The sequence below is a fragment of the Prunus mume genome, linkage group LG6 (genome assembly GCF_029339155.1).
Source record: "Prunus mume cultivar Tortuosa linkage group LG6, ASM2933915v1, whole genome shotgun sequence".
In the NCBI taxonomy this organism is placed as follows: Eukaryota; Viridiplantae; Streptophyta; class Magnoliopsida; order Rosales; family Rosaceae; genus Prunus; species Prunus mume.
Genome location: NC_142703.1, coordinates 208971 through 279931, shown reverse-complemented (window position 1 = coordinate 279931; position 70961 = coordinate 208971). Strand labels below are relative to the sequence as shown.

General features: G+C 36.4%; 5 protein-coding genes, 1 long non-coding RNA gene and 1 pseudogene across 13 annotated transcripts; 3 read left to right on the top strand and 4 right to left on the bottom strand.

Moving 5' to 3' along the window:
* Nucleotides 1-2151: 2151 nt before the first annotated feature.
* On the bottom strand, nucleotides 2152-14106 carry LOC103336150 (putative aarF domain-containing protein kinase At1g71810, chloroplastic). 4 transcript variants are annotated; one of them, XM_008239180.3, is made up of 21 exons: nucleotides 13575-14105; nucleotides 13451-13495; nucleotides 13274-13312; nucleotides 12041-12211; nucleotides 11790-11942; nucleotides 11533-11568; nucleotides 10617-10660; nucleotides 9418-9508; nucleotides 8992-9033; nucleotides 8754-8862; nucleotides 8137-8251; nucleotides 7993-8042; nucleotides 7783-7861; nucleotides 7001-7051; nucleotides 6431-6572; nucleotides 6259-6303; nucleotides 5984-6079; nucleotides 5841-5882; nucleotides 4667-4849; nucleotides 3300-3419; nucleotides 2152-2425 (listed from the first exon to the last, which is right to left on the bottom strand). In XM_008239180.3, exons 1-21 carry the CDS (start codon nucleotides 14040-14042, stop codon nucleotides 2324-2326), a joined length of 2223 nt encoding a protein of 740 aa, XP_008237402.2. In that variant the 5' UTR covers nucleotides 14043-14105; the 3' UTR covers nucleotides 2152-2323. The 4 variants fall into 4 exon arrangements, with proteins under 4 accessions (XP_008237402.2, XP_016650967.2, XP_088910589.1 ...); XM_016795481.2 differs by lacking the exon at nucleotides 13274-13312 and having other exon boundaries at nucleotides 13575-14106; XM_089054463.1 differs by lacking the exon at nucleotides 11790-11942 and having other exon boundaries at nucleotides 13575-14104.
* A 5045-nt stretch (nucleotides 14107-19151) lies between these two features.
* Nucleotides 19152-20249, bottom strand: LOC148915731 (16.9 kDa class I heat shock protein 1-like). The gene is made up of 2 exons (XM_089054170.1): nucleotides 20036-20249; nucleotides 19152-19426 (listed from the first exon to the last, which is right to left on the bottom strand). Exons 1-2 carry the CDS (start codon nucleotides 20247-20249, stop codon nucleotides 19152-19154), a joined length of 489 nt encoding a protein of 162 aa, XP_088910296.1.
* A 6831-nt stretch (nucleotides 20250-27080) lies between these two features.
* Nucleotides 27081-32131, top strand: LOC148915730 (putative oxidoreductase At4g09670). The gene is made up of 2 exons (XM_089055349.1): nucleotides 27081-27680; nucleotides 31297-32131. The coding sequence occupies exons 1-2, from the start codon at nucleotides 27216-27218 to the stop codon at nucleotides 31912-31914; spliced, it is 1083 nt and encodes a 360-aa protein (XP_088911475.1). The 5' UTR covers nucleotides 27081-27215; the 3' UTR covers nucleotides 31915-32131.
* Nucleotides 32132-39069: 6938 nt separating this feature from the next.
* On the top strand, nucleotides 39070-41260 carry LOC103336161 (cytochrome P450 78A7). Its single transcript, XM_008239189.2, has 2 exons — nucleotides 39070-40068; nucleotides 40510-41260. The coding sequence occupies exons 1-2, from the start codon at nucleotides 39070-39072 to the stop codon at nucleotides 41140-41142; spliced, it is 1632 nt and encodes a 543-aa protein (XP_008237411.2). The 3' UTR covers nucleotides 41143-41260.
* A 3993-nt stretch (nucleotides 41261-45253) lies between these two features.
* LOC148915728 (uncharacterized) lies at nucleotides 45254-53092 on the bottom strand. The gene is made up of 2 exons (XR_016128321.1): nucleotides 52942-53092; nucleotides 45254-45666 (listed from the first exon to the last, which is right to left on the bottom strand). It is a non-coding gene; the product is annotated as an uncharacterized LOC148915728 (long non-coding RNA).
* Nucleotides 47894-49414, top strand: LOC148915729 (cytochrome P450 78A7 pseudogene; annotated as a pseudogene).
* Nucleotides 53093-56905: 3813 nt separating the features above from the next.
* LOC148915727 (TMV resistance protein N-like) lies at nucleotides 56906-64449 on the bottom strand. 5 transcript variants are annotated; one of them, XR_016128140.1, is made up of 7 exons: nucleotides 64338-64449; nucleotides 63410-63965; nucleotides 62173-63229; nucleotides 60863-61951; nucleotides 60154-60769; nucleotides 58043-59010; nucleotides 56906-57949 (listed from the first exon to the last, which is right to left on the bottom strand). XR_016128140.1 is itself a non-coding variant. In XM_089055168.1 (6 exons), exons 2-5 carry the CDS (start codon nucleotides 63910-63912, stop codon nucleotides 60158-60160), a joined length of 3261 nt encoding a protein of 1086 aa, XP_088911294.1. In that variant the 5' UTR covers nucleotides 63913-63965; nucleotides 64338-64449; the 3' UTR covers nucleotides 59017-59946; nucleotides 60154-60157. The 5 variants fall into 5 exon arrangements, 2 of the variants coding, with proteins under 2 accessions (XP_088911294.1, XP_088911293.1); XR_016128141.1 differs by having other exon boundaries at nucleotides 63410-63968; nucleotides 64338-64410; XR_016128142.1 differs by having other exon boundaries at nucleotides 57811-57949; nucleotides 58874-59010.
* Between the last annotated feature and the right edge of the window lie 6512 nt (nucleotides 64450-70961).

Below are 70961 nucleotides of genomic sequence, written 5' to 3'. Positions count from 1 at the left end.
ATTGAACGCAAATCCAGCAGTGTTTGGAGTCTTCGGACATGATTTACACAAACACTCATAATTAAACACACCAATCTGGCTAACCACAGTGGTTCTAACTCTGATTCTCTCTCTCCCTCGCTCAGAGATCGAAGTGTATCGATCCGTCAATGTGGTCCACGCTTCTGTAGCAGATTGACAATTGATTGTAGGTTTTACTTGGACAATTCTGTATATTTCTGATTTGTAATTTTTTTTTGTCATAACAACTACATGTGGCTAGATCCCTCGCCAAGGGGTACGTAGGTAGCCTGGGGTTTCACCGAGGTGCAGCCGCAAATTTAATTATTTTTTTGAATTGATTTCTATTTTGGTCCAAGTCTTTAAGAACTGCTTGCGTTTGTGCTTGGTTGGTAGTCTTTATATGCTGAAAGTTGAGAAGTTATTTTATTGTTTTTCTATAGGTTAAAAGTGTTGGAATCGTTCCAATTACAGCCGAATTTTTGGCAAGAGTCAAACGGTTTATCCTTTTAAATTGGGGTTACGTGTAGTAAAGTAAGTCCGACGTCGGATAGATGTCATACGGTAAGCAGGGTTTGTCACGAATTCCGAGAGGGAATCCAGGGCGGGTCCTATAAAATATATTAGTGGAAAGTTATACATATCATGTTGGCTTTTGCTTTTCCATCTCAACCACAAACACACGGCACATGCTCTAATCACACCTGCACTGCTTTGGCTGGTCATAATTGTTAGATATTAGATTAATATTAAATAATCAAGATAGAGAAAACAGAGTGCTTATTTCCTGGGTGGTTATCAAGGCATATCCCACATAGAGAGCTTCATGTGCTGATAACGTGTTGTAAAATAAATGGTATATGTGGAAATATTGAGTTGCACGTAAAGTAAATAAGACATAATATTTAACGAGATTCGGCCATGCCTACGTCCTCGGAGATTAGCAGTAGTAACTTTTCACTATGTAAAATAATAGGGCATAGTCTTTAGTGTTTACAATCTCACTGGCTCATTTATTTCTCTCTTTGCTCTCTCTTCTCACTCTTCCTCTTTCTTCCTTCTCTACTGGGGCTTTCTTTCTTTCTCACTTGGTGTGCTCTCATTCTTTTTCTGGAGAGATACATTCTCTATTGATGGTGGTGTCTGTTTATAGGCCAAAATATTGGCTGTTCACTCACAAGCCTTTGACTTCTCTCGAAAGTTTGGCAGACAAACATTATCATTTTTCTTCAATCAATTAGGTAGTGGTCTCTACCATTTTGGGCTCCATTCTTGACTTTACAACAATATATGCCTTTTGGCTCATTTTTTAAACCTTAGTTACATAATTAAGCAAGAACAATATAGGTCCTACCATGACCAGCACAAGCTCTGTCCTTTTCCAAAAAGCTTAAGGGGGTCTTAAGCTAGCTAGCCAGCTAGGTGCTTACCTTTCAAGTGTATAATGTTTTCGGATCCTAATCATACTGTGCATGGTAATTTGTACTTGGAAAATGACATGTAGGGTTGATTGTTGAATGCCCAAATAGTTTCAGGGTTGTTGTCCATTTAGATTTATGCATTTGTAAAGGCTTTTTATAAGTGATAACTTTTACAGGATAGACTGATTTTATGGATTTCAAATAATTAAATGACACCTTGCAGATATGTTTTAACCAAAACAAAGTTTAATGTCCTCTATACTCCAGAGAGATTATTGTGTATATGATTAATATCATTTGTCCCTTTGGTAGATATTTAGTTATATACTCATTCTTAACACTAATGATATAAATAAACTCAACACTATTTAATTTCTAAAAACAAACTTTAAATAAATAAATAAATAACCCCAAAAAATAACAGCTGACCCTATTGAATTTAATTTTAATTATTAAATTACTTTGATACCCTATTGAGTATTTTGAGTTTTTATTTTTTTATTTTTTGAGGTTTTGGAGTTGAGCTTGTTTTAAGAAATCGATAACAGTTTTATAATTTATAGAAAGTTCAAAGATTCTTTGTTATGTTGTCAATGGGTTTTGGATATGTTTCTAAAGTCCATTTCATGTGGGGTTTTTTTTTTTTTTTAATAATAATTTGGGCCCCTGTATTTGGTATAATAGTGAATCACCCAAACTATTTCCATACCTTTATAATTTCCTATATATATTTTTCTTTGAAAAATAATTTAGAATTAGTTTTAGCTAGACAAGAAAAGAAGGGAACCAATTGTAAGGCATGATCAATACAGCCAAGGAAACCAGAAAGAAGATTGCACAAAATCTTGCTTCTTGTATAAGCTAGCAACTTTGATTGCTGTCGGAATTATATTTAGGTATCATTAAATGATCCTCCGGATTGTCCTTGCAGCAGCACGAGAAATTAATCTTCCTGTGAGATCGGCTGGCAGACTAAGTAACTGCTGCTGTGATTCTGGTGGGAGCTGCCAAAGTATGAACATATAAAGTTGTAATCAGCACAAATGCAGAATGCAGTCCAAACATTAACAAAGTACAAAGAACTTGTAATCAGAAAAGAAAGATAATTTGCACATTATAAAAAGTACCAAGTGTATAAGGTTTAATCCGAGGTTTGATTCCCCACAAAAAAAAAAATTATATACTGATTGTGACAGAGAAAAGCTACAACCGGTAGAAAAGAATAAATAACAATTGCATATGGACAATAGGCACAGAAGATGCTTGCCATATATTACAGAAAAAAGATGGTTATTTCCCGATAGTGCATGCACCAAAACATCATCTAAGCAAACTTTCTAGCTCACAGGTCCCGACCCCATCTCAAGCACACCTCCTAGGCCCCTGCCCCCGCCCATTAAACCCCAAGTTTCAATCCTGGCTTCGCCACTGGTGATCAAAAGGTATAATCTGTTTCCCACACTGGTAGGAAACTTCTACAAGGACCACAAATTCCCACAAAATTCCCCAGTTCGTCTATGCAGAAGTGTCAACTTCTGACCAAAAGGTATAATCATCATTAAATTAATAAAAACATACATTGCTGGAAAATTTAAACAACTCTTCAACAACTGGACGACTAGTCAATTGCATAAATTAGGGCCAAATTCCTAGTCAAACCTATTCTGTGAAGACTACTCAGTTAATGCCACGAAATAACAACCATAGTTTCTAGGAATGCTGTCATAACCTTTTAAATCTGAAATCTTGAAGAGAAGTGAATGGCCATATGGATCCAAACACTACAGTTTTGGAAATCCCAAGCTACCAAGTACTCATTCCAGACTAGCATGCCAAAATATGTAATTGATAATGTTCAAACATAAATGTGCTCCTTACCTCAGGAATAACAGAAAGGATAGGTAGAATGTCTTGAATGGATGCAAGCTGATTGAATACTAATGATGCTTCCTCCGAGTTCTTTTGTTGATACTTGTATGGGATATCCTCTTTAATTACCTTCAAGGCCAAAGTTGAGAATTATCAGTAAATAGAAACATTAAGATTACACACAATCTGAAAAAGTTATATCCTTCACTACAATTGTACGTGACAATTAATAACAAAGCATAATACTTACACTATAAAATGAAATTATTGCAACAAACTCGCCTATACCGTAGAACATTTCAAGTCTCAAATGCAAGATAACTTTCTGATCATAGAAAACTAGGCGTCATCTTAAAATGTGATCTTCCATTTAATGAGGGTCCAATTCACAAATGGGTGGTTCTAGTAATCTTCCCCTTATTTATAAAATTTTTAATGCAAATTTACCCTTGACAAAACAAAATGAAGAGCAAACAATTTATATAGAAAAATATAAAAGACTTTCCATCTGCCATTCCTCTATACACTCCTGGCACCTCTATCAATGGTGCTGGAGGCAACAACCCCTCTGCATCCTCTAGCTTTCTGTGGCCAGGCCCTTTTTTTTAATGCCAAAAAATTAGGGGTAAAACAGTAACTTCATTACATGTTTCCATTTAAACGGAACTAACTGAGAAAATATGGGTGGTCCAAACTCTAAATAGAACCATCACCTTATTTATAACTGTCCACATCAAAAAAATTAAGAGGAAGAATGACTTCTTCAAAATGCAAAATTAAGCTTTCAAAGTGTTTAGTGTTCATGAACATGCAACTTGTCTTGCAAATACTTTCTCCATCTTTTCCAATCCAAAAAACTACTCTTCTTTGTCACAGGGATATCATCTCAGAGAATATTATTATTATAATTATTGAAATCATTTGAATGGCCACAACATTCACATTTGCGCAAAGCATATAAAGCCAAAGACTTTAAAGAAAAATAAAAACAAAACTTAAGAACCAATCAATGCACTTCCAATACTCAAAATTATACCTGTCAATATATATATTTTTGCAGTTTGTCACAAAAGAAAACTGTTTTGAAAACAAAAGAAACCATCGGTCCAAAAAAAGGAAAAAAGTGTCGCTAAATTCATTCAGATGAAAACAGAGATATACCAACCCAGACTCAACATACTTGCCAGTCATAGTTCTAAACTACTATGGGAAGGTTCACAGGAAAAGCCTAAGCCATACCACAACCAGGAAATCAAGCCCTTTATTTAGCCCTTTCAAAGAAATATTATGTGCATTTAGCCCTTTTGTCTTTCCCTCCCTTTATTCTTTACCACTGATATTATTCATCACAACGCCAAACAAGCTTAAACTCTTACTGCTTTGGAGTTTTCAATTCCTTGAAGCCCTGACAGCAACAGCAGAAGGCGATGTAGTGTTCTTAAGTTGATTTTGTCTTCATTGGTCATTGTTGAGAATGAAAAAGTAGAAGTGAATGGTACGCTTGCAGTTGCCAGAGTAGTAATAGAATCCAAGGTTGCCAGCCCAAGTGCATCCAATCCCTGAGTTCAATTGAGGAATCAAATAGAAAAGAAATACCAAAAACAATAATAAGAAGAGCAAGAATAATAACTACAATAATAACTACAACAACCGCATGCCCAAGACATTTTGACAAATTCAACCATATCTCTGATGCCATATGCAAAACTCAGGGATTACAATGACGAAATAGTTTACCTCTTTCATCAAGGCCAATCATTTAATCGTTTCAGGGGAATTAAACATGTGTCATAGGCTGGGCAACAGAAACGTTTTAGTTTGTGTAAACTGCAATCATTCAGCCATTTTCAAATTTTGAAATCCAGTGGACCTTGACAGGGAACATGTGATACACGTTTTTAATTCACAATCCAGATGTTGGGTTATAACTGTGTAACAATAGAGATCTATTCTATGAAGTTCATGCGTAAATATATCATTGAAGACTCATAGAGATCTGTTCTATGAAGTCCATGCGTAAATATATCAATGAAGACTCATTGTACCCCTAACATTCTAAGTGGTTTTGTGCCACACTGTAAAGGCATATTAAATTGAACACTGTATTAATTTATAAGTTGAAATTTGATAGTCCCCGATAAACAATAATCTTCTGTAGAACAAACTTCGTTCAATGTAAATAATTAACAATTCCATCTCTTATAGTCTTAAGATTTTTTTTTCTCATCAGCAAAATATATTTACGGGGAAACTAGTAATTCTATTATTTAATACATTTTATCCATCAAGGTTCAATTCTGTTTTTTTTTTTTTAATGAACTAGTGGAGGGGAAACCCCAACACAAAGAAACTACTCAAGGTTCAATTATTAACGGCTCTAATGTAAAGGTAAAACCTTCCAAACAAGACAAAATATGTTTCAGATATTAAAAAATACAGACTGCAGTTACATTTCTATTATGTTGGTTAATTAAAATTGTACTTTTCTACTATCACCATTCCTAATATGGGTTATAACTAAAATAACAAGCATAAGCACAATGATTCTACCTTTGCAAATTCTTGAAGAAGTATATCCCTCACAAATGCACCCTGAAATGACATTACAAATAAAGTAAGATTTGACTTTGATTTTATGATCTGGCTGCCCAGATTGAAGATGAAAAGGAAATAAGACACATGCAAATTCTTACCTTCTCTGCCAACATAAAAGAAAGGATTTGCTTGATAACTACCCTCTCATCTTCTTGTTTTCTTAATAAAGCCTTCTCTGTTCTGGCACGGAGGGCCTGCCACAAAAGAGTAATTAAAATTAATTCAATGACAACAACTGTACCGAAATTCGAGATAACTAAGATGTTAGTGTGAACTAAAAATGCATCACGTATCTAACTCACATTCCATTATCAATACATATTTCACAAGAAAAAGACCAGAGGGCATGCATCAAGAAAGAAATAGTTATTACCTCTGAAAGTAGAGACTCTAGACGATCAATTTTGAAAATGCCTTCCTGATAAGACAACATCTAGGAATCAAGATTGTGGTATGATGAAGAATATACAATGAGCGAAAAAATAGAAAGAAACAGTACTACTCCTCATATAGAAAAAAATTAAAAAATTGTATTGGAGCTTTACCTCATAAAGAAGGGCACGCAGGGAAGACTTGAGCTCTGGTGAGCTATCAGTTAGTACTTTTCTAGCAATCCATGGATACGTACTACCTAAAACTTTGTAATCTGGGTTGGCGCCGATGGCAACGCCTTCCAATACAGCAAGGCTTAGAGCCATAAACAAACGTATTAGAAGACAATAGATAGCACAAGTATTTAACATTTGGCAGAAACTAAATTGATGGAAAGTTCTAAGAATTTTCAGATTTAACATTAGATGATGCTAGACTAATTGTCTTCTTAGTAAATTGTCTCGTGGAAAGCCTAGAGATGTGCAGTTTTGGTTTCTATATAATTGTTTGGTTGGAAAGACATAACAAGTTCTTTGATGATAAGGTTAAGTAAGCGGAAGTAAGTGGATTTCATGTGTGACGGAATTAGTTTTTTACATTCTCTTTGGGTGTCATTTTCAAAGGACTAACCAGGTAATAAATATTATTTAACAAATTGAGGAGCCATATACGAATAAACAAAATATCAAATATAATTAACAGTACATGAGGTTCATTTTATATTTTTGGAAACACAAAACTACCTTCGAATGACAAGAGAAAAATAAGAAGGTATACGGAATTTGAACTTGTACCTGCAACAAACAAAGAAAATATCAGACAATTCATTGATGAACAATTATATATAAAGCTCAAGAGAGTGAACATGTCAACTTCAATATAGCAGTACATACTTCCAATCTTCAGGAAATGTGAACGAGAAGTGAAAATATATGCACACTTTCCATGTGGAAAAAGTTAAAATGCAAACGATCATCAAGTGGTTTGATATAAGACAGATTTCTTGGGTATCAAAAGAAGAGAAATAGACGACATAATGTTTAACGTGACCTGGCACAACAGTGACTGCACCAATAATATGAGAGAAATTCCACGAAGACAATTATTACAAAAATTGCTTTATAAGTTTAATTTAAACTTACATTTTTCATACATTGAAAACCCCTAATAGAGCTGTGTCTTCATCCTAGTGTGGGTGAAAAGCAACAGTCTTATGGACTTGGGAGGACTTTGTTTCCCAAGAAGCGAAGGAAAAATATGAGGAAGATGATAATGATGATTACGATGAGCTTGAAGATGTGGATGCCACTGAAATTGATTTTTCATTTAATGTTGTGGATGAGGGAATATAAGCCATGAAATTGTGAAATCAATGGCCTAAAAATATATGATGAATCCACACAAGATCTAGCATTGGCAGCCTTAAAACGTTAACTGAGAAACAAAGGATGGCGGCACATTAAGGTTTGCAAATTTATAAATCTTATCTTCCAAGTGGATCAAAATGAAACAGGAAACAACTTACATGGTGGTTCCTAAGTCTCCTAAGAGGTCTCCAAAGCTAATATTTCGCACTCCTTTGGCAACAGCATTCTGAAAGACACCTACAGACACAAACAATGCTGGTGGCGTCAGACCAGTTAATGGAGCCCTTCCACAGAAAGAATTCCCGACTTTTAATTACAAGACATCAGACAAACTAAGTCCTTAGGTTCATCTAAACACAAAGAGGAACCTGTTAAAGCCTTTGTAACAGCTTCCTTGTCTGCAGTTGGTGGAATAAGCCTGCAGAGTTTGTAAAAGAATTAACAAAATAACTTCCAGCAATGTCAATTAACATAACTTGTGCATCAACTGAAAGAAATGGAAAACATGATACCCAAGAGTAACAAAGTCCTTAGCCAAAGCACCAAAATCACGGTTTACAAGATGGAGGCAAGCTTCAATGAATCCATTGCGGAGTTCTTGTTTAAATTCACCCATCATACCAAAATCTGGTTGTGGAACCATGTAAGTTAATAGAGGTTAATAAAATAAATCAACACATTAATTGGAATTCAACCCATTAAGCAGCAAAGAGTAAATTTATCTCCATCGTGTCTTTGTGGCGTCTTTTCTTTCTTATATTGAACTATATAAATCTTTGTTCACGATCAAATTTGAACAGTCCACCAGTTCCAATTTGGATATAAATATCTATACAAATCTTTGTTCAACGCCGCTTCTATTTAATATCTAGATGGGCCTATTTTTAATAAACCTCATTACTTGAAACTTTATATTTTGGCAATCTTGCTCTAATTCCCTTATTTTGTTGTATTTTTTTGGTGGCTTTCTTTTGTTTTGCAGACACGTTCCTTTCGTCCACTGTCCTTCATAAGTTATTCTCTCCAATCACCAGAGCAACTAGCATTTATTATCCCTCAACCACACATTCACATATGTTATGTACAAACAAAATGTCAAGTTAACCTCACACGTGAGCAAGGCTAGTACCTAAATAGGCAAGTTTCCCATCATATGTACGAAGAAGGTTTCCAGGGTGTGGATCTGCATGATAGAATCCATATTCCAGAAGTTGATTGAATGAGCAGTAAGTCCCAACCTATTCAGCACCAAGAAGCAGGCATTTTATTAAGCTTTTCGGCAAGGTAAAAATTAAACATAAAAAGTAAAGAGTTCAACAGGTCAATTTTTGAGGATGTATGAAACTGAAATTAGTTTAGCGCATGACCTCAACCATGTAAAGATCATTTACTTCTGACAGCTTCTGCCCCTAGAATACAAGTAAACAGAGAAAATATAAGCAGAAACATACAGACATACTAAACGGCACATAAAAATACATCTTCAAGAACAGTAATTTCTATTTCCTAGTACTTAAGTCATATATATCCACCTATATCCACCACTTTCAATTCTTATGATTTAAGTGCGCAACAAATTACAAACAATTTTTAATCTTGTTTAGTTGCAATATCTCATACACCTTTCAGTTCTATCTTGGGTCTAATTGGAATTCTGATTATCACATTTGTGCACTCCAATTAAATGTGATAATTAAAGGAGAATGGTCAGAAAGCCACTGGAAGTTGTTCTTTATAGAGCTGGTCCCATAGCATGTTATAAACAAAACCAAGACAAATGCAATAGCAAATACCTCCACCCATTCCATCACAAGCACCCTACGAGTTGTGTAATCCAGATACATTTCTGGAACCAAAACATCAGGTATACCACCATATAGCTGTCTGATGAAGTGCAGAGGACCACAGTTAGAACATTAATTTTGTAATCAAGTTCAATGTGAAACATGAACCTCATAACAATTGGAAAAGGATATAAAGTTATCAATGACGTGAAAGAAAACGGGAGGTGATACATTGAAATTTAATGATAATACAGTGCCCTATAGGCAGAAAGCATGTCAAACTATGGTAAGGTCAAAGTCAAAGAATGTTACTGCAAATGAAACAAGTTGTTATCTTTAAACTTCAAAGGATATGCCAGAGACTGAAAAGAGGTACCTTCCATTAGGTAACTAATAAACTTAGGCCTTCAATGAAATAAAATAGAAAGCATCATTTATGTAAGGAAAAGCAAGAGAATCTTATTGGGGAGAGAGAGAGAGAGATAGGACAAATAGGCTATAATTTGACATGTGAGGTAGTATAAATTTAAGATTGATCTCCGAGTCCCATCTACCCAAGTACCAAGTATTTAGGATCGCCCACCATGTAAGAATATAGCAGAAGAACCAACTCTGATACCAAAACTGATGTAGTAGAAGAATGAGTTAAAGGAATATAAGAGAGATCCAGACTCACTCCAGCCTATGGAATCCCACCAAATGTTTACTGGAATCACTACAATAGAAATTAGAAAAATTACGGAACCGCACCAGCCTTGGAGTCACTCCGAGTCAACCCATACTTTTCAAACGAACAGGAAATCACAAGAACTTTCTCTAACTTTTACTAAAGCTTGCTAAGTGCCCCTTTTATAGGCTCATTGGTACATAAATCTGAAAAAAGCCACATTAATACACTTTGAAATTCGAAAAACATAATCTATCGCACTTAATACACTAATCATGTGACGTCAATGAACCTCAAATGTATGTATAAATTGCATTTATTACACAAAAATTCTAAAAACATAATCTATCCCACCTACTACACTAATCATGTGAATTCAATGAACCCCAAATGTATGTGTAAATTGCACTTATTACACAAAAGAGTACACTCATAATTATGTGCTTGTTCTTGGATGGGCTTTATTTACTATCCTTTGAACTTAGTTCCTACAACACTATCAATCATTAAGATTACGTAAGTTTTGAATCCCTCCACTTACCTGAATTTGAGACCATTATTCGCTTCTGTCCTGTAGTCCATCTCCTGCATTCAATGTGATTTACCTGTATTCAATTTGAAGTTCTAAGAATAAACCTTATACAACCAAAAAGGATATCTTAGATAACAGAAAGATGTTCAGGGAATTAAAAAAAGGAAAGGAAATGTAAGCAAGTAGGCATAATAACACATGACAAACAAGGTATCACATTCAAGGGATGCTGCCGAAAATTTCAGTGCAGTCCAGACAAATTTTTCACATGATGCAAATTTGTCCATTCATGCTAATAATGTCACTGCAGCATGTTTCTGGCAAGAGTATATTTGTAGTTGAATCATGAGTTTTGAAGATGTTAAGAGCATAAAAATAATGCCTATCTTCTTTTCAGAATGATAATAATAATAATAATGCTTAACCCACATTCCAACAGCTTAAGCTTTTGAAAAAATGGTAAACTCAAATATCATGTCCGAGTGCAAGATCCTGAGTTCACATCGATAAAACTGCAATCTCACAATTTACACTGAGTTCCACATTTTGGGCCCTCTAGAGGTGAGAGAGACCCACACATGATAGGGGCGTTAGAATATAAAAATAACACGTGGTCCACGTTCTAATTGTCATAGTTTGAAAATATTAATTTGCCACATTCTAACAGTTAATCTTTAGGAAATAGTGGTAAACCAAGAAAAGTTATCCAAAGACATCCATTAATTGTGTATGCTAAAGTCACTTCAATGAGAAAGCATATAAACAAAAACAAAGAGGAAAAAAGAAAATAAAAATCCTTGTTCAGTATCTGGTTGCTAGTATACTTTATTTTTCTTTTTCATGTCTTTTGATCAGATGTCAACAGTGATAACATATACTTTGAAACATCAAAGTCCATAAGGTGCATAAAGGGATAAATACATACCCGAAAGAGACTTGATGCCCATTCATCAACAACTGCCTGCATGTGAAGGTCATGTATATGTTATAAAAATCAAAAAGGCATAAAAGAAAAATATAAAGAAAAGATATGCACATACACAGAGCGACCATACATTGATATGTACTAATGTTTCTCATAGACAGAGCTCATAGAATAACTCTGGGATGAGTGCATAAATTTTCTTCTCATTCACACTAACTAGAGGTGGTGCAATACTAGGTTACATGCTGCAACATTACCTGAAGATCAGTGTTTAATTTTCTTATTCTCCTAAGTAGACCTGCTAGGAAACGCAAGATCAATATGTCTAAGGAAATAGCAGCTTGTACACCCGGCCTTTGCACTTTGACTGCAACAACCTGTCCTGTACGACGAAGCCTAGCTTGATAAACCTAACATCAGAGAGAGAGATGAATTTGGACTGTCAAGATAAAAAAGGATGCCGAAAGTTAAGTTACATGGTCAGGAACAAAGCATAAACAAATAAGACCTGTCCAAGGGAAGCCGCAGCTACAGGTTCGAGTGAGATCTCTGAAAAAACCTCTTCTATTGGTAAACCTAGTTCTTGTTCTATTGTATTTATAGCAACTTCTGTAGAAAATGGAGATATTCGATCTTGCAACAGTGAGAGCTCATCCAAATATGATGGTGGTATCAAGTCCTTAAAAAGAAAAAAGAAAAAATTAATAGGATAACCAAAGCAACGGCTGAGGTAGACACAGAAATCTTACATTTTGGAAAAGAACAAACTAAATTTTATGACTATCTTTTACTCTGTTATTTTTCCAGTAAAATATTTGAAGTACTTCACTGTAAGTTGGGTGGTGCCAGTCAACTTGTTAGCAAGGAAACAATGAGATTTAAACATCCACTGATAAGACACAAAATGGCAATTGTTTCTTCAACGATTTTCAATTACCAATCCGGTGCTAAGAGATGACACTCTTTCCTGGATAAGTGGCACTATTGAATTCCAGAACTTCATTTGAAAACAATGCAAATATTTCGACAACTAATAATACTACAGCATCCAATGTATAAGGATTCATAAATTTCTCAGAGATTTCAGAGTATTAATCAAGAATATCTATAAGAATTAACAATTAGTTTGGCAACCAGTTTAACATGTCTGAAGAGAACACCAAGGCATTCCAAAATATCCAAAAATACACTTGAAGCCTTGAAGACATTAATTTTGGGAAAGTGCACTATATAAATTAAAAAGTGAGGGCAGAACATCCCAATGCATATATGTAACTCTGCACAGCTGCATGCCATGAATACGTAGAGTTATTGAACCAAGGTAAGAAGACAACTTTCAAAAAAAAAAAAAAAAAACCACTTCATCTTTCACTACTACATTAATGCAGACGAAGTGAAAACAAGAACAAAAACTCCAGAATTCACTAAAAACTGACAAAAAGGTAGAAGGCCCCTCCTAATTGAATAAAGATTCCACCAGGAATGACTAATGACTAATGAGCACTAGTCAGACTCTTACACAAGCAATAGCCAAAAGTGTGGACAGACATTATAGTACATGCACGGAATGCTTTCAGCATAAAAATAGGAATGTAGTTTGGGACTATCAATACCCAACTAGAGAAATATGCACAAACCATCATATTTTGATGACTGAAATGTCCTGACGTCAGAAAACCTTTAATTTCTTTTTTTTCTTTTTTAAGGAAGAGCACGCTTTAATCAGAAAGATTCAACTTACAGGTCGAGATGAGATGGCCTGAGCAATTTTGACATATGCCTATAAGATTGAAAAAAATAATAATAATAATAATTAATTAACAACTAGCTTAACCACAAAACAAAAATACAAATAATCAACAATTGTAAGCAATTCAATAATGAAATACATAAAAAGAGAGAAGCAAGCATAACGCACCGGTCCAAGTTGCAGCAGTACTTGCCGAAGCTCTGCAGCTCTGACCTGCAAGCAAACGTATTTTTAATAAATCCCCAAAAGTTTCGCAATTTCATTTCAGAACAGAGCAGAAGTAAAGATTGACCTCGAACATTTGGTCAGAGCGCTCCATTAGGTTATCAATGTAGCGAAACGCGAACCACTTTCCGAAGGTGAGACCAGTCTGGAAGAGCCGGCGAAGAAGAATCAGCGGCCTCCGCCTGTAAATGGCGCGGATTTTGGAGATGTCATAGTTTTCTATGGAGTTGGCATCGGAGTCACTGAGCTCGAAGAGGTAGCCCGACTTATTTGTGAAGGCGTCAACTTCGACGACGTCGTTTCCGGCGGCGCATCGGACAAGAGAGCGGCGACGACGAGGACGGGGGCGAGGGGAGGAGGAGGAAGAGAATAATCGGAGGTGTTTGGGTGTGGCAGTGGAAAGGAAGGAGGAGGAGAGAGGAGGTGAGGGAAGGCGAAGAAGCATTGTGTTTTGGAGGGGAAGTGAAGAAGTGAAGGAGAAATGTGAATATGGGAATTGGAATTTGAAAGGAGGTGTTTGTTGAATTTCAACCATTCATGTCATGCAAGTAATGCTCATGCTTTGTGTATGAACGAATGTTTAGTGTTGTTGTCTCGTCTCCAAGTGAACGTTGCTTTTGCGTGGCCGTTTTGGTTTTTTAGATGAGGGTCTTTTTGTGGTCCATAACCCATAATCTCAAAACTCTGTAAGAGAAAAACAAAATAAGGGGGTGTAGTCAATTAAGAGTTTAAAAGAGTCCAAAAGTCTAGGTATATTTAATTAAGATTTTAATCCTTCGTTTGGATGAGGGAAAATAACTTAAAATTTAGCTAAAAGTCAGGAATTGAACAGGAGAAACTGATATTCCCTTGTTTGGCAACTTAAGCATAGAATTTATTAAATGATAAAGGGGGAGAAAATTGTGGAAATTGGGGCATCAAATTTTCGAGTTTAATTTCCACCAATATAGGCTCATTTCAAAATTTTCATGGTGCCATCTACAAAATTGACATACATAAATCCAAACACTGAAATCTTTAATTGCTATAAATTGAAATGATGGAAATCTAAATTTTGTCATTTTAGAATTCCACGTAATTTTCAATAACTTCATCCAAGCAGAGGAGTTTGTAAAATTTGGTTGTATTCAATTTAGATTTTTATTAATTTTTAAAAAATACATCGAAATCTAGGTGTATTCAAAAAGTTATTTATTTTGAAGAAATTAATTATTTGCCCAATTTCGTTAGAATTTAAAGTAGTAAGTATAAATAGAAAAGGCCCTAACAACCCTAGAAACTTTGAACATGCTTTCCAGAACATGTGTTTTTGTCAAGTAGAGGAAAAAAATTTCTTCTTTTTCTACGCTTTCATATATGTATGATCTTTGATACCCTGTCGTATGGTTGATAGTCTTTGAATAGTTGTTGTCGCTGTACATATATCCATGTACAGAAGCATCCCAATTATTTTTTCTACTTTTCCTTCTTCTGTTTTTATTTTTTTATTTTGGTTGTGGATAACCATGGCGTCGTTTTCTGTATAGTATATATACGATGGCAAACCATGGCTAGATATATAGGTTACGAATTACGAACTAGGTATATATATATTGTACATAAAAACAAATACCGAATAACAACAACTAATAAATAATATAAAGATGGAAAGGGCATAACCAAAAAAAAAGGGAATGCTTACTGTATGAAATAATGTACAGAAAACGACGCCATGGTTTGCTCACTCTCTCTCTCTCTCTCTCTCTCTCTCTCTATATATATATATATAGCAACAAATATATATAATATTGCCCTTCTTTATCAATCTACAATGTGTGTATATATAGTCCACGCCAAAAGCTAAAAATAATCTTCTTCTTTTTTTTTTCTTATTAACTAATTAAAGATTGCATGTATTATTTAGTAACATTATAAATGAGAGATTCACAACAAGGAAAAGGAAAAAAACACCTCATAATCCATGAACCTCAAAAGAGAGCATTATATTGTTAGAACTAATGGATGATGCTGCCAACCGTGGATGACGCAATTCTAATGGTTTGCTAAGCAAGCAAATAGTAGAAAGCAAGATACTTCATGTTCCTAATGAAAAATGCGTTCCTGAAAATGTTACCTGAAGAGCGCTCAGAATGGATACTATACAAAACATATGTTCTTTTTTAATTTTCTTTTGATGTATAATGTTTGAACATTGTGCATTTGTAAAGGTACTTTTCTATTTTGAAAATCTGGAAAAACAATAAACATCCCAAAAAAAAAAAAACCCTTTAGAAATCTACTCAACTCTTTTAAAATCTATTATAAAACTCTAACAAACACCATTCAAATCAATTCAGGAATTCAGTCAAACTCTATGTGGAGTTTATACAAATCAATTGAAATATATTGAACTCTATAAACTTAATAACTCCATTGAACTCTTTTAAAATCTTAACTGAATACACCCTCCTAAAAAAGAAAATATTCATAGTTGGCATCACACCCGGTCAGATCGCACAAATCAACCGATTTTAACTATACAAATTTATAAATAAACCAAATCCTAGACATGTATTTATAAAAAAACCCAAGCACTATTTAAACATAGAAACACACCCAAAATCAACCCCAAAGTCAACTTTTTGGGTGTGTTTATAAATGGATTTTGAGTGTGTGTAATGATGGGTTTTGGGTGTGTTTATATGTTTAAATAGTGCTTGGGTTTTTTTATAATTTCAACCCCCATTTTGGGTGTTTTAGTGAAACTCCCTTTTAACTATAAGTGACGGTTTGATTTGGTTGATTTTGTATTTGGTTTGAGAATGACATGTTCTCTATAAACAAGGCCAGTCCATTGATTTTGGATAAATAAAAAAATGAGACCTTTTATGTTCAATATTTACCTTATTTTGAACAAAAATTGAAATTAAAAATTTCAAGCTTAGGTGTTAAGTTTGTTTGTTGTTGGGGTCTTTTTCAGTCAGAAGGCTTATCCGGGTTTGTTGATTCTTTAACTGCCTTAGAGTGGTGAATCAAGCCTTCGTTGCCCCTTTTTCTCAGTTAGCGAGAACTAGGCCCAAAGTATCCCGAGTGAGAAACAAGTCCCAGGGAGTACTTTGTTCTTTTTCCAACAACTACGTGTTTTGTGCGGATGTTTCTGGCAACTTGACGAAGAGTTGAAGATGGTGCATTGATGTTACACAGACTTGGCATGAGAGTTTGCTTTGTGAATTAAGGTACTACTAGACTTGGCATGAGAGGTTAGGTGTTCAGGTATGGGATGGAGATTTTTTTAGAGAGAGAGAGAGAGAGAGATGGGTGGCGTGAGTAGATTTCCAGCAACTTGACGAAAGCTTTGTCAACTCTTGGGTGGCTTGCCAGAAGAGAAAAAGGGGAAGAAATGGGATAACATAGCTTGAAATCGAAGGGTTCTAGAGGTGAGTGGTGATGCTTGCTCTCTCTGGATGTGTTTATGGGAGGGAGAGGAAGAATATGGAAGAATACGAATTAAGATTGAAGCTTCCAGCAATGAGTAAGGATGTTGCTTGCTCTAGCTGAGTTGAAGATGACTTGCTGATGTTGATTTGAGATTATATGAGCTTGGCATGAGAGCTTGGAGTATGGGACCTAAAGACCCACAAGTTTAGCAAATGAGAATGCTTGTGCTTGGGTTGGTGTTTGATATACTTGAGTTTGGGTATTGAGAATTTATTGTTTGAAGCTATGGCAAATGTGGTTTGATTGTTTGGTTGTGATGGTTGTTGGGATGCTTATAGCAGTCAAATGAATGGGGTTTCAAAGAGCATGGTTGAGGAAAGAAAAGCTTAAGACTTTGAAGGGTATGGTGTGTGTGACAATGATTCTAGAGAAATTTATGAGTTCTAGAGGTGGGAGGATAAAAGGGAAAGCTTGAGGCTTGAAAGCTATGGTGTTTATAGCTTGGAAGGAAGGAAAAGCTTGGAGTTATGCTTAGTGAGGCTTTATGGAGAAGATGATGGATTTCAAGGGTGAGAAAGTAGAAGACATGGTTGTGATGGCTGTTGGAATGCTTGCAACGACTGAATTGAGAAAGGAAAGTGGTCTGTGGTTCTGAAGGGGTTGATGGCTGCTTTGGGATGCTTGTAGCCGCAGAGTCAGGGAATGTTGGCTGAAGAAAAATTGGTGCCCTTTGCTTGAGCCATGAATGCCAATTTATAGAGGGTGAGGGTTTTCCTTTATTTCCAATAGGTAAAGGGAGATGCTGGAACCATCCTATTTCCAGTGGTTAAAAGGAAGCACTGAGGCATGCTATTTTCCAACAGGTGAAGCTAGGTACTATAAACTGATTATTTCCTATGAGTAAAAGGAAGTGCTGGAGACTGCTTGTTTCTAGTGGATGAAGCCAGACATTTGAAAAATGACTATTTCCTATGGGTAAAAGGAAGTGCTTGATATCTCATTTGCTCACCCACATTGGAGAACTCTAAGTAATGGGCTTGGACTTTGGTGCTCCTAAGTAATTAGCCCAAAGTCTCCATTATCCAAGAGCTTCCGTAGGCCTTGTGGACCTTCGTAACCTTCCACACCACAATCTCTTATGCAAGCCCCGTAAACCTCATGACTTGGGTTTATGTGAACTTGATAAGTGATTGGCATGGAAAAATGTATTATTAGTGGCATGTGCACTATTTCTATATTTATTTAATGAATTAAATCTCAAAATACAGCTTGGATTAATGCATGACCGACATTATATGTTAGTATTGGGCTTTAAATGTCTTTGGGCTTCCAGTGATTTTTTGGGCCTCAACATTTGTTTATGTAAAATAGGTCCATTATATAAAAAGTAAAGAAAAAAATCCAAAATTTTTTAGAATCAAGCCCAAAAAGCATCACTTACAAACATAAAAGACATATTTTGCTAGTGTATCTCTTGAGCTAAAAAGTGTTACAGAAGGCTCCATTTTTTTTTGGGGGCCTTGCATTGTTGTCCGGCCGTCTGATTAAAAATGGACAAAACTATTGTAACTGATTAAGAATGAGTTAGATCGGTTAATTTTGGACGGATTAAATTGGATCATGAACTTGAACACCGTACATGAGTTTTAGCTTTTAGAATGTTAGTGATTTCGAAATTAGAAAATGGTGCATCTTCGTGCCGAATGATAACAGACTCTAGAATCGGACAAGTAACTACTAGCTAAATTATTAACCAAATCGCCAACAATTGGCTGGATTTGTCTTTCCTTTTTTACTTGTCACCGGATTTCTCTGAGATAAGTTTCATGCTTTCATGTAGTTGATTTGGTGTTTATTTATTGTTGTTGGAGAAGGGTTTTAAGTTTGAGGTGGTATATGCTATTCCGAAGCCTTCAACATAGGCTGAGTTTCAGGTGCCAAGAATTTATTGTATTTTACTTTATGATGGATTCTTTGCAATTCAGTAAGCGTGACACAAAAAAACAAAGTTCGTAGTAGATGGAAAATAGCCTCAATTCACCGATACTTCGTGCAGAAGCTCGAGGATCTCGAGTGCAGAGTAACTACAAACCCTTGTACAAACTTATACTTACGTTTCTAGGATACACATGATACACCAGCATAAAATACAACACGCTCGAAAAAAAAAAAAAAAAACCTTGATCCTTTTCGACTATAAAGAAAGCCCTTAATTCTACAAGAGAGCTCACTGGGCCACATCGATGGTTCTAACATCTTTTGGGTTCTGCTCTGCGTCCTTCTTCGGAACTGTCACCTTCAGCACCCCGTTTTCGAGTCCGCATTTGATCTTATCCGAGTCAGCATTCTTGGGCAGCCACAACCGCCTCACGAAACTGCCAAGCCGCCTCTCCACGCGGTGCCACTTGTCGTCAGTCTTCTCCTGCTCCTGAACCCTCTGCCCGCTTATTTGCAACATGTTGCCGTCCTCCACGTGGACCTTCACGTCCTCTTTTTTCACTCCTGAAATTGGAGCACAATCGTAACAGGTCTAGTATAGTATTTGCGAACTCACACCACGGCGACACTAATGCACACAACCCTACTGCACAACCCACTGTAGCAGTTTCTTTTTCTTTCATATTTTTCTAGCATACATATGCACCAATTTTCTACTCTTTCAACATTTACAAACCGAAAAAAAAAAAAAAAAACAAGATAGATATAGAGAGAGAAATACTTTAACTTGAGATTAGGGAAACAGATTTATATCACAAGCAAAATATTTATTGTGAAAAAAAATAGAGCATTTACCAAAAAATTAAAAAAAGAGAGAAGAATTTACATAGGAAAGTACTAATACAGCTAAAATTGGATAAATTTTTGTGAAAAGCAAACGACTTTATAATCAAAAGTTGCTTTTGTAGCTTCTGATGGTGTTTGGCAAATCGCAAATAAACCCTAAAAGTTAGGTTTTTTTTTTTTTATAACAGAAGCACTCCCCTAATAATACGGATGATAATGGATAATCTAGAAAACCTAATTACATGAGAGAGAGAGAGAGAGAGAGAGAGAGAGAGAGAGAGAGAGAGAGGAATGTCATATATATGTTGATTTATAGAAACTACAAACCAGGAAGATCAGCAACAAAGATGTGAGCGTTGTCGGTCTCACGCCAATCAACATGAGCATTAGCGACAGCAGAGGTTTCATCACCGCCGCCTTGTAGTTCCCAGTCAGATATTCCTAATCCTACGCCGAAAGGGTCCCACACTTCAGACCCAAACCACGGCTCAATCCACCCTCCTCCTCCTCCTCTAGGCCTTCCTCGCCACGGCCCCAACATATATGCTTCAGAACGACGACGTTCTTAACCCTCCCTTCACCAAATTTGAATATTGACTGGATTTCTTACACTCTTTGCTGAAGAAGCTCAAATAATTAGGATATTATTTTTAGTAATTTATCTGAAGGAGCTCAACATGTGGAGATTATGGGCATGCATAGGTGTCACAATGTCCTTCCTAGCGGTGTGATGTTGGTGCCACTTGTTTTTTAACATTGCCACGTGCTTCTTCTTCTCTTGCCACGTGTGAGAAAAAAATTGTTAACAAAATAATTAAACTATTTCTTTTTCTCGCAGGAAAAAAAATAAAAAAGAAAACACCTTTTCCATACCAACTTGCATGATGGGCCAAGCCGAATGAAGAAACCTCGATTTGGTGCCAATAGCAATTGTTTAGCAGAAACCCAACTTAAAATCTTTCCTGACTTGGCGTGCAATTATGGCAACCTATTAATTAAACCGTCAATATAATCTATATATAAAAGCAGGATGCCTTAAAAGTGAAATATTTAAAGTTCTAACAATTGTCATTGGTTAATAAAATACTAAAACATAATACACTTAATTAAATAGGGATAAACTGGAACATTCACAATTTTTTAAATTCAAATAAATAATAAATAAAATTAGAAAAGAACATATACGGTAGTCGTCCATAAAAATATGGGAGCATTTTTGTTCACCCGTTTAACCGAATGTGTAGTGGCAAATTTAAGATTGTTGACACAGAGGGTTGTGGTGTAAAAGTTATGAATTTTTTTTTAAATGAAAATAACACTAAAAAAATAGATAGATAGTACCTTTTTTTTTTTTTAATAAATCAAATATAAACTTTCATTACATAAACTTCAACAGTACAATCAAAAACATCAACATGACATCTAAAGTACTAATCCCAATAGGGTAACAAACTAACATGTCAAAATCAAAACTAAAGTAGACAAAAGCCCTACTAAAACTACTATAGCCCACATCACCACAAAAAATAGAAAAATAATACTTCAATTCATAATTTATCGCAAAAAATAATAATAATAATATACAAGTTACAATGAAATCAAATTTGATTCAGAATCCACTAATCTGCATGATGAAAGCAAGTTTGATTATATTACTAGTGAAAAATCTTCAAATGAAAATTTCATCTCTTTACAAGCACATAATACTAACTATATAATAAAATATATTTTATATTTAACACATATATCTTTGTAACAAGAAGCCGCTCATAATATAACATCAAAATGGTGATTAGCTCCATATCAATATAACATCAAGAAAAATATGTTAGATAGCTACTCTTTTTTTTAAAGGACCATTAGATAGCTATTTGATACAAAAATAAAATAAAACTAAAAATATTTAATAAATTAATAGTACAACAAAAAAGCTATTGAAACAAAAATATTTTAAAAATTAATAAAGTGATATTTGCAAACATGTTCACAAAGTTCAAATTATAAAAAACTTAAAAAGAACTAAAAAGAAAAAGAAAAACAACCCACACCCTACCCAAATCTGCTCTTCCCCGACCACTATCCCCAGAAAGCATCCCCTCCCTTTTCCTCACCTAGCACAGATCCCCAATAACTTGATGGCCTCGCAAGAGGCTGAATTCCAAAAGATTTTGGTCCATTATATCCTAAATAAACGTTCTATGTCAAACCAATTCTAGTGATGAATGAATAATGATTCAATGCTGTAGGGGACTTTTTCTTCCTGCTGTAAAGGGCGATCGAGGAGACTGTCCCCTTTGTTTAGGTTCGAAAATTAAGCCCCAAAAATACTTCGAAATGGCAGCAAAGCCTTAGGAAATATTTTGGCTATCTTCACCAACCAGAATAATGGTAACTTACAGACGGTTTTGGCATGCTTACAGATAATTCTTTTAGCTCAGCTTGAGTGGCATGTGGCATGGGAGCAAAATCAACATGAGTTTAGCACTAAGAGAGAATTTAGGCTTGCTTTATGAGAAAAGAAAGTGTTAAGGTAAGAAAGGAGATATTTTGTGAGGGATTTGGCTAAGGAAAGAGAAAATGAAGAGTAGAGTTCTTCTGGCCGCTGCCAGAAGAACAAAATGGATAAGAAGATGGACAGTGCATGAGGTTGCTGGGTTTTTGCAAGTTAGAGAGAATGCTTGCTCTCTGAATCTGAGTTGCTCTCGTTAGGTAGGATAAGCCTCAATTTATAGCCGTTGGAAACTACCATTTTTCAAGAAACCCTAATGGCTTCTACCCATTTTGGCATAGCTTTTTCCTTCTTTCTCCTCTTCTTCTTTGACTTCCCTATCTTGGCAAAAATTGCCTCTGTCTATTTGCACGAATTCAGGAAATTTGGGAGCTCAATGCCCCCTTTCTGCATGGGGGAACTTCCATTCTTGACTCTGTTTTTTTATTTCCTTCCCCTTCTTTGACCAAATCTGATGAAGGAAATGAAGGGAAAATATATGCTGGTCCAAAAGGTGCTTCTGACACCTGCAGGCTAGTATTCCTTAGTTCTTTGAGCGTCTCTGGCTTGGAACTTGCTCCCTCATGTGCTGCAACCTCTAGCAGTCCTTGTTTAATAATTCTGTAAAACATAATTTCTATTTTTTTAGCAAAGGGTTGTGGCTTTATGTCTTATTTTGGAGTTTTATATGGGCCAAGGTGGTTCCCTAAGCAAGTGGGCCTTTTTGTTAAATATTGGGCTTTTTGGTTGTGTCCATAGGCTATTTTGCTTGGGCTATTGGGCTATTTTTCTCTCTTGTGTTCACCCACATGTTTGGGCCTAAGAAATGGGCTTGAGTCTCGAGGCTCCCAAGCAACCCGAGACTTTCCATTTCTCGGCCCATCAATGGGCCTCATGTTGATTTATTACCATCCATGCCACAACCCACTCAAGCAAGCCCCGGGCATTTGAGTGGCTTGGGCCCACTTAGGCTTGTAGCGTGGTTGGGTGTGAGACAACGATTTCGTGCTTGGCATGGCGTGTCGCTTGACATGTTTTAATTTATTGTTCTTGAGAAGGGCTGTGATGTTTAATTTTGGCATAGGCTTGTAGACCCGGTATATTTTATCTCAACCCCTAGCGAATTTATTTATTTAGCATGGCATGTGCATGCGGTGGGTTTTTGTGTACTCCGCTTTACGCTTGGAATGTCGTTCTGGGCTAATAATTTATTTGGACCCAACCATGAATTTTTTGGGTCTCAACAAATGCATCACTTAGAAGAGAAATAGATTGCGATATACAAATTTTTATGTCATCCTCAACTGAATCAAATGAATATATTGTCTCTTTTCTAAACATGGAAACATACTAATTATCTTCTCATTCAGCATGTCAACATCTTCATTTGTAGAAGTTATCACTACCTTTTCCACCATGTAACTTGCATCATTGATATAGTCCTCCAAGTTAGGAAAAACTTCAGCAATAATTTCATAAATGGATTGCTTATTTTCCTATGGTATCACCATTTCTTCAGGTAGTCTTACCGTATCATCCTCAACAACCTCTTCTTCTCCATTACCAACACAAAGTAAAAAAACTCTAAAAGTTGGTGATTGTTCCTAGACCTCATGTTTTGCTTGAGTTTCAAAATATTTACTTGTGAACAAAATAATGCTTTAACCACGCTAGCATGGATTAGTTTCGCCTTGGTTCCTTAGGGAATAACAGGAAGTACTTGTCAAAAATCTCCCCCAAAGATCATAATTTTCCCTCCAAATGGTAAATCAATGCTAGTTATGTCTCTAAAAGTTCAATCTTATGCTGCAAAGACATAATCGCCTTTTATTTTTCTATTAGCTTTGCCAAATCAGATTGCTTACTGATAGACCCAAAAAAAAAAAAAAAAGGATACAAAAATCGCACAACAGAAATAGAGGCTTAATAATCCTCTCCCAACCTGAGGAGTAAAGACGGAGGATACAGTAAAACCATCAAAGAAAAATTATCCTTTTAAGTTAACAAAAATTAAAAAGAAAACAGTAACCATTAAGTTTCAAAAATTATACCCATTACAAGATCATTTGAGACGCATCTTTACTTTCAAAAAAGTAGTTGGTGGGATTTTGAGGATTTCAACAGCAGGTTTCATCTTTTAAGAGCATCTCCAGTGCTGTCAGGCAAAAGGCCCCCTCGAGCCCAATCCACTCTCCAACAAATCCAGCCCGGGCAAGGCCTAGGTCCCACCAGCCAGCAGGCCCAAGGGCAAATCTTGCACGGCTTCCAGAGCGCTAACATCAACGGTGAGGTCGAGAGCAAAAAAAAGTGCTAGCAACCTTCTCTCCAACCTTCTCTTTTGGACCTTTTCTCTTCTTCTCATGACAAGTGTCAATTTCTTTACACTTAAAACAATGTCATTAATACATCATACAAACTGGTTTTGTTTTCCAAGTTTACCCTTATTAAATGTATTAATTTTTTTAATAACAAGCTAATTTTTTTTTACAACTTTCTTACCACCTTGTTAAAAAAATAAAATAAGAAAATAAAAACTAATTTTTTTTTTCCATAGAGAACGTGTGTTTTGTTAAAAACAAAATAAAGATGATAACAACATCTTGAAACAAACTTTATTTTTAAAGAAAAAAAAATGACGTTTTTTTAATTATATAAAATTATTATTTAATTTTTAATAATGTGCTAAAGAAGTGAAACAAAATTTGAATAAATTGAAGGAAATATAAAAGCTAATACATTTTAAAAGGGTAAACTTGGAAAACAAAAACTAACTTGTGTGATGCATTAATGACATTGTTTTAAGTGTAAGGAAAATGACACTTGTCATGAGAAGAAAGGAGAAGGTCCAAAAGAGAGGGTTAGAGAGAAGGTTGCTAGCATTCCTAAAAAAAAAATTGAAAAAAATTGAATTTTTGAAAAAAAAAATACCAAAAAATTATGGATGTTTTCCATATAAATACATAACAATTTTATTCACTTTCCCTATAAATACATAACAAGTTTATATTTTGTTGCATAATTTTTTTTTTCTTGCCCTTTCCCTAGTCTTTTGGGGTGGAACCAAAAAGCAAGGCAACTATTCACGTGAATAGTGGCGCCTTACTAGAGCACTTCCAACGCTAGGGCTTTGCCACGCAACAGCCCCCAAGCCCGTTTCATACTTGAGGAAATCTAACCGGGCAAGGCATGGGACCCACCACCGGGCACACAAATTGATTGGTGTTGCGTCGGGTGATTTTCAAATATTTTTTTACTGTTGGACCCACTAGCCCACATTGCCCAATGGTTACAAGCCACGTGGCTTCTCCTGGAGCCTCCGATAAAAAAATCTTGCACAATCCAATGGTTGTCCAATTTTTGGCTATAAAAAATATCAAAAATATCAAAAAAATATCAAAAAATTCTGAAATTTTTTCTATACATACCTACCAATATTATTCATTTTCCACACTAAATTTAATTTCAAAATTTTATCTGAAAATGTTATCTTGATTTTTAGGTGAGAATTTTACGATAAATATTAGGGAGTTTCACTAAAACACCCAAAATGAGGGTTAAAATTATAAAAAAACCTAAGCACTATTTAAACATATAAATACACCCAAAATCCATCATTACACACTCAAAACTCATTTATAAACACACCCAAAAAGTTGACTTTGGGGTTGATTTTGGGTGTGTTTCTATATTTAAATAGTGCTTGGGTTTTTTTATAAATACATATCTAGGATTAGGTTTATTTATAAATTTGTATAAATATTAACACTTGAGAATCAAAAATCTTATCCGAAAAACTTATCAAAATCAATGGTTTAAGTATAAAAAAATAAAAATAAAAAATAAATTTAAGTGAATAATAATTGCCTTATCCTTAACCTTTTGGGGTGGAACTACAAATGGTAAGGCTGCCACTATTCACATGAATAGTGACAGCTCTTGTCTTGTCCTTGCCTTAGCTAAGGCCTTTTGGGGTGGAGATGCTCTAATGATTCAAGAAACCAACTTCATGATGAAACCGAGTGCAAGAGACATTAAACTACAAGGTGTTAACATCAGTAGGCTTCAAAGCACCTCTTGAGCAAACACATTTTCAAGTCAATAGTAGCAAATAACACTCTCTAATGACATAAGATGTTTCACACGCTTTACAAGCCCATGGTGTAAAATCCTGCACATCTTTTGCGCCATCGCATTCTTGGTGCACAACTATCTGACATCTGGACATAGCAACAACAAATTATATACAAAACTGTTCAATCCATACCTTTTTTTTTATTATGAACAAAAGGGTCCAACCTTGCATCAGAGAGAAGACTAAATCAATTATTTACATATACAAAACCGGCGCACGGATAAAACAAGTGTGGAGACAGAGACCCGTTGAATATAATAATTTTGTTATCCTCCCAATCTTCAACCCATCTACGAATTGTACATCTTTTCGTTGTCCTCTTTGTTTTAACTGGCTTGTATTTTTCTGTTGAAACAAAGATGCTCGTGAGTCTCGTCACCAAACAAACTCATCAACCAAACACCTCGTTAAGATTAGTACCAGAGCCCTATGCCCCCTTCCGAACACATACACACAAGAAGATTTGTAAAGATTGTGGCACCTATTTGACCTTGCAAAAATCAAGCACTTGCCGCTAATCTAAATCGAGAGGATTAAAGCCATGTTCGTTATACTCTGCAATATGAAAATAGCATGAAATTGTAGAGAATCAACATAGATATTAGACTGGGTGTGGAAAGCTAACAAAAATTGATTAACTACAGTAAACCTTCCAAACTATCGGAATCATTACAAACTCATACCCAATATTTATTGACCCGTTTGACCAATGCACAAACTTCACGGAATATTTCAAAATACACCATCCGTTAGAAAAATTGTTAAAATTTTTGTTAACTGTTGATGTGGTTCTTGAAAAAACACGATATAAAGAAGACAGACCGGCAGAATATCACCCCTCACTCATAGTCTCCTCCATTTGTACAACCTCCATTGCCTCCCCCGAAATGTCGGCCGAAACGCCAATCCGATTCGGAATTCTGGGCTGCGCCGAAATAGCCCGAAAAGTCTCCCGCGCCATCACTGTAGCCCAAAACGCCACACTCTACGCCGTCGGGAGCCGGTCGATCGACAAGGCGACGGCCTTCGCCAAGGCCAACAATTTCCCTGCCAACGCTAAGATCTACGGCTCCTACGACGCCGTCTTGGACGACCCCGACGTCGACGCCGTCTATGTCCCCCTCCCCACAAGCCTCCACGTCAAGTGGGCCGTCCTGGCGGCCCAGAAGAAGAAGCACCTCCTGCTCGAGAAGCCCGTGGCGCTCAACGTGGCGGAGTTTGACAAGATTGCCGAGGCGTGCGAATCCAGTGGGGTGCAGATCATGGACGGTACCATGTGGATGCACCACCCGAGGACTGCGAAGATGTCGGAATTTCTCTCCGACCCGAACCGTTTTGGTCAGCTAAGATCGGTATGTGTTTCTTCAATTGTCAATCCTTTTTTAAGAAGGATAAGGGATTGATTTTTTTTTTTTTTTCTCTTTTGGCCAACGATTAGGTGAATGTTTGAGCATGCGCAGTTCTTCCGAAGAAAGTAGATTTTAGAAAAATTCTTTTTATTTTTCATTTTATCAATTGTTATTGTTATTGTACTGTTTTCAATTTGAAGTGCTTTTGTTTGCTTCTTGAGTGTAGTGAATTGGGTAGTGACTCATTTTAGGTGTGGAATTGTTTTTTTTTTGCCTCAACCGCCCTTGACATGATATCAGGCAGATTTAAAAGGAGAAAAATAGAAAGGAAAATGCCTGAATAGTGAGGCAGGATGAGGTTTGTATAGTAGGATTTAGGATTTCCAAACTGTGTTGTAATGGCGTGGTTTTGTAGAATTAGAAGTTCACGGATTGTTGAAGAATTTGGGATCTGAAATGATAAGGCTAAATGGCAAATAGTGGATGGTTTGAAAGAAAAAAAGGGGTAGTTCAAGTTCCTATTCGACAGAGAATTCGGAAATTTTCAAGGGTTGTTTTGATGGATAGTTTGAGGGCTGCAGGGCTGGAAAATATGTGGGGTTTTAGTTGGTGGGCAAGAAAGAGAGTGATGTTGATGTTAGCAATTGATGATGGATATGAGTGAATTGAATATCTAGGCAGATTAGCAGAAGCGAAAACAATGAAAAACAGAAAATAGATGAATAAAGATAGGTCTGGAATCACTCCAGGGGCTTCACACCCGTCCTTGGCTCACACAAAGGGGTTTGGCTTCACACCAGAATTCCAATATCTGGAAAACAAACTTTAACTCAATAACTTAATTCATCTATAATGGATTACATGGGGGTATTTATAATAATCTAATCCTACAGTGAAAAGGAAATTAAACTTATCCAAGGAAAGAAATCCTAATCTAATAAAATAAGTAATCCAAATCTTAATTAAACAAGAAATCCAGAAAATATTAAAAAACTTAGGAAACAAGTTAGAAACTAATCGCAGGAATCATCTACTGCTCCACAATTGTGTGATTTGAAGACCGAATTAAATGATTTCCTCTAGGTTCCTTTATCCAAATATCCATAGGAGAAGCTGAGCTAGTGAACCGAATTCCATAGCTAAAGTTATCAAACCAGTGTGCTATTCTCTGTACTCGTATTACTGGCAAATCATGTTACTCGTAGTTCTGTTTAGTCCACTTGTAGATGTGCCAACCCAACAGACCACGAGCACATGAAAACAGCCCTTTTGAAAGCATACCCAAGGAGTGGGGATCCATCCAGTCTTCACTTATAGACATTAAATGACCTTATCTCTAACGAACAAGTTAGCATCCTACCACGGCTGAATGTTGGCAGAAACAGTAATAAGCGTGTTTATCCTTATATTAAAGAAACTAAACCTTACCTAAGAAAACAATTCCCCACTACTGCTACTAGTAGTATAGATGAAGATCTATTAACATGCATGGCTATCTATATAACAAGTTGCCTCTGACCTCTGTCTCACGACCACCAATGGAACCTGTAGCTTCATGACATGACCTGAACTGTACTACTACTGGCCTAGCTGCGTAGCTACTAATAACTTGGCACCCGTTCAGCCAATGTAGTGAAAGAGTAAAAGTAGGATCCCGCTCAGGACACACTTGTTATCTACAGTAACCATCTGTCTTGGAAAAAACTAGAACTCGAACTGCCCTCAGTTACAAAACGAGCTTCCCTGGCCATAGCAACTATAGGTACTCTTGCTCCTGAGTTCTCAAATCCTTACTTCAGGGGATTAAGGTATCTGTTATGGATACCAGTTGACCTCAATAACTACTTTCAGAAATTTTAAGGTAGATCATCCTTCCATTTTAGGCCCTTAAGATCTTTCAAGTTCTGTGTAAGAGGATATCTCCAGATTGTATTTTTCTGTAGTCTGTATTATTTATGTTATGGAGGCCCTTCAAAGTTTCCAGCTCTTTCTCTCTAAGACCTTGTAGTTTGTAGTATTTATTTAATACAGCATGTCCAGTGTAGTTACACAATCTTTTTAACATATGAGTGTCTGCGTATTTAATGGACTTCTACTACAATTATATGATTAATGTACCCTACATATTATAAGAGGTGAACATTAACATAGTGATGGTGCATGTGTTGGCATTGATCTTGTATTTGATTAAGCTGACTGCAGTACTTTGTTGCAGCTCTTTAATTTCGGACTGTAGTGTTTGCTTTGGACCACCAGAAAAGAAGTGGTCATTATTTAGTTTTCAAATTTCAGCCTAGCATTTCATTATGCAATGGAATCATTGTTCCATTGTTTGGACTGGTAGCATCTTCCTGATTCTAGTTGTGTAGTTGCTGTCTAGCACTTTGTCAAAGACCATTATAAGTTGAATTATACTGGCAGTCTGTGTAATGTTGTTTCCGCTTTGCATATTTGAAGCTTGCTGGTCAATAAAGTAGCATGATTTATAGCCTACTACATTCCATTCTCAATGTGTTTGTGCCAAAACTTTATGGTCTATTATTATGTAAATGCAATTTAATTTATTAATTTTCACTGATACTTTTTTTCTACCTATATATATATATATATGTATTTATTTATATTTATTATTGTTATTATTAATTTTTTATTTTTGGCATTCCATCTTCTATTCTCTTAGCCTTCTTATAGATTAGCTGCTTTACCAGCTTTTCTAGGAAGCATAACATAACCCATTATTTCTGTATATAATCTTTGCTAGCATCCTGAATTCAGATCTTGATTCAAATAGCTTTTTGGGCCTTTTGTAATCTATACTTGAAAGAAATTTGAAGGGATTGGAACTTTTTTGAACCTGGAAAACAATTTACTGTTTTTTCCCCAAAAATTAACCTCGTTATGAGATAGTTAACATGAGATGATGGAAAAGTAAGGTTAGGACTTCTTGTAGTATTCTTTAAATATGGGGGAAGGGGATAATTCTTATTGGACTTGAATATGAGAAGCCATTCGATTCGGCTAGTTTTGGGTTTAGGTTTTACTAATCCAATCCCAAACCCAGAATCCCTGAGTAAAGCTTTAGCCTTACTCTGCATTTGACTATAACTGGGTTAGGATGAACTTTGCCTGATTTCCTGCCCCAAGTCAAATGCAATACCAAAAGCATGTCCTTTTAGTTCCATATGGTACAAAGTACTGGAAGATTATTTGATTCAAAGACAACCGTACTAGCCTTGTGATAGGACATGTTAATGGCATGTGGTTTTGGGCGGCAATCCTTGCAATACGTTTGGTAATTTTAATAATAGAAAATTGCAATTTATGTTATTTGAGTATGCAACTGTGTACATCTAATCCAGAAATGATAGTACTAGAATATTAGGCTGACAATGAAATTTGTGTGCGTTATTTTCTACACTTGGATCGGTTCTTCGGTTAGTAGTGTTAGGCTTTCTGCAAATGTATACTGCTCAGAAGGCATATATTCAAGTTGCAGTGGTAGAGATTAGATGATATGTTGGATTAGGTGATTATAATTTGTTTGTGGCAGCTCTGGACTGATCTTTTTGAACCTCACTTTCTGGTATTCTTTTAAAGGCATTTTGTTTCTGTACTGCAGATACACACCGTGTTCACTTTTGCTAGTGATCCTGATTTTCTCAAGAATGATATTCGTGTGAATCCAGACCTTGACGCTCATGGTGCTCTTGGGGATGCAGGGTGGTACTGTATCAGGGGAATCCTGTTGGTAAGTAACTTTGAACTGCCTAAAACAGTAATAGCTTTGCGTGGCCCTATATTTAATGAAGTGGGGGTGATTTTATCTTGTGGAGCTTCTCTGCATTGGGAAGATGGGAAAGTGGCAACCTTCCACTGCTCTTTCTTATCAAGTTTGATGATGGAGATAACTGCTGTCGGTACAAAGGGTACTTTGCATGTTGATGGTTTTGTTATCCCTCATCAAGAGAAAGAGGCCCGTTTTTCTTTTGCTTCCGAAACCGGATTTGATGAATTTGTGACCTGTTGGGTACCACCACCAAGTCAGCACATTGTTACCACAGATCTTCCGCAGGAGGTTCTCATGGTAAGAGAGTTTTCTCGTTTGGTAGGTACTATTAAAAATGGTTCAAAACCTGAGAAGAAGTGGCCAACCCTTAGTAGGAAGACACAGATTGTACTGGATGCTGTCAAGGCATCAATTGACAAGGGTTTTGAGCCTATAGATATAAAATATTAACTGAGGCTCATCTGGTATGTGTCGTTCATCTTCTGTTTGTGCTAGGGTGTCCTTGTGTCAATAATAATATCCCCATTCTTCTGTATGCCTAGTTTATTCATGGCATCCACAATTTGGGTCAGAGCTTGATGAACTTGAGCTGTATTGAAACGCTACTGTCTAAATGTATGAAAAATAAATTAAATGTAAAAATTGCAAGTGATTTTCATGGAACTCACATTTGTGGGTGAAGAGAAATATAAAACTAGTGAGCTTTGTTCTGGTTAGATGCAATAATGATTCTTATACTGACCCCTGTAAGGAGGGTACATTCAAATAGCACTACGAATATACAGACAGTTCGATAGTTACCCTTTTCATAATAATAAGGTAAGCTTCATAGTTCCTCCAACCTAGACAATGTGCTTTTTTGCCCTTTTTTAAGGTTGGGTTGCTGGAAATATGCTGGACCAACATCCAGTTGAGAGAGGGGGAAGAGGGTATGTGGAACGGAAACAGTTTCCGTTCTAAGCTACGCTAGTTTCCATGGTACGGGATACGAAGGGGTAGGGATGGGTATGGTATTTCGGGTTGCAATTTGTGTAACATTTTTTAATTCAGTACGGTATTTATTTTATAATACTCATATGTAAGATAAAATGAGGTGCACTTAATGTATCAGTGCATGAATGTGCGGACGGTAGGCATTGATATTTACAATACGGTGCTCAAGAATGCATGATATTATAGTCTAGTAGGCAAACAATCGGCAATTTGGCAAATAATATTATGGGAGTTTCACTAAAACACCCAAAATGAGAGTTGAAATTATAAAAAAACTCAAGCACTATTTAAACATATAAACACACCCAAAATCCATCATTACACACACTCAAAATCTATTTATAAACACACCCAAAAAGTTGACTTTGGAGTTGATTTTGGGTGTGTTTCTATGTTTAAATAGTGCTTGGGTTTTTTTATAAATACATGTCTAGGAATGGGTTTATTTATAAATTTGTATAATATTAAGGCATGACATTTATGCGGTCTAATCTATCGATCATGTGTGGAGTATGGTAGGCATGATATTTATAGGACAGTAGGTAAACAATAGGACTGTTTGTGTAGGACAGTAGGTAAACAATAGGACTGTTTGTGGAGTATCCATTCTTCCACTAGTACTGTTCTGGCTTTACTCCTTACGAATTCGGTTTGTTTAATCATCATTATTGAGGTCAGTAACGTACCAATTCCGCGACCCAGTTCGAAATTCGCAAGGAGGATATTAAATTTAAATTTTTAAATTTTTATTTTGGGGGTTGGGTGGGGTGGAGATTGGGATTTAGGTTTAGGAAATGGGGTTTTGGAGTTCTGAGAAGGGTTTGTGTCAACTACAATATGTTTTTTTTTTAAAGACACGGACTAAAAGCGTCGTTTTGGCCATCTTAAAAAAAAATTCGTTACTTCTAGTCCAAAATGAGCGCGTTTGGCTCAGTAGCGTTTTAAAAAAATTTCGCTAGGCTCCAAAATGGCGCTTTTGGCGCCAGCGTATTTTAAAAATTTAGCTAAGGGCCAAAACGATGTCATCTTGGCCTTTGTTTTAAAAAATTAGAAGTGACCCAAAGCAGCGCCGCTTTAGTTAGCTTCTTTTAAAAAACTGAACCCTGTTCAACTTCTTCTTCCTCACATCTGCAGCCTCCTCCGTCAGCCATTTATGGGGTCACACATAGGTTCAAAGGACCTTCTACATTGCTTTCATGGAGTCAATAGGGTCGTTTGACCCCATTGACCCCCGTCCCTGATGAAGATCCACATGAGGGGTTCATGTATGGCACCATAACTATAGAATTTTGTTGTGGGGATGCATGCAATCCTCGGGCCAAGCTTGCGGTTTGAAAGACGCAATTGGTTCCACTGGAGATGGCTTTTTGACATCAGTTGCTGCGTTTTGCAGCTTACGGGTGGTTCAGCCCCATTTAGATCCCCCATTGGGCTTGTTCAAACAAAGTTGTAGCATCATGAAGTATGAGAAGAATTTAAGATTGGTACAATTTCTATGTCTCGTATTTGAGAAATTATAGAATGATATTGTAGTACAGCCACGTGATATAATTTGTACACGTGTTATAATATGGGTGTGATGCAAGTTATTGTTTCTTATTTTTGAAAATTGTCTCTCGAAGTTATGGTTGGTGATGAAGACGGCACCATGAAGCGCCGGAATGTATGTGCTGTAATGACCCTTTCAAAATTTGCATCCTTGATAAAACCTATGTTCCATGCGCAGGGGTAAAACATAAGACAGCTTCCCCTTTTTAAACCTGCCTTGGAACGCAAGGTTCCTCATTTTCACATTCGTTGGAATCTGGGTGGCGTGTTTGTATTGCAAAAGCCTACTTCAGCGGAGTGGAACCACATAATTTGCATATGAATGGCAAAAGCCAACAGCGTTTTGTGATGCTAGAGGGATAAAGTTCTTTAACACTTGAACTATAAATCCCTTGTTGAATTTCTTTTAACTTGAAAAATATAATGCCATGAGACCAAGTCGCAGTTAGTATTGCAAGCCGAGTTTATGAAGACAACTTATACTCGAGTATAGGGTTCCAATCTTGTTAATCTGACCTGATAAATGAAATCTATGTCCATGTTGAATAAAAAAAATATTATTTTCATATTCTCAAAAAGAGAGGTGGAGAATAGATGGGGTCCAATTCTTTATTGACCACGCACACTATTTGTCGTGAAATGAATAACAACACATGTTTCAACCACAGTTATACGATCGATATTCAATTCATAATTAACATAATTTGACCACGAATAGTTTGCGACTAACATGAATACAGCTCACGAGTATACTTGTAGTTTATAATAAGGTTTTCTTGTAGTGTACGTGTAGTTTCTGGTTCAGTTTTGTTACTCTTGGTCCAATGATATATATCTAGAACCTCTACCTTCCTTGATAATATCCATGTCCCACGTGCAATGGTAAAACACAAGCACCTTCCATTCAAAATCATTTCTTTTGCATATGATTGTATTGCTTAGGTTTATTTTATTTTATTTTTAAATGTATTGTCTCGAATGTATCACGTTAAAATAATAGAATATCTTGGAGTAGTGCATGAGCTAGTTGACAGTTTTTTACAGCCCATCTTGTAACGAAGAAGAAAAAAACTTTTATTTATAAGAAGAGGGATAATGTTTGGGTCAATTAGCAGTCGACACATGTCCAAACAATTAAAAAAATGGTGTAAACTTACCATTAACACCTATACTACAAGAGGGTGAGATCTCTCTCACACACTACTAAAGTACTATAGAAATTCGAACTTAAGACTATTGTTCTGCAAGTTAAGATCCTAATTTCTCTTTTTAACTGCTGAGAATATATATGTAGGAACTGCGACTAAAATTTCCAGCTCATGCGTTTGTGTAGGGCTTCGATTTGGTGATGCTTTGCAAATCTTTTTAACTCTTCTTCTTTATTTGTACATGTGTCCACTCCCAACTAAGCCACATCTTCATTTCAGTAGCCACACATTATCCTAAGTAGAGTTCATATAATTGGTGATAGTTGACTTGTACGTGTGACCATAATATTTAGTCAATGAATAAAAGCCATCTCAAAGCAAATAATAACCATGGTACGACAATAGGTTGACAGAAAAGTTAAACATGGAATGGTGGTGGATATTTGAAAAATAAATTTTCACTCATAAATTAAAACAAATTGACCTCTAACTCTGACCTAACCCAAGAAAAAAAAAAAAGATTTGCCCTCACATAATTAGAGTCTAATTATTTCACCAAAAAAAAATTAGAGTCTAATTATGTGGTGGTGATGAAGACACCATGAGCCGGAATGTGTGCTCGTAGAGTGATACCTAGAAAATCTACATAATTCCTTGATAAAACCAATGTCCCACCCCACATGTGAAGGTAAAACACAAAAATATAAGACTAGCAAAAAGTAAGGTGCCTTGATAATTTCCATAGACTTGGGAATCTGACTGCGTGTGTGTGTTGTGATTGAATTGCAAAAGCCTACTTAAACGGACTACGAGCAATTGGGCATTGTAAATAGACAACAACTGCGGTGGGAAATTTTTAGAAAATTGAGTGGTCAGTATTCTAGTTTGTTTAATTTCTTTTTAATCACATGTGATAATGAATCTTTTAAAAGTTCTCAATTTAACTTTGAAGCCTCGAATCAATGTAGTTCTTCATCATTTGGTCTATACATTATATTATGATAAAATTTTCGATAAAATTCTCAGTCATATGACCGACTTTAAAGTGTTGTTTTCATCAAAATATACCTAAATACCTAGCTAGGAGATCACTTTTTTTGTTCAACTATAGGCCATCTGCTCTTCATTTAAGGTTTTACATTCAGTTCCATCAAGAAGAGCATATCACATTGTTGAGCAAAAAATGTGATGTGGATTTTGTGTCATGGGTATATAGATGTATTTTGATGAAAATACACATTTAAAGGTTGTCACTTGCCATCACATGACTAATTTTAACGAAATGCGATGAGAGGGACTAAATCTTCTAGGTTAGTTTATGATATTTGCACTAAAACCTCTTAGATTGTTAACCTTTCTTTCTCTTTCTCTTTTGTTGTTTTCTTCTCATTTCCTTATGTCTACAAAATTTCCTAAAGTGTGTCTGCACCCTATTGAGTACGAGCGAGGATTAACTAAAGCTTTGTAATTTTTTTTTTTATTTCTCTCCTTTTATTTATGTATGAGTTGGGTATCTTGATATTGGGATTTATTATTTTTTATTTCTTCTCTTATGGGAATATAAATTATAAACTTCTGAGTTTTTTTTTTCATTAATAATAAAATATTAATTTGAAATGCGGAACAACAAATAGAGAATTTGAGCAAAAGCTAGGCCCGTAATTAAAAAAAAGGCAAAAAAGTAAAAACAAACTACTTGCAGATTGAATAGAGTACCCGAAGAAAGCTTAGAACACAATGGCAAGGAGAGAGACAGGAAATTTCACTTTGATTTCTAAAGAAAAGAAACAATAAATATGGGGAATATTTGGCAAAAGAAATAATATGGTGAATAGGCATTGTGGGTTAGTTGGGGAAGATAGAAATTTGAACCTGGAATAACATCGTTCTAGGAAGGAGAAATTATATAATACTACGGCAATATGGTTACGTGGTACATATTATACACGTGTTATAATTTGGGTGGAAGACATGGTTTATTTTCTCTCTTTTCAGGGAATCATATCTATAAATATCTACTTATATTATAACATATGTACAAAATCTATCACGTGACCGTACTACCATATAGTATTTTATAATCTCTCCCTAGGAAGGAGCTCACTTCGTTTTACCAAAAAAAAAAGGAAGGAACTCACTTCATTTTAAGCCTAAACTTGATCAAACTTGGATACACGTGGGTCAATACAGGGCTTAGATTACATGGAAATTAATTGGTTAATGTATAAACCTAAGCATCCACAATTATGCTCTCTATTTTTTAGTTAAATTTTAGCTAAAAACATATAAAAGTTATTTTAGGAGCTCTCTATAAAATTTAAACTTCAATCATGCTCTTGAGTTGAGGGAGTCATAAATGCTATAACTCTTTTTTGATTGGTCCATCTTTATTAAAAAATAAAATAAAAAATAGTTAGCATTAAATAAAGGTTTGAAATACTCATTAAATAGAGCAGCATTAAATTATAGGGAGCCACTAGGAGTCCTTTTTCTCTCCTCAGATTAAGGAGCTCCTAGATGACTCCCTATTTTAGGAGGTGGATAGGGAGCATGGTTGGAGTTGAATTTTTATGATTCCTTCCTAAAATTTGTCTAAAGAGGTGGTTTAGGGAGCTCATTGTGGATGCTCTAAACACACAATATTTTAGTGCTTTTGGGATTCTGGTGCATAAAGTGTAAAATAATGTGCAAGTTATGTCGACCGACAAGGTGGCAAGTTGCCATTTTCGAATATGATTAATATTTCATACAAAAACAAAAACATTCAAATTTTGAATCCCAAGTCATATGAAACAGTGTTCCACTTGTTTATAGCTTGCCTTCTCTTCCCCTCTCCCAAAAAAATATACAAGTTTGGATCGCCCTTGAATATTTTTATTTTATTTTTCTATTCATGTATAAGCTGGAGAGAAAAAGAGATTCAAATTCAGGAACTCTTTCAACGATTGAGAACACAAACAACACTAAATCAATAGCATGTTGGTGAACTTTTGTAGTTCAGACGTATGTTACTTGCATTACAACTGAAAACTACGATGCAATTTTTTTTTTGGCTAGAAAAAAGGAAACTACAAGGATTTGCCACAACAACTTGGGTTCCAAGATTTTTCGCTAGCTATATTAGTAAACACATCAGCTACAAAATTAGCTTCCCCAACCATTCGCAAAACTGAATTCATTGAAAGAAAGAAGCCAAATGCATGATTCCCCTTAAGATATATAGTCAATGAGGATTCTGGAGTCCATGATTTTGAGTAGCCCGCAAGAACAGCGTTACTTTCTGCAATAACTACAATGCAAATGACCAAAATCACACAAGTCAATCTGAAGCTTATCAATAACTCCTGAAGGTCAGTAATGAGTCTAATAAACAATAATTCATGGAAAAAAAAAAATCTTTGACTTCTTGATTGTCCTAGAATGCCAAATAATTGGTTTCGATACGAAAATGTCAAATTCTATGCTTCGGTTTCTTCAAATAATTGGTCAAAATTAAATTTTTTAAAAAATTGGTTGCCCTAGAAAGCTTTGGTTGATCTCTTCACATAATGTGGCTCATCACAATCTTTATCCTCTAGATTAGTTATATGTGTAGAAAATCTTGATTGACCAATCAAGTGAAAGATACTTGATTTATACATATTCAGAGGGTGGAACAGATATACCAATCAACAAACGATCACCCCTTGCATCAAGCTGTAAATAATGTAAACTTGCCTTCCCTTGATTTTGTTCACACACATGCACACGCATACATGTCGGTCTAATAAACCCACTCTTCATTCACGCTATCTCCCCACCATCAGCCATAATTTTATTTTTTTATTTTTACATGACACTTATTTAAACCAAGCTTTCTCCTCTTCTCTGGCCACCTCCCAAAGCTCTAGCTACCCAATTCCTTCACACTCTAAAAATGAACTCAATTCCGACCCCAATCGACCCAATAAGCTGGTGGATGTTTTCAATTGAAGCCATTGCACATTTGGGAACAGAAAACTTGCTCAATGGTTTCTTTTTCCTGGCCATACTTGTATCATTTGTATCTCTAATCCTCTTAACCTGGGCTTTTTCTAGAGGAGGCATAGCCTGGAAAAATGGCAGGAACCAAATGGGTCGGGTCTCGATACCTGGACCACGAGGCCTCCCGCTCTTTGGTAGCTTATTCAGCTTGAGCCATGGCCTGCCTCATCGTACCTTGGCTTGTATGGCTTCTAGCCATGCAGCCACTAAACTCATGGCCTTCAGTTTGGGCTCAACCCCTGCTGCAATCACTTCTGACCCTAATATTGCTAAAGAAATCTTAACCTCTTCCCACTTCGCCGACCGCCCTATTAAGCAATCTGCTAAGTGCCTCATGTTCAGCCGCGCTATTGGTTTTGCACCAAATGGATCATACTGGAGACTTCTGAGAAAAATTGCGTCCGTTCACCTCTTCACTCCTAAACGCATTGCCGCACACGAAGATGGACGACAGTTTGATTGTGCCACTATGTTGAAGTCTATTCATAATGAACAGACTCTTTGTGGAGTTGTTGGTCTAAGAAAACATCTACAAGCTGCTGCTCTAAACAATATCATGGGCACGGTGTTTGGTAAGAGGTATGATGTTGCATGCAATAATGCGGAAGCCAGAGAGTTGCATGAGATTGTTAGAGAAGGGTTCGAGCTTTTGGGAGCTTTCAATTGGTCTGATTATCTCCCATGGCTGAGCAGCTTTTATGATCCTTTTCGTATTAAAAATCGATGTGCATCACTTGTTCCTCGAGTTAGAAAAGTGGTTGTGGAAATTATTGAGGAGCACAGACTTGATAAATTTGAAAGGGTTTGTGATAACTCCGATTTTGTTGATGTCTTGCTTTCTTTGGATGGAGAGGAGAAGCTTGAGCTGGATGACATGGTGGCCGTCTTATGGGTTTGTATTCATTTTCTAATTCAATGCTCTTTAGTTTTGTTAATTTTTTTATTTATAATTATATTAGATGACTATATATATATATATGATGCGACACTGGAAGAAATGTTATAACCTGGCACATTTACTAACCATGACCTACGTACTTATATAAATCGATAAACCTATAATTGTACGACACTTTAATTAGTACCACATTACTGTCTTTCTAACTCATAGAGGTGAGAGCAACTTATGTAAATACATCTCACCTATATTAGAGAGCTACCCAGTAAAGTAGTAAATAAATGTACATAGCAAAAAAAACACTCTACAGAAATGGCCAAACCTCTAGAGAATTGCAATATCATGTGATTTAGTATGTGTTTGTAACATTACTCTTTAACTATTCCTATTTATATACTGATTTTATTCATCAAACTGTGCTTTTTTCCTGTGCAGGAAATGATATTCCGTGGAACTGATACGACCGCCCTTTTGACTGAGTGGGTCATGGCTGAGTTGGTTTTGAACTCGGATGTGCAAGCCAAACTTCGGCATGAACTTGACCTAGTTGTGGGAAAGAAAGTTCTCACAGAAGCAGACGTGGCCAACTTACCGTATCTCCGAGCTGTGGTTAACGAGACTCTACGCGTACACCCACCCGGGCCCCTCCTATCGTGGGCCCGGCTGTCAACCTCGGATGTTCAACTCAGCAACGACATGGTGGTCCCTGCAAACACCACCGTCATGGTGAACATGTGGGCCATCACCCATGATCCAAACATATGGGAAGAGCCCTTGATGTTCAAGCCAGAAAGGTTCTTGAAGAGTGAGGGTGGTGCTGACATGGACGTGAGGGGAGGGGACCTTAGGCTTGCACCATTTGGGGCAGGTCGTAGGGTTTGTCCTGGTAAAACCCTAGGGCTCGTGACAGTGAGCCTTTGGGTGGCTAAGTTGGTGCACCATTTCAATTGGGTTGAAGATGTGGCTAGTAACCCGGTTGATCTAAGTGAGGTGTTGAAGCTTTCATGTGAGATGAAGAACCCTCTCACTGCTGTGGCTGTTCGAAATGGAGGAGTCACTTTCAAGTGATTTGAGTAAGGGTTTAATAAGGAGCCAAATGTGGTATAAGATGTTATGGCTTTTCATAGGTTTGCCAATGTGGCAAATGTTGAGAGAGTGAGTTTTAGTGAAGAATAAAGCAGCTAAGGTCGCATTAAAAAAAATAAAGCAGCTAAGGTTTGTCTACTCATAATTATGTAGAAAAAATTGGTGTTTAAGCTGCTAGCTAGACTCGTTGGTGTCCCTTTTGCTGAAATTTGTGTTTGTCGAACAAAAAATAAAAAAATAATTGTGTTTGTCAAGTTTGAGACAAAGGGGAGTTCTAGCTACATATACTATTGGGTTTTTAACTTCAACGGTCCATGAATTTATACATGATTTCATTTGGTCTTCAAACATTTTGAAGGCAATTAGGCCTTTTAACTCGACCATTCATTGCAATTAGGTCTTTCAACTTGGTCGTCAATTTGAGGGTTAAAACAGTCAATTTAGACTAAAATAATTAAAAATTAAAGTAAAATATTATAAATATTAGAAAATGAAAAATAATACAATATATTGAATCAGGACAAAAACCTCAACTATACAGACTAGGAAACTAAAATCAATTACAGAGGATATTATTTGCATAATTGAGATGAGAGGAGATCACGACTTGTTTCAGCTTTCCTCATACACCCCCGCCTAATGGAGTTGTCGTCGGGACTCCAATCTTAGAACGGAGAAGGCGGAACCACTGGCGAGAAAGCGGCTTCGTCAAGGCATCAACTAACTGATCAAGAGTGGAAACATGACCAACCTTGAGATGGCCTTGAGCGACAAGATCAAGTAAACATTGAGGATCAATGGCGATGTTGTTAGTACGAAATTCGTATTGACATTTCCTAGACTTTAGTATAGGGTGAAAATTAGTTTGTGAGGAATTGTTATTGAACGCTTTGTCACTACTCTTTCAACCCCACACTTCCGAGGCATGCCCTGACCATATGAGAATCTTGACCTCAGGTAAATCATGACATAATCACGCATTCATTATAGGATTCCTAGTTGGAGTTATTTTCACTCAAGTATTTTTATGTTAATCTTATTTTTAATAAGATTAGATTTTATATCTTGAGATTACTTTCCTAGTTCAAATCTATTTTAATTGAAGTTAAAATATTATCTTTTCCTATTGTGACTTTGCTTGTTGCTTACCTCTTAGTTAATTTGGTTTAAAGAGAGGCGTCATTACTTTGAGTCCAAGGTGAATCAAATCTCCTATTGATGATAGGTTGTGGTGCAATAGGAAGTTAATGATTCGTGGCCTATTGGGTTTCTCTCCCATGAGAGAGAACAAGTCTTGTATAAAAGATTATGTGCCATTCTTTTATTTTTTAAGCTTTTGAGATATTTGTTTTGAGCATATAGAATTCTAAGAAAAGCTGTTGTGCGTATATTTGAGATAAACCATCAAGTGTTCAATGTTTACTTGGTGATTTATCAAACACTTTAATCATTCATATTGCATTCATATGCATGTCGGTGACTCATACGGTTGAGGGCACCAAGACCGTGGTGGCGGTTTTCCTCCGGTGAGCTTGAAGCAATCGTGGCCAGTATTGCGTTCAACATAAGGAGTGTCGAAGATCATCCCGTGACAGAAGTTAAGTTACGAAGAAGTCGGTAAACATTATCTAGAATGTGTCTAGGATAAGTGTGTGAGTACTTCTTGTAATCATCGTTCTATAGTGGATTTGTGTTGGGTGAGGAGTCCGTGGATTTTCCCGAGGTGGGGTTTTACCACGTAAAATAATTCTCTGCGTATTCTTTTATTTTATGCCCGACGTTACAGGATTGATAAGCCATATCAATCCTGCTACAAGTTTATTTTTATTTATTTGATTAGAATCTTAAATTGGCCTATTCACCCTCCTCTAGGCATATTGAGTCATCCTGCAGGTATTTTCGATTGGCATCGAGCAGGTTGCTGGACATACTCAAGAAGATCTAACATACCTTAGGATGGACCGTGCCTCGGGCTCAATTGCACATCCACCATATTTCGATGGCAACAACTATGGCGCTTGGAAGGCCAAAATGAAGTCGTTTCTTTGGTCCTTAGATGAACGTGTATGGAGCACAGTGGTTCATGGATTTCCTAAACCCACAAGGACAATCGGAAAAGGAGATGAAGAAACCACAGTTCTCAAAACTAGAGAGGAGTGGACCACTACGAAGTCACACACAGCACTAATAATCAAAAGGGGTTAAATGCTTTATTTACTGTCTCTTCCGATCAATTTGAATATATATACTGCTTGTGATACTTCTAAGGAAGCTTGGGATATTTTGCAGGTTACTCATGAAGGAATAGATACTGTTAAAGGAGCCAAGCTTCAAATGCACACTTTACATTTGAGACACTTATAATGGATGAGAATGAAACTTTTCTGAATTTTATGCTAAACTTTGTATAATTGTGAATGCTTGTTGAGTTTAGGTGAAAAATTCCAGAAGATAGAGTTGTGAAAAGATTTTGAGATCCTTGCCTCAACGGTTTCAACCAAAGATCACGGCTATTGAAGAGATCCGTGACTTGAACACCTTGAAAGTTCAAGAACTCATAGGGTCCATACAAACCTATGAGATGAAACATCTACCTCTTAAAAAAGCAAAAATGTTGCGTTCAAGGTTGTGAATGAAGAAGATGATGGGCATTCAAATGAAGATTGCAGGTGATGAGGAATTAACGATTCTCACAAGACGATTCATGAACTTTCTCAAGAATCGGGATCCAAGGAGTCAAGATTCAAAAGGTATAAATTCTAAAAATAGGTTTGTTAACTATACTGATGGTGGATCTAAATTTCGCATGAGTTAAATGAGCGAAAGAATCCAAGAGAAAAGGTCAAATGTTTGAATGTGAAGGCTATGGACACATATCTTCGAATGTGCCAACACCTTAAAGAAACAAAAGGATGGCAAGAATAAGGCAATGCATACTACTTGGAGTGATAGTGAATCGAAATGCGAGAATGATGAAAAGACGGTTGCACTTATAACCACAGTTAGCTTGGATGAATCACGTGAGGATGATGATTGTAAAGGTATAAATATTGAGTTTATCATGAACAAATATGATGATCTGTTGGCTGCATCTCGAAGCTCGATAAACAAAATAGTGAGCTCGTCAAAGAAGTTCTTGTCTTTGAAGCTGGAAAATTGCGGATTGCAAACGAGTTTCAATCCTGATTGATTCCAAAAGGTAAGTGCGGTATGAACGAAAAATTGATGTTTTTGCAGAAAAAATTGACCGTGATCAGAATAAATTAATTGCTTCTCTAACTTCCGACAACAAAGCCCTTGAACTTGAACTTAAAAATTCAAAAGAAAGGATTATTTATTTAACCATTGGTGCAGAAAAAATTGACAAGATGATTAGCATGGGACGAAGAGATAGTGACAAACGAGGCTTGGGATTTGAACCAAGTAATAAGTCTTCCTTGTGTCTAAAACAAAGTTTGTCAAATCCACTTCACCTATTGAACCTTCGCCTCTCATGAAGTCAAGAAATTTATTCCAATTTGTCACTTTTGTGAAACTCAGGCACATAAGACCGAGATGCAATAAGCTTCGAAACGAATTTGTTCGTTCAAATTCTCATGGCATGGGTGGAAAAGTAAGTATCCAACATAAGATTTCAAATCTTATGAAAGAGGTAAACCGCTTATCCAAACTATCTTCTTTTCATTGTTTGCCGTCAACTAAGACAAAGTTAGTTTGGAGGAAAAGGAAAATCATAATTGTATGTCTTCCTCCACTAATGTTGTGCATGAACCCGTTGCTTTAGAAAGTTTGGATCTTAAATGTATTGCTGCAAAACCCTTGGATAATCTTCGATTTGACACTCTTAGAAAGTCTTTAGGTATATGTGCTCTAGATTAATTTGGAGTCTATTGCATGCCAAAGCCTCTTTCATGTTTTATGATATTTCAATTAATTTCTGTTTATAAATCTGTCCAGCTTGCAAGGATTGTTAAGGTGTATCAATCTCAGAATCGTCAACGTATTTGTTGATCTTAGATTGGGCTCTAACATTGCACTATATTAAGAACTTACACTCTCAGCTTCACACAAAGGTTTCCATTGTCTTGGTGCATTATAAACTTCATTAAATGATCTATCCATCTATTTATTTTTATTTTGCACACCACACTCTTTTCCTTGAAGTCCTTTGAATATCTCTTATCATGCACTTGTCTCTCTTTGGATTGCCATAACACTACTGTGCATAAGTTCTTGATCTGTTTATAAAAATAAATTTAAAAATTAAAAAAAAGAAAAAGAAAAAAAAAAGGGTGTCAACCACTCATTGCTCAGTAACCGGGCCTCTTGTCTAACCAACGTCGAGGTTCGAGTCAACCGGTTGTGATGGTTCGCTATCCTTGCTTATCTTTGGAGCCTTCATGATTCGGATAAGTATTTCCCCAGGGGTGCTTCATCACCCAGATTGCCTCGTCATCAGACGTAAGCACACCGATTGATCATCCGTTACGTGGATCATGTCGAAAGCTAGATAAAGTGAGCCACAAAATTCGTATTAATATATATATATATATATATATAAATTGATCTTCTTATACTTACTATGCACTTAGTGTTTGTGCAATCTTCGGTGGGATTCGTTTTGTGTGGACATATTTTTTGTGCTTAATTGAAAAAGAGTTCATTTAACACATTTGCTCCTTGATGGTAGACTCATTTGATGCCTTTTTATCTTTCACCATGACGTGTGGTATGCCTCTACTGTTCTCTGTGAGTTTGTGAGTCTTGTGTGTTGTCGTGTGTTTGTCCCTGACATGCTTTGCTTCACATGCGTTCAAGACAGCAAAGGGTTTGTTGCTTCTTTCATTCTTTACCCACAAACTTGGCATATTTATGAATGGAAAACAATTATATCTTCAAGAGAACTTTGGGTCTACATCTACAGTATGTTTTATGTCTTGATTGTTTTGAGCTTTCTGTCTTGAGTGTATTGCTTTTGTTTTTGTATGTTTTGTTTCTTAACAACTTCTCATTATTCTTTTTAGTTCTCTATTTTCCTGTCGCTTATCCCAAAAAAAAAAAAAAAAAAAAAAAGAATTTTCTGTTTGTTTTCAAGATAAAGCCTCTTACATGCTTTATTGGTTATTCTCTATATCTTTATATGTTAGGAATGCAATCTGATTTTTTTTTTTTTATTTTTCTTTCCCTCTTATATATGCTCCCTTATGTTCATTCTTTGCCATTTGGATTTCCTGACAAAAAGGGGGAGAGATTGTGTTGTGAAATTAAGGGGGAGAGATTGTGTTATGGAATTAAGGGGGAGTTGTGTTGTAATTCTGCTTTGAATTACATTTCTTCTCCCACATGCTTCACTAGTTTTGTTGTTTCATAATGTGCAGGGATTCAGGGCTTCAAGCTTAGAATAAGAATTCATTTGTTAAATCCCATGTAATTTCTTTTGAGTTGTAATAGGTGTTTTGTCTAGGAAATGCCAAAGGGGGAGATTGTTAGTACGAAATTCGTATTGACATTTCCTAGACTTTAGTATAGGGTGAAAATTAGTTTGTGAGGAATTGTTATTGAACGCTTTGTCACTACTCTTTCAACCCCACACTTCCGAGGCATGCCCTGACCATATGAGAATCTTGACCTCAGGTAAATCATGACATAATCACGCATTCATTATAGGATTCCTAGTTGGAGTTATTTTCACTCAAGTATTTTTATGTTAATCTTATTTTTAATAAGATTAGATTTTATATCTTGAGATTACTTTCCTAGTTCAACTCTATTTCAATTGAAGTTAAAATATTATCTTTTCCTATTGTGACTTTGCTTGTTACTTACCTCTTAGTTAATTTGGTTTAAAGAGAGGCGTCATTACTTTGAGTCCAAGGTGAATCAAATCTCCTATTGATGATAGGTTGTGGTGCAATAGGAAGTTAATGATTCGTGGCCTATTGGGTTTCTCTCCCATGAGAGAGAACAAGTCTTGTATAAAAGATTATGTGCCATTCTTTTATTTTTTAAGCTTTTGAGATATTTGTTTTGAGCATATAGAATTCTAAGAAAAGCTGTTGTGCGTATATTTGAGATAAATCATCAAGTGTTCAATGTTTACTTGGTGATTTATCAAACACTTTAATCATTCATATTGCATTCATATGCATGTCGGTGACTCATACGGTTGAGGGCACCAAGACCGTGGTGGCGGTTTTCCTCCGGTGAGCTTGAAGCAATCGTGGCGTGATTGCGTTCAACATAAGGAGTGTCGAAGATCATCCGTGACGAAGTTGAGTTACGAAGAAGTCGGTAAACATTATCTAGAATGTGTCTAGGATAAGTGTGTGAGTACTTCTTGTAATCATCGTTCTATAGTGGATTTGTGTTGGGTGAGGAGTCCCGTGGATTTTCCCCAGAGGTGGGGTTTTACCACGTAAAATAATTCTCTGCGTATTCTTTTATTTTATGCCCAAGACGTTCAGGATTGATAAGTCATATCAAGCACCGAAGTTTATTTTTATTTATTTGATTAGAATCTTAAATTGGCCTATTCACCCTCCTCTAGGCATATTGAGTCATCCTGCAGGTATTTTTCACATAGGAATGCAGAACAAGGTTCGCACAGAAGAAAGTAGCACCAATATTGTCACATCCAATCATAAGAGGGTAAGGGAGAGACTCCCAATTCACGAAGTTGTGCAACCAAGAGAGCTCCGCAGCGGTGCAAGCAGCGACGCGATCACTCGCCTCAATGGAGGAACGTGCAACAGATCGTTGTTTGCAGGAACTCCAAGATATCAAATTGCCCCCAAGAAAAATTGGGTAAGTAGTGGTGGAGGTGTCATCATCATAATTTCCCCCAATCCGCATCAGAGAAAGCATGTAATGATGGAAGGCCATGATAAACAAATACCCTTGAGATAGCGGACCAGGCGTTTGAGAGTAGTCTAATAAAGCCCAGATGACAGGTGCATAAATTGAGACAATTTGTTGACGGCAAAGATGATATCAGTTAAGACTCAGATATTGAAGACCACCAATAAGGCTGTGAAGTTAAGTGGCATTAACGGTGGTTGCAGCATCATGTAACACAATAGTAGTGGTGGTGGAAAGAGAAGTTGACACGTATGTCCTTGGCCCCGTCCATTTGAGCTCAAATATATGTCGGTCAAAACGCACTCTCCACGCGACTCCCCATCAGCCATAGTTTTTATTTTATTTTTATTTTTACACGACATTTTTATTTATTTTCTATTTCGTCATACTAAACCTAGGCACGCCTATTTAAAACAAGCTTTCTCCTCCTCTCTGACCACTAGTTACCCAATTCCTTCAATTGAAGCCGTTGTACATTTGGGAACAGAAAACTTGCTGAATGGTTTCTTTTTCCTTGTCATACTTGCATCATTTCTATCTCTAACCCTCTTAACCTGGGCTTTTTCTAGAGGAGGCATAGCATGGAAAAATGGCAGGAACCAAATGGGTCGGGTCTCGATACCCGGACCACGAGGCCTCCCTCCCTGTGGTAGTTTATTCAGCTTGAGCCATGGTATGCGTCATCTTACCTTGGCTTTCATGGCTTCAAGCCATGCAGCCACTAAACTCATGGCCTTCATTTGGGCTCAACCCTGCTGTAATCACTTCTGACCTTAATATTGCTAAAGAAATCTTAACCTCTTCCCACTTTGCCAACCGCCCTATTAAGAAATCCGCTAAGTGCCTCATATTCAGCCGTGCCATTGGTTTTGCACCAAATGGATCATCTGGAGACTTCGAGAAAAATTGCGTCTGTAATCTCTTCACTCCTAAACGCATTTCCGCACAAGAAGATGGACGACAGTTTGATTGTGCCATGATGTTGAGGTCCATTCATAATGAACAAACTCTTTGTGGAGTTGTTGGTCTAAGAAAACATCTTCAAGCTTGCTGCTCTTAACAATATCATGAGCAAGGAGTTTGGTAAGAGGTATGATGTTGCATGCAATAATGCTGAAGCAGAGAGTTGCATGAGATTGTTAGAGAAGGGTTCGAGCTTTTGGGAGCTTTCAATTGGTCGATTATCTCCCATGGTGAGCAGCTTTTATGATCCTTTTCGTATTAAGAATCGATGTGCATCGCTCTTGTTCCTTGAGTTAGAAAAGTGGTTGTGGAAATTATTGAGGAGCACAGACTTGATAAATTTGAAAGGGTTTGTGATAACTCCGATTTTGTATACATGGTGGCCGTCTTATGGGTTTGTATACATTTTCCAATCCATGTCAGCGCTTTTTAGCTTAGGATCTGTTACGATCGCCCATTCGATCTTATTTGTATTACTGAGGTTTCATCTCTAGGAAAATTCCTCGCACATAATTAAAGGAGCCATTGAAAGGTTTCGATCCGAAGCTCTTTCTATTGACTCCTCCTTCCGGGCATAAAAGATCGATCAACGAGTTACGTGTAAGCCCTTTTTGCTTCCCTACCCTACCGTGGAAAAAGCGTAACATATCAAGGTTGTGCGCTGGAGCAAAAGGTTTGTCACACAGGTGGTGTATTTCTACATGCCATAGATAGCATGGATTGGGAAAGAGTACAGCTGATTTATCACCCTTGAGTTGAAGTAGGTTTTATTTGTGACAACTTTCGTCATCATCTTTCTTATACTAGTCATCGTCTTTCTTATACTAGTGGATTGAAGGTAGTTTACTTGCTTCCTTGTTAATGTACTTAACCGGTATCAATTTAAATAGGTTTACCAAGAGTTTTACCTATTTGGAGAAGAACTTCGCTTAGCCTTTCTCTAGTCGTTCTTCCCCTCACTATGCTGTGCTTGACTTGAGTTGAGAAGAGTCATATTCATATTCTTTTTTTAAACTCCCCGTAATGCGACAGATGCAAGCTAGACTTTGAAGTAAAAAATCCAAGATTTCATAGAAGAAGGAAAAATTGACGTGGTACAGGAAGCTCCTAAGAACTCCAACGATAAAATGAGAGTTTTTAAGAACTCGCTCCTAGTCACGCTCTGGTCTTAACATCTTTGGGCCGAGAAATGTCCGATTTCCAACAGCCCCCTACCATCACTACAATTAAAGCTATTAATACTCTCGGGCTTTGTGAAGAAGATCCCTCCCACTTTGGATCATCATGACCGTTTTGCAGTATCATCCGAAGGCTAAGCGGCGATTTCTCTGTTAGCAACCGTGATACAAATAAAAGAGCACTTGGTGTTACACGGGCTAGATCGAGTGATTGATCGCCCAGATCCCTTTCTCGAGGAGGAAGCTAAGAAAAAGTGTAGCACCTTAGTTTGTTGTATATTAATTTACCTACCTAGAGGCATAGGTTGCTAAAAGAAAATGTAGGTAAATTGTAACAACCTGGTCCTTAATTAATATTTAATTATTAATTTATTTCAGTAAAAGACCATTATACCCTTAGAATATTTTATTGATTTAAAAGTTGACTTTTTGACTGGGAATAAATTTGGGGATTTGATTATCTTATGCGTAGAGCGCGACAAGCGAGTTAAATGAACACGTAGTGGACTCGAATCGGAGTTATAACGAAGGAGTTACAATCAAAAGAAGTTCATGGCATAATCGTAAATATTCGAAGTTGAGTTCTTAAAACCAGATTCCTCCTATGTCGGCGGCTCGACTAGGCGACTTCCAAAGGATATCTCTCAACCCCAACCACCAAATCGATCAAGACCGATTGCCAAACGAACTACCTCACTCCCTCTTTCGGTCTCACCATCCCACCTCGATCCGCCATCATGGTCGCGCGCCGCGAAGCAGGCGGTTTGGACAATTTTGATGGAATTTCACGGGCTCGTTCGGACACCTCCGGACACCAAATCGAACGAGTGAGGTATGGTTTTCTAGCTATTTTCCATGCTTTAGTCTTTGGTTGGGTAGGATTTGAAATTCCAAGCGTAAATACTTGATTGTCAAGTTAGGTTTTAGCTTGATTTTGAGGTGCGATTCCGCCAAGGCGATTTTGGGTAGGTCCGGAACAAAAGTGGCTCCAAATAGGATGTTATACCTAGGATAGGAGTCTTGGCCGTGGTTTAGAGTTTTTCGGTAGTGTTATCGCTTTAGGCACCACGCCGCGGCGCTTGGCGGCAGCAGGCGGCGAGGTGGGGACCACGATCAATCATAGAATAATCTCCGAGTCCCCACGAGCGCGTAGGATTTCACGGATCTTAATTCGGATAATGTTTGAACTCCCAGCGGATCTCGCCTAGTGTATGATTTCCGAGTTGTGAGTTTGAGCAGATTGGATCGTAGTCATGTTGGTATGTTGATCTCGGTAATTCCAAGATCGTATAGTATTTGATGGATCGTAAAGCGAGTCCGGTTACTCCGGGAATGTCGACCCTAGAGCGAGTTTCTGATTAAACAAACCGATTCTGAGATAAACAAACGATTGCGGATCGGAGCAGGAGGAAAGAACTACGTGTGGCTTGATCCTTAGTAAGGATCGTGAGCGACCTCTGATTGCTCAGTGCACCACGAGTTAGGGCCTCAAGGTTTGTGTTATTATTTTCAGGGCATTTTGGTCATTCGACCCACACCACAGTGTCGATTTTAAGGGTTCGACCGGATTCCAAAATGGAATTTGGGTCAGTCGTTTCATAAATTCATGCACCTAAACACATAGGGGTCATTTGACTGTCATGGACTAGACTAAATTTTGGGACTGTATCGAATTAGCTCGGATTGGACTAAGCTGGATTAAGTACTGACCTATGTTTGATGTTGTGTCGGACTAAGAAGCTGGATTGGAGCTTAATCGCATGCTTTCCATATTTCAACTCAAAAATATTTGATTGGGAACCATGAAGAACTGGGATTCTTCCATCTTGTAGTATCGCAAAAAAACATTTTCATCTTCATGGTTCAACATTAGCAATTTCTTACTGCCTAAACCGCATTTAGAACAGTGGAAGCATTCACAATACATACCACTGCATTAACACAAGAATACAGAGCAAAACGGACAACTTATCAAGAATTCAAGATCAGTAATTTTCAAGATAGAGGACAAATTGGTTGGGCTAAGTAGATTGAATTTCTTATTCATCTCATTCTCTACTTGCACAAATAATTGCAGCATCAATGTAGTATTTCATAGTCGATGTTAATACTATCCAGGGAATGAGGAACAATCCTTCAATTATTCTTTTGTGGTGTCTTTCCAAACAAAATGAGCTAATCGAAAAACAAAGACAATCTAAAAAATTATAGCTTTCAGCTAAAACTAGTTCCTTGAATTAATTTATTCATTCACTTCTATTATTGCCCAAGATACGCACCTGCGTATGTTCGAACCGACTCAACCCTCGCCATATGCCCAATAATAATTAAAGAAAATGAAAAAAGAAAATTGAATCACCAAATCACCAACCAAGAAAAAAGAAAATTGGCAAACTCCAAAACTACAAATCTTCCTCTGTGTAATCTTTTAGCACTAAACCACAAGAATGCATCATCCCACATGAACCAGTAAGTAATGAAATCCATAAAAACTGAAACAGTAAGTTCAATAAACTCAAGATTCATGCCAAAAGTCTACTCTACTTCTGAATTTCTAGGTTTTCTGAAATACCCAATTGCAAATTAATTGCCAATTAACAGCATGTATATATATGTCACTACAGATTCTACGAAAATTAGAGAAGAGAAGAAGAAAAGAACAGAGAAAAGGAAGGAGAGATTCTCAGAGCACAGCCAAAATTGTTGAAGAGATTTGCAAAAATCAAAGAGATGGAAGAAGGAATAAGAGAGGTATCCAAAGGGAAAGACCAGAAAAACTTGCCTGCTTCAAGATTCGAAGAAGATGAGTCGATGTTGAACGAAGGAGAGGTGGAGTCGCAGAGAAGGAGTCGCGAACTGGAGAGAGGCGTGTTCAATATAGCGAAGGCCTTATTTTGAGAACCAATTTTGAGCTTCTCTGTAGAAGGAGAACGAGTGAGGCGTTTTTTTTACTGTTGGTCTATACCATCCCATTTAAGTTAGTACCTTTGCTGACCAAACATGGACTTCAGGTCCAATATAGCACAGTCCCATTTAGTGAGCAATACCAAACATGCCCATAGGGGGTTAAACAGAAAGCAACATGTTATTTCCCTTTGAACAAATTAATTTCAAACAATAACAATTATTAAATTTGAAACTTGGTATAAATAAAAGGAAATAAATAAGCCATCAATTTGAAAATTAAAATACGAAATGATCAAGTACTCAAATTTGAAAAAAAAAAAAAAGGAATAAAAAAGAGAGTACATTCTTGTTTTTTTTTTAATTTTTATAGGAACAACGAGTATATTCAAACCACATGATAGTAATTACACAAAGCTTTAATTAATTATTTTTAAATAAGGAAAAAAAAAAAGACCCATTAAATCCTTGGAAATCTATACAAAATTGAAACACAATTAATCAGCATTGAATTGCAGCTAATATCTAAAAAAAATCACGTTAAAAATATAAGCAAGGGTATTACAGGAATTTAAAAATAAATATAACAATTAATACATTAAGGGCTTGTTTTGTACACCATATTAGACTCTAGATAGGAGTAAATAGTTCATGCCATGTGTTTGGTGTCAACTTGTATTATTTAATTACCTGACTATTTTATACGGGTTGGGCTTTTAATACTCTCCTTACCTGACTAACTAATACAACCCACACATTCTGGTTTAGATAATACACGCTTAATTATAAGACTAGGGATAAAAAACACGCGTTCTACCGTGAAAAATCAAACGCTCTTTTCATTCTTCTCCCTAGGGTTCTTCTCTGCAATCTTCTACACATGTTATTCTCATCACTCTTCTCTAGGTATTCATCTCTCACTCTCTATTTTTCATACTCTCTCAAATATGCTTCTTCTTACTTCTTCTCTCTTCTCTGTATATTTCTTCTTTTTTTAATATTTTGTGAAAAATTAGGTTATGAGTTTTTCCTTCTTGACATTTTTTTAGTCAAATGTTTTGTTCGTATGTGATATACTTTGACGTTGTGGGAATCTTTAGCAAATAAAATGAGTTGTGGAATTGTTTCTTTGTTCATGTTTTGCTTTTTGATGGGTGTTTTTCAATTTTTCACTGTGTTGAGAACTAGAAACAAATAGAACAATGGTTGGGGTATGATTGTGAGGGATGCCAATGGTTGCTTTGTGGCAGCAAAGGCAATTTGCTTTTGAAATCTTGAGGCTGATAAAAAAAGGAAAGGACCATGACTGTAGTATGTGAAACACGACAAGCCTACTGGTGTGGATTGCATGCAGAGCACAACAAACATACCATAAAATACTAATCACAATTCAAAATCTCTTTTGCTAAGCACAATTATGCATTATACACTCCATTATCGACCATGGTCTTTTGGCTATATCAATTTTTAAAGTGAATCTTCCTTTTATTCTTTTTTTTTTTTTTTGTGTATTGATATTACTTTTACTAATTTTTTTCCCTTTATATTATGCCTAGAGATGAATGAAAGAAAAATTGTGGCATACTTTATTATTAGATTGTGGTTCTTGCATATTATGGCTTGGTGCATGATGTGGTTCATGACAAATTACAATTTGGAACAATGACGCCAAGAAAGGAATGCCATTAGGAGTCAAAAGTTTTTAAGGATTGCAACTCGGTCCAATTATTTAGATACCATTATAGGAATCGATGACATACAATGTGTGAACCAAATTAGGATGGATAGAAGAACTTTCCATTATTTATGCCAATTGGTCCGTGATGATGGGAGAGTGAGAACAAATGGTTCCGTAACCATAGAAGAGCAAGTGTGTATGTTTGGGAATACAAATGGTTCGTGTCCCTGAACAAGATAAACCAAGATATCAAACATGAAAGGGGGAGGTTGCAACCAATGTATTGGGAGTTTTTACTCCTGAAAAAATTTTGTGTAATTTCAATTTCAATTTCCACTTAAATTTTCAAAGAATTTTTTTTTAAAAATAGTATGATCCGATGTTATTCGGAACAACACCAAACACAGTATAATGCAGTCAGACTATTTATCTGGAACAACACCAAACCCCTTATAATATTATGGATAAACAGTCAGTACTCTCCGGAATAGATTAATACTATCCGACAGAAATTAGTCAATACAGTCCAACGTACCAAACAAGTCCTAAGCTTGATTAGGAAACTTGATGAGTTGGATCCTAGTCATCGAGTTTTTCTTATAAAAATCGGGTTTTATTTTTAGAAAAATAAAACGATGGGATGTAGCTTGTAGGTAAGAAAATATTTTTTTATATATTAAAAGCAATAGTAATTTTATTGATGACACAGAAAAAAAGTACAGAGTAATCGCAATGCCAAATATGAGTACATAATCTCCAGTGACCAAATACAAATATAAATTGGTTTGATCTAGAGAATTACACATGCCAAAAAAACCTAAAACCTCCAATTTCGTTAGACATAAGCACCTATATTCAGACCTACAATACAGATCCATCGCGCAACGGCAGTAACGGCAAATCCACATCAAAAAGTCGAACACTAAATACAAACATCAACAAACTCCTATTGAGTTTCTAAGAATTATTAGACTAAAATCAACACAGAAACAAGGACATCGCACCACATCCTCTCCAGCAAACCAAAGAGACTCGCAGCACCAACATGACTAACCTCTTATTTTGCATAGGCAAAACCCGATCTCACACAAGCCGGCAACAATCACTTTTCCAACTCCAAACACTGAACTAGAGCAAAATCCATATGAGTGGACCAAAAATTGAAACAAAATCATGGCGCCTATGTGGATTGTAGTACTTGCTTCAAAAACACAACGAAAACCAAAGAAAAAGGCTAGGTCGACAACATCATGCTGCAACCATCCCAGCAACAACAAGACACATCCAAGAACAATAAAAGTCACCAAGGACCTACAGCAGAAAACACACAAACAAACAAACAAAAGACAAGATCTAGATAGATTTGAGCAAGAGGACCCAAAATCCCAAAGAATCTAGGGAGAGAAGATGAGAGGGGAAGAAAACTAGGAAAGGAGAAAGGGAGATGAGGAGAGAGATGGAAGATGGGGAAGCCGCGGCGGTTGTAGTTCTAGCTCACAGTTTCACCTTCAAAAAGAGTTTAGGGTTTTTGTTTTTTTTTTTTTGGGTATGTAAGAAAATATTAATTTGAAGGAGAAGAGTCAAATTTACTATTTTTTTTTAAAAAAATAATAACAAATCGATGTGAGGCTACAGACACTAGGGTTTTTTTAATTTCTATTTTATTGAGAAAACTTCAAATCTCAGCAACAATGGAGGATGGGGATGGGTAGATTTGATAGAGGAAGAAGGGAGCAACAATGGAGGATGGGGATAGGTAGATTAGATAGAGGAGGAAGGGAGCGTTGGAGACGAAGAGTCCAGGGACGCTAGGGCTTTCTTTCTTCTTCTTTTTGGGTGTAGTTTTTAATAATTATTAAAAAGAGAAATATATAAAAACAAAATCCACATGGTAATATTTATTAATTGACATGACATGACCAAAATCCAAGTGCAGCTGAATATTATTGAGGACAATCATGTTGAACACAGTTGATTGAGTATTAATCTTGAGCATTTGAATATTTCATGTTTTATTCGGATTTGAATTTTTTATTTGTAAAATAATGGATAAATCTTTTTTATTTTTAGTACAAGCGATTAGAGGAAGGGTATTTACAAAAATATTCATTGGTTGCATGTGGGTTTCAAACCTTTGCCCACATGAGTGGAGAGGTGAAAGAACTCAACCAACCAAGCTATACTCCACTTAATGAATAATCTTCAAAGAAAAGAAACATAAAATTTTAGCATAAACAATTGTGAAACACATCTCTCTAGACTTTTTCACTGACCTGGAAGACTCTAGACTTTTACAATCTTTAAGATTCAAGGAATAAACCTTTTGAGAACAGGAGAATTCAGTCTCATGCAATTTCTCATATCTAAAAAATAAAGTCTTGTCAGGTGTTCGACTGACAAAGGTAGAATATTTTCACAAGTAAACAAAAAGACACCAGACGCAAAAGAAAAGGGGCATAAAATGTTTAGCATAAACAATTATGAAACACATCTACTGGCTCACAGAAATTGAGATTGTGACTGAGAGACTATCTTGAGAGAAGTATCATACCATATTAGCCTCTAAGACTATTTAGGGGCATCCAGTGATCAAAACTTTCATATTCTTTGAAATCTTTTGAATTCTGATTCCTCATGAAAACTACTACTTCCATATAGTCCTTCCCACTCACTGTGATTGTAACTTGGCCGGACAATGGCACCTAGCACAAATGTAGAGTTTTCATCATGATGGACATTCGTAGCCTCATAAGGTGAAATTGTGCGGCTGGAATGGGTCAACATGCTGTTGAACTCTTCAACGTCTTGTTCATACACCAAACGGGCACCACACTTCTTTACCAAGCTGGGGCCTGAGCTCGAGTGAAAATATTAACTGATTGCAGCTGTGTTGCCACTCATTCCCAAATGTTAAATCACGAGAGATGTACAATAGCCAAAGATGATCTGACAAAGGCTGGACATTAGTTACTAATAGAGGCGCAGGATACTGTTCTTTCCCATTGACTTTTAAAAAACAATTGAGCTCCCATCCACTGCCAAATACTTGAAAAACTGTGCACAGAGCATATGCCTTCCACTTATTATCATGCCAACGTGGAGTTAGCTGTACACTTACTGAAGACCCCACTCTTTGATGGCTGAACCATGAAGGAATTTCAGTTCCAGGAATTACAATTTCATATCTATCACCAGGATATGGAACTCTCTGCACAATATACACTACGGTGTTAAACAGTGAGATAGAGAGAGAGAGAGAGAGACACACACACACACAGAGAAAAACAGAGAGAGAGAGAACCTTAAGGTATCTTTTGAGCATACTACATGCTATTTTCTTGCAGCCTTCTTTGTCAACCAACCCAATGCAATTGATGAAATTGAAACATGAGGACTTCAATCTGTCCAAATTTGACAGATATTGCAACGTTTCGAGTGAAGTACAACCATCGGCTGTTACTTCTAAAGTTATATATGATGAAAGGACAGGAAGCTGTTGAAGACTTTTGCAATCACTCAAGTATAAGTTCTCAAGCTTAGAAAGTAGGCTAATGGTTCTAGGAAGGCTATGAAAATTGTTTCCGCTTAAATTCAAAGATACTAAAGAGGATAAGCAGCTTATATCAGCAGGGATTGCTCCTTCAACAAGATTTGAATCACTTAGATCTAATTCAGTTAAAGAACGAAGCCCGGATAGAGAAGGCTAGAGGGAATTCATATGCTGACGGCTCTTCATTGGCCTTAATCGAAAAGGGAGAGCCATATGCCATGGTTGTCATTTTGGTCCACAAAAAAAATAATGATTCAAGCTTCGAAAGGACAATGGAAACGGCAGAAAGAATTAGACTTTCAAGGTATTCCATTTCAATCTGATCTGGGAGACTCGCTAATCTTTAGGATTGAAGGAAATAAGCCTTTCGAGAACAGAAGAGAAGTCAGAGTTATGCAATTTCTCATATCCAATGAAGTCAGTTTAGTCAGACGTTCGACTGACAAAGGTATATTTTCAGTTGCAGTCCCATCTAAGGAAATATCAACAAATGCTTCCTATATCACCCAAATTCAGGAAGCTTTCTAAAACTTGAGCAACCAGAAAGAATAAGACTTTGAAGGTATTCAATTTCAATCTGACCTGGAATCTCAACTAACTTTTACATCACGCAAATCTCTCAAGATTTTGGACGTCACCCAAATCTCTCAAGATTTTGGACGTCTGTGCAATCTGGGGTTTCTCAATATTAGTAGTATCAATCGTCTCTTTTGCGTTGTCTGTAACAAGAATAAGAAAAATAATGTCATGACACCACCTCATTCTGCAGCACTCCACTTGAGAATTAGTTAAAAAGTAGTGTTTAATTTGTGCCAATAAAAAAAAAACTAGAAACTACACTGCCCAGTCATGCAATGCCCATTGTTTAATATACAGTTTTCACTATTGACACCAACTACCATTTCAATTCAGGTACAGGAAAGGAACCTATAATTGTCCCAATGCATATTAAATACCCAAACATTGTTACTTACAAAAAGGCAGAGCCAATAGATGCGTCTAGAATTAAAGTACACGGTGAGAGAGAGAGAGAGAGAGAGAGAGAGAGAGAGAGAGAGAGAGAGAGAGAGAGAGAGAGAACCTACTCCAAAAGTTAACAGAGACTAGATTTTGTTTATCTTCCCAAATGACGCACGTCATACTCCTAAGTTTTCTATTCGGGTTATGACTATTTACGGAGCAAAGTAGCAACCCTAAAAATAACACCAAAGGCAAAAGAAAAGAAATGTAAAATGTTGTATAAACAATTGTGAAACATATCAACTGGCTCTCTAGACTTTTTCACTGACCTGGAAGACACTCTAGACTTTCACAATCTTTAAGATTCAAGGAATAAACCTTTTGAGAAAGGGAGACAATTCAGACTCATGCAAGTTCTCATATATAATAAAATAAAGTCTTGTCAGGTGTTTGACTGACAAAGGCAGTATATTTTCAGCTCCGTCTGAGTAAATATCCAACAAATACTTCTTACGTCCCCCAAATTCAGGAAGCCTTTTAACACTTTCAACCAATTTGGAGCAATTGTGCCTCTTTAGATTCACAAAAGTCCAGGACGCCTTCACTACTCTAATTAGAGGGAGAACATTAGAACAAATTAAGAATCAAACAGTAGTTGTGTAATGACAGGCTGATTATCATGCCTATTGGTTAACCTGACACGAATGATTGTTAAATTAATTCACAAGTAAACAAAAAAACACTAAACACAAAAGAAAAGGAACATAAAATGTTAGGATAAACAATTATGAAACGCATCTACTGGCTCACAGAAATTGAGATTATGACTGACAGTCTATCTTGAGAGAAGTGTTATACCATATTAGCCTCTAAGACTATTTAAGGGTATCCAGTGATCAAACCTGTTCATATTCTTCGATATCTTTTGAATTCTGATTCCTCATGAAAACTACTACTTCCATATAGTCCTTCCCACTCACTGTGATTGTAACTTGGCTGGACAATGGCACCTTGCACAGATTTAGAGTTTTCATCATGATGGACATTTGTAGCCTCATAAGGTGAAATTGTGCAGCTGGAATGGGTCAACATTCTGTTGAACTCTTCGACGTCTTGTTCATACACCAAACGGGCACCACACTTCTTTACCAAGCTGGGGCCTGAGCTCTTGAATGAAAATATTAACTGATTGCAGCTGTGTTGCCACTCATTCCCAAATGTTAAATCACGAGAGATGTACAATAGCCAAATATGATCTGACAAAGGCTGGACATCAGTTACTAATAGAGGTGCAGGATACCGTTCTTTCCCATTGACTTTCAAAAAACAATTGAGCTCCCATCCACTGCCAAATACTTGAAAAACAGTGCACAGAGCATATCCCTTCCATCTATTATCATGCCAACGCGGAGTTAGCTGTACACTTACAGAAGACCCCACTCTTTGATGGCTGAACCATGAAGGAATTTCAGTTCCAGGAATTACAATTTCATATCTATCACCAGGATATGGAACTCTCTGCACAATATACACTACGGTGTTAAACAGTGAGAAAGAGAGAGAGAGAGACACACACACACACACAGAGAAAAACAGAGAGAGACAGAGAACCTTAAGGTATCTTTTGAGCATACTAAATGCTATTTTCTTGCAGCCTCCTATGTCAACCAACCCAATGCAATTGATGAAATTGAAACATGAGGACTTCAGTCTGTCCAAATTTGACGGATATTGCAACGTTTCGAGTGAAGTACAACCATCGGCCATTACTTCTAAAGTTATATATGATGAAAGGACTGGAAGCTGTTGAAGACTCTTGCAATCACTCAAGTATAAGTTCTCAAGCTTAGAAAGTAGGCTAATGGATCTAGGAAGGCTATGAAAATTGTTTCCGCTTAAATTCAAAGATACTAAAGAGGATAAGCAGCTTATATCAGCAGGGACTGCTCCTTCAACAAGATTTGAATCACTTAGATCTAATTCAGTTAAAGAACGAAGCCCAGATAGAGAAGGCAAGAAGGAATTCATATGCTGACGGCTCTTCATTGGCCTTAATCGAAAAGGGAGAGCCATATGCCATGGTTGTCGTGACGGCCCTTTTGGTCCACGAAATAATAATGATTTAAGGTTCAAAAGGACAATGGAAGACGGCCATTCTTTAATAGCAGTTCCAGTTAAATCAATCTTCTTCAAACACTCTAGTGCCCCAAAGCTTTCAGGCAGTGCGTCAAGATTTGAGCATCCAGAAAGATGAAGCCTTTGAAGAGATGTCAATTTGCCAATGTTACTTGGAAGACAACGAAGATTTATGCAATTTCTCAAATCCAAAGAAGAAAGTTTAGTCAGGCGTTCGACTGACAAAGGTATATTTTCAGTTGCAGTCCCATCTAAGGAAATATCCAACAAATGCTTCATATGTCCCCCAAACTCGGGAATCTTTTTAACATTTGAGCAACCAGAAAGAATAAGACTTTCAAGGTTTTCCATTTCAATCTGATTTGGAAGACTCTTTATACTTCTGCAATTCTCAAGATTTAAGGAAATCAGCCTTTTGAGAACTCCTGTGGATGGGTGAATCTCAACTAGACGTTCACATCCCTTCAAACATAATCTCTCAAGATTTGGGACGCTTGTAAAATCTGGGATTTTTGTCAAATTTTGAGAGTGACGAAGATCGATGACTTTCAAGCCGAAAAAATTCTGCACGAGTTATAATAAATGAAGAATAATTAGATTTTTTTAGAAAACATAAAAGAAAAAAAATTATGCTTTAGTTGTAAACACCTGTTTTGCATAATATAATAAAGGATAACTAGTCCGAAGATCGCAAGGAGAAAAAGATTAGTAATATCAATCGTCTGTTTTGTATTCTGTTGATTGCTAGATTTATTTATACTTTGTATATCCCCATAAGTTCTTACCGAATCATTCGTCAATACATGAAACATGTCCCTTAAATGCCACAACTTGCTACATTTACCAGGTTCTGTAGCTTGTTGACGACCAATTTCCCTTCCCATATATTGTATCAAATCATGCATGCAAACTTTGTTATCTGAGATTGTCAACAGAGACTTCTCAATTAGAACATCTATAACACTACGCGAACAAAAGCCCATATTGTCTAGCATTTCAACTACTTGATCTTTGCACTTTCCTTTAAAGAAGCATGCGATATGAACGAAAACATTTTTCTCCTGCTCGTCTAATCCATCATAACTTATTTTAAGGGTATCCATAACATCTCCCTTGTAAACCTCCTTCAGTTTATACAATGCGCTGCTCCATTCATCTTGACCTCTTTTATACAGAAATGATCCCAGCACTTTAAGAGCTAATGGGAGTCCCTTGGCATAATTCAAGAAACTTATTGACAGATCTGTAAAAATTTTATCCGGATAATCTCTTTTAAAGGCTCTCCAGCTAAAAAGTTGAAGAGCATCATCTTCATTTAACTCCTGCACTTTAAATCTTCTTTCCACACCATGTGCAATTAGCAGTTGTTCATTTACAGTTGTAATAATGATTCTGCTCCCCGGACCAAACCAATCGTTATCTAACTGACTTATATGGTCCACATCATCGAGAATGAGAAGAACCTTCTTTTGGCTTAACTTATTCATTAGGGCTTCTTCATGAATGCCCCCATCTTCTGTATCTCTATTCATAAGGCTCTTGGAAAGGCTTTTTTGTAGACTGACTAGACCATTTGTCTCAGAATCCTCTCTAACACCGCCAAGAAAGCTTGCGACTTCATATTTATGAAGAATTCTCTCGTAAAGCATCTGCGCAATGGTTGTCTTACCTACTCCATTCATCCCCCATATCCCTATATAGAGAACATCTTCTGACCTTGCATCTAGAAGCAAATCCAGTTGCTCCAATCTTGAATCAATTCCAACCAGCTTTTCTTGAGAGTCAGGATGTAATCTAGATAGTATGCATGCAACAATTTCTTTGATGAGCTGTGGTTCATCGCTACAAGGAAGAATTTTTGGTAAAATCAAGAATCCAAGATGTGAACGGGCAGAACAGGAAATAATTAAAGCGATGGGAAAGGTGAAAAAAAGAAAAAAAAAGAAAAAGGAAGAGCAAAATACAATTCAAGAATATATCAAGCAAATTGCACAATCTAACGAAAGAAAGAATTAATATTACCAACTATCCTCTGAAATCCACCCAGAAATACTAGCAACTTCTTTTAACGCAGCTCTCCATCGCACCACCTTCTCAGTGTCATGCTTAAACCTTTTTTCAAGGCCAACGAAGGCTGCCGCTAAAGTACCACTTTGCTTTCGTACATCAGAAGGATCCACATTATAGAATATTGGAAGAACTGAATCTCTCGCTTGAGAGCATTCAAGAATTTTTGAAAGTTCATCCAGACACCATGTTGAACAAGCGTAATTCTCAGAGATCACAACGATGGAATTTCTTGATTCTTTAATTGCTGATAAGGGTTGTGCAGAAATCTCTTCTCCTCTTCGAAGTTCTGAGTCACAAGTGAAAGTCTTAATTCCTTGACGTAGCAGTGATTCATATAAATGGGCTGTAAAACCCTTGCGGGTGTCTACACCCCTAAAACTCAAAAAGACATCATATTTCCATGGACGAGCTGAAGGAAGAGGTGATGAACAGGCTCTCTTTGTTGTCAATTCCATTTGGGACTAGTTTCTCGTTTCTGCCAACGAACCGGAGATGGTGTCAACGCAATCTGCTGGAGAAAGTGCAATTATAAGAAGCAATTTTGCTGATTCCCTTCAATCATTTTTGTTAGTAAAATCAAATTACTTATTTGCTACTGCTGACCTACACTTAATTGATCTAGTCTGCAAAATTATATAAAGTAGCAAAAGTTGACCTAGTCTTCAATTTTATAATTTTGCTCATACATGAGACCTGGTGCTCCCAATATACTACGTCTTCAAATTACAACCTCTCCGACTGTTCAAATTCCCCAAATGTTCAAAACCTAAAATTACATTAGCCAAATTTAGACTTCAGCCAACCACTAGACTCAGAAAGGGCAGATTAAATACAAATGGGATAAATAGCTGTGAGCAAAATTAGAGAATAGAGAACTCACAACTTAAGCGACCAGAGAAACACAACCGCCTTGCTGGGATTCTGGTATGCAGATGCTCTAGTCAATGGGTGAGAAAGAGGGGCGAGGCGGGGTCATATAAAAAAGAGAAAAGGCGAACATACTCGGGGCGCCTGTCTCACTCGGATCTAGAAACTTCCTTCGATCTAACGGACAAAACAAAACCAGGGTTGACAGGACAACACCTGTCTTTTCTTTTTTTTTTCCAAAGACTTTTTATTGCAAATGATCTTTAAAGTTCGTGAAATTATCACATTTCGTCATCATCCTTAATCTTCTTTGTGACATTAATGGTCCTTAAAGCACTTCCACCTATTCATGAAAGGCGAGGAGGCAAGAGTTCATTATTCTCGTGAATAGTGGCGTTGCAAAAGATTGTTGTGTTACTCGTTGCCATGACAACCCAAGCAAGAACTACTACTCACATGAAATATGAGGAGATGAATTTGTATAGGGTTTTGGTGTGAGAAGTAAAGAATATTGCTAGGTATTTATAAATAATAAAAAAAATTCTGATTTTTTTGGTTTTTATTTTATTTTTTCGTTATTTAAATTGGTGATGATGTCATTATGACGTCGGCATTACATCACTTGCCAAGAGCACGGGCTGATTCTGCCTGAGGCCTTGCCCAGGTTGGTGGGCCCTAGACTTGCCCAAGCTTGCCTTTAGCGCTGGAATTGTCTTTGTGGGCTAGGCCTTGTCCTACCAGGGCAAAAGGCCTTCCGCTGGAAGTGCCTTTAACGTTACCTTGTACATATCAAACTTGTCCATGCCATTAGAAACTCTGTTAAATTGATGACGTGGAAGGTAAGTGGGGCCCCCCATCTCCAATGACAATGTGACACGTAGATAAGATAAAATATATATATATATTTTTAAAAATTTAAAACCATTTAAAAAAATTTAAAAAGGAAGAAAACAGTTGAAAATTCCTATCATTTTTTTTTCCATTCCCCTTTGGCCTCCCATACCACCCCTCCTCTCCCTCCCTTATGTTTTTTTTCCATCCCCAGCCCTAACCCCCACCCTCTCCCTCAATTTGACTCCAGTTGATAAAACCATCTTACTGCCTCATTAAATGCGATTTGAACTATGAGTCTCTACTTAGTCAACTTGTCAAAGAAAGCCATACTTGAGCAGTTCACAACCAATACAAGGATCAAAGCACTAAGGTTCACTAGTTAAACCTACAAAGAAAGGACTGGCAGTAGACTCACCTATCTCTTCACCAAGCGTGCAGATTCAAGAGCCAATGATCTAGAAATAGAAGTAGAACCCAGCTCTTAACACACAACTTTTCTCCTAGAAAACGACTTAACACTTGATCTTGTTGAAATCAACTACTTTCCTCTATATTAAGATATCCAGTTGAAATCTCCTAAGTTATCTTTTAAGTTTATTGATCTACCAACACTTAGTATTGATTCCTAGTTGCTAGACTTGTTTATTTTTCTTCTATCAGTTTATAAGTTGACCAATTTTATCAGTTTATCAACTGTTTTTCCCTAAATTTCCTTTATAATAAATTGAATTGAGAAATCTTCAGTTCTAGATTATACTTCTTAATCACATTTAATTTTATAAAGTGTTCATTTATCATTTTTGTAGATGTATGTTCCAAGATCTAACCCAAAAACACAAAATATATATTACCAAAACATGTCCGATCTCGACATTTTTGGCCAAATCTAGGGCAAAACTTTAAGAAACTCTTTTACATCGGTGCACAGAAGTAGAATATCAAAGTCCTTAGTCATACAAGGAATTAAAAAGAACTAATCTAAGCAAGTTCCACACTCATTGCACAATGCCTTGATTAGAATATCATTATGCGCACATCATTAAAATCAGATGACTAATCACTCAATCATCTTTCTATTAGGCTTAGCCAAGTTCCAATAGTCGCACGCCTATAAAACACACAACTGGATCATCATCCTTAACCTTCTTTGTGATATTAATGGTCCTTAAAGCACTTCCACCTATTTGCCATAGCAAAGGGCAAGGGGAGGCAAGGGCTGTTACTATTCCCGTGAATAGTGGCAGCCCTTGCAAAAAGATTGTTGTGTTACTCATTGCCATGACAACTCGAGGGCAACCACTATTCACATGAAATATGATGAGATGAATTTGTATAGAATTTTGGTGTGAGAAGTAAAGAATATTTCTAGGTATTTATAAATAATAAAAAAATTCTGATTTTTTTGGTTTTTTTTCAATTTTTTTGTTATTTAAATTGGCTGCCGATGTCATTATGACATCAGCATTACATCACTTGCCTAGGCAAGAGCACAGGTTGATTCTGCCTAAGGCCTTGCTCAGGTTGGTGGGCCCCAGACTTGCCCAAGCTTGCCTTTAGCGCTGAAACAGTCTTTGTGGGCTAGGCCTTGTCCCGCCTACAGCCCCACCCCAACTCCTACCCTCTCCCTCAATTTGACTCCGATAGATAAAACCATCTTACTGCCTCATTAAATGTGATTTGAACCGTGAGTCTCTACTGAGTCAACTTGTTGAAGAAAGCCATACTTGAGTAGTTCACCACCAGCACAAGGATCAAAGCACTAAAGTTCACTAGTTAAACCTACAAAGAAAGGACTAACAGTGGACTCACCTATCTCTTCACCAAGCGTGTAGATTCAAGAGCCAATGAGCCTATAAATAGAAGCAGAACCCAACTCTTAAAACACAACTTTTCTCCTAGAAAAAGACTCACACTTGATCTTGCTGAAATCAACTACTTTCCTTTATATTAAGATATCCAGTTGAAATCTCCTAAGTTATCTTTTAAGTTTATTGATCTGCCAACACTTGTATTGATTCCTAGTTGCTAGACTTGTTTATTTTTCTTGTATCAGTTTATAAGTTTACCAATGTTATCAGTTTATCAACTGTTTTTTCCTAAATTTCCGTTATAATAAATTGAATTGAGAAATCTTCAGTTCTAGATTATACTTTTTATTAACATTTAATTTTATAAAGTGTTCATTTATCATTTTCATAGATGTATATTCCAATATCTAATCCAAAAACACAAAATATATATTAGCAAAGCTTGTTCGATCTGGACATTTCTGGCAGAATCTAGGGCAAAACCTTAAGAAACTCTTTTACATCGGTGCATAGAAGTAGAATGTTGAAGTCCTTAGTCATACAAGGAATTAAAAAGAACTAATCTAAGCAAGTTCCCCACTTAGAGCACAATGTCTTGATTAGAATATCATTATGCGCACATCGTTAAAATCAGATGACTAATCACTCAATCATCTTTCTATTAGGCTTAGCCAAGTTCCAATAGTCGTACACCTATAAAACATATAACTAAATCATTCTAGGGCCTATTACTTGGGCCCTAAGTAAGCTTCTTCGATCCAGTATAAAAGAGGGCAGAATACTATTCACAGTGTGGCTGGTCCCACATTCTCTTGCTGGGGTGAACAGTAACTCATCCTTCAATGTTGGTTTGGTTTCTTAATTCGGGTAAAAACTAAAAAAGAAAAGAAAAAAAAACGCCTTTTGGTTTTGTATCCTTCTAGTCAAGTCGTCAAATGCAATTGGCGACATCGTGCTTCTCCGGTAATTTTATGTCCAGGGTTCAAAATTTGATACTGTTGAACCAAAGCCGAAGTTGTTGTCGAACTTCTGAGCCTTTATGTACAATTACGAAGTAAAAGACCTGGTTGCCAAAACCAGTGGGAAAAATGCCTTCAAATTGGTTTTACCAAAGTAGTGGGTATTAACCCATGAAACAAATTGCATGCGAGATCTAAGTATCCCAGCGACTCAATTAAACTAACCTTTGAGATAGCCCTCATGAGCTAGTTGTTTGAAATTGATATATTGCGAAGCATTTTAAGGCCAGTAATAGCTGAAAATCATAACAAACCAACCAATTTTTATTGGTTAGATTCAAGTATGATTGTTACTACATGGATTTATGATTGTTAATACACTATTGATAATTGTTAATACCATATATGAAAAAAAAAAATCAAAACTTTTATTCTAGTAAATATATAGTTCTTAACTTTCAATCTCAATAAGAGAACTACACTGCCTAGAAAGCCTTTATTTCCAACTCAAAAAGTTAAATTACCAATTATGAAAAATCATTCTTCACATTTATATGTTAATGGTAATTACTGATAGCAGTGCAATAATCGTGTAATAGCCCCTCTATTTGGATGAAGGAATTAAAAATTACATAGAAGTCTTAAATGATGGAATTTAGATATCCACCATTTAAATATTAGGCAATTAATAATTTCAGTGTTTGAATTATGTATATGGAATTTTGTAAATGAAAGAAATCACAGTGAAAAATAAATTTATACTCAATAGAAATTGAGAAATGAAGCCTCTTTTAGCGGAAATTAAACTCAAGAATCTTGATATCCAATTTCTAAGACTTTTCCCACATGTCATTTAATAAGTTCCATGCTTAAATTACCAAACAATGAAAATATCAATTTCTCTTCTTCAATTGCCGACTTTTAGCTAAATTCCGAGTTATTTTTCTCCATCCAAATAGAGTGTACCATTGTAAACCAAGCATTACTACTACCCATAACTGCATTAGCAAAGAAAAAATAAGTTACAATGATTGATCTTAATTATTTTTTAAAAAATTGTATTTGCAGGTGATGGTTTAAGTGGAAATTGAGGGCATATATAATATAATTTATGTATAGAAAAATGTACTCCTAGTTTGTAATAGACTCTATAGGCCTTTCTCCTGACTGTGCCTGTTGTGGGGATCAACTTGAAACCATTCATCATGTTTTTTGTGCATAGATCCTTTGTAAACTCAGTTTGGAATTGTGGTCAGGGTCTAAATTGACAGGACCCGACCCAAATTCCATTTTGCAATCTGAGTCAAACCTTGTGCGTAACAATTGACAAGTGTTGGGCACACTTGACCAAGTTATCCTTCTAACTTTGACTCAAATTTCTTTTTCAAGTTGGACTTCTGCCGGAAATTCGGTAAAGTCTCCCCTGTAATTCACTCTTTTCCCAATTACTTTTCACCAGTAAATAACACAATTCTAAAATCCCAAACATTCAGCATGCACAAGTTAACCTTCAAGCAGTTTACAAACTAGGCCTCTGGCCTTCAATAATTTCAAACGGAACCACCAGTGAAGTTCTTATGTCAGATAATGAGATTATCATAGCAAATAATGAACTCAAAATAGTTTCAAACCTGTCTTGGCTACAACCATAGTTTAACAACACTTACTTAGTCCAATGAAGAAAAATGAATATACATTTAATCAAGCCTCACTTTCAACCAAGCTTTAAAACCACCAACAAGGTCAACACCAAACTCATTCAAAAACAAAAGAAGTGAAACTAAATCCAAACGACTAAATTAAAGTCCCAGAAGTAACTTTAGTTTGTGGTTGCACCTGAGTGGGACCCCAGGCAACCTACGTACCTTTACTTTGGGGGAGCAAGCCACACGTTGTTCTTCCTCTTTTTATACTGTACTTGTGTATCTCATCAATTGTTATTGTCCATTGTGATTGCCAATCAAACCAAGTTCTCATGTTAGCGATATGCTCATTAACATTCACATGCTATATACTCGTACAGAAATGGAACAGGCATATTTATATTTATATAATATTTTGTACGTTTACATAAATCATTAAATCAGTTTAAAGCATTGAAAAATCAAGATTTCTATTCCACCTAGGTATACCCATCATATATCCGTCAATTCCTTAATTTTTGATAATTCCCACATTATACCGTCCATTCCTTATGTCATAGTTTGTGACACACCCTTGTAGGCCTCGGTAACACAAAGTCGACCCGAGCCGCAATCCTTGCAAGACTCAGGAGACAATTAGTCAACCTGATCCGCATTCCTCGCTCCGCACGGTCTGGATATCTCTAAGATCGTGAGGCAACTGTCAAATGCGTTGACATAATCGAAGGCAACCATTTATTCCAAAGGCAACATTTATTCCGAAGGCAACATGCGTACCTCTGGTGGTTTAAAAACATTTCCTGGAAAATCATAAAAACTATTTATCATCCATCCTTAAATTCTGTTGCCACTATCCTTCCTACTTTCCAAGCCATGCTCAACTTAAATATAAACATAATATAATAAAAATATTCGAAATCAAACAATCATGCTTGAAAAGTAAAATTCATAATAACTCATTCAAGATCAAATAATAAAACTTTAATTGCATAAAATCATTTAGAAAACAAAAGTCCACTCACTGGACTTCCTATAATTCATAAATCAATTTATGTATTACTAGTTTAGGTTAATATATATAGTAAAAATAAAGATGAAAATAAAAATAAAACAAACAATCGCCGAAGACAACCTTTAACCTATCCTTCGAAACTCACATAAAATCTAATTATAAATACATATATATATATATATATATAAGGATTTATAATTAACTTATTATAGATAAGTCGGAAAACGAGAAAATTATTAAAATAACATTGACTACATAAAATATTAATGTCAATAACAACAGCTTAACTGAAACATATATTTTCCTCTTTTACTTATAAAACAAACTCATCGCTTAAGAAATTAATTGTGAATTGTATAAAATCCTTAAAATTTAGGAAAT

What these genes read in the sequence shown, in the direction of transcription:
- LOC103336150 (XM_008239180.3), bottom strand. Translation starts at nt 14,042, where the DNA reads ATGGTTGAAATTCAACAAACACCTCCTTTCAAATTCCAATTCCCATAT. An exon ending in AATTAAACACTGATCTTCAG is followed by an intron (nt 11,569 to 11,789) that starts GTAATGTTGCAG and finishes CTTCACATGCAG; the next exon opens with GCAGTTGTTGATGAATGGGC. An exon ending in TGGGAAACTTGCCTATTTAG is followed by an intron (nt 8,252 to 8,753) that starts GTACTAGCCTTG and finishes TTCCACAACCAG; the next exon opens with ATTTTGGTATGATGGGTGAA.
- LOC148915731 (XM_089054170.1), bottom strand. Translation starts at nt 20,249, where the DNA reads ATGTTGGGGCCGTGGCGAGGAAGGCCTAGAGGAGGAGGAGGAGGGTGG. An exon ending in CTTTGTTGCTGATCTTCCTG is followed by an intron (nt 19,427 to 20,035) that starts GTTTGTAGTTTC and finishes CTCCAATTTCAG; the next exon opens with GAGTGAAAAAAGAGGACGTG.
- LOC103336161 (XM_008239189.2), top strand. Translation starts at nt 39,070, where the DNA reads ATGAACTCAATTCCGACCCCAATCGACCCAATAAGCTGGTGGATGTTT. An exon ending in ACATGGTGGCCGTCTTATGG is followed by an intron (nt 40,069 to 40,509) that starts GTTTGTATTCAT and finishes TTTCCTGTGCAG; the next exon opens with GAAATGATATTCCGTGGAAC.
- LOC148915727 (XM_089055168.1), bottom strand. Translation starts at nt 63,912, where the DNA reads ATGGAATTGACAACAAAGAGAGCCTGTTCATCACCTCTTCCTTCAGCT. An exon ending in TGGATTTCAGAGGATAGTTG is followed by an intron (nt 63,230 to 63,409) that starts GTAATATTAATT and finishes TCTTCCTTGTAG; the next exon opens with CGATGAACCACAGCTCATCA. An exon ending in ATGTATTGACGAATGATTCG is followed by an intron (nt 61,952 to 62,172) that starts GTAAGAACTTAT and finishes TAACTCGTGCAG; the next exon opens with AATTTTTTCGGCTTGAAAGT.
- LOC148915730 (XM_089055349.1), top strand. Translation starts at nt 27,216, where the DNA reads ATGTCGGCCGAAACGCCAATCCGATTCGGAATTCTGGGCTGCGCCGAA. An exon ending in GTTTTGGTCAGCTAAGATCG is followed by an intron (nt 27,681 to 31,296) that starts GTATGTGTTTCT and finishes TCTGTACTGCAG; the next exon opens with ATACACACCGTGTTCACTTT.